The 69,966-nt window shown below is 35.2% G+C and overlaps 8 protein-coding genes, 1 long non-coding RNA gene, 1 other non-coding gene and 1 pseudogene across 14 annotated transcripts in view; 6 read left to right on the forward strand and 5 right to left on the reverse strand.

Annotated features, from left to right (window-relative positions):
• Positions 1 to 5,302: 5,302 nt before the first annotated feature.
• Positions 5,303 to 8,228, reverse strand: LOC140983814 (uncharacterized). Its single transcript, XM_073450965.1, has 3 exons — positions 7,579 to 8,228; positions 7,151 to 7,498; positions 5,303 to 5,946 (listed from the first exon to the last, which is right to left on the reverse strand). Exons 1-3 carry the CDS (start codon positions 7,906 to 7,908, stop codon positions 5,443 to 5,445), a joined length of 1,182 nt encoding a protein of 393 aa, XP_073307066.1. The 5' UTR covers positions 7,909 to 8,228; the 3' UTR covers positions 5,303 to 5,442.
• Positions 8,229 to 14,561: 6,333 nt separating this feature from the next.
• On the forward strand, positions 14,562 to 31,347 carry LOC140984278 (nuclear-pore anchor). The gene is made up of 34 exons (XM_073451559.1): positions 14,562 to 15,099; positions 15,183 to 15,329; positions 15,630 to 15,728; positions 16,256 to 16,384; positions 16,506 to 16,598; positions 16,722 to 16,787; positions 17,610 to 17,699; positions 17,850 to 17,927; positions 18,662 to 18,771; positions 19,416 to 19,536; positions 19,717 to 19,809; positions 20,383 to 20,431; positions 21,035 to 21,138; positions 21,240 to 21,308; positions 21,484 to 21,618; positions 21,718 to 21,822; positions 21,908 to 22,021; positions 22,172 to 22,253; positions 22,353 to 22,396; positions 22,492 to 22,565; positions 23,306 to 23,408; positions 23,539 to 23,673; positions 23,749 to 23,847; positions 23,935 to 23,976; positions 24,055 to 24,108; positions 24,281 to 24,460; positions 24,536 to 24,583; positions 24,876 to 24,923; positions 25,342 to 25,416; positions 25,486 to 25,560; positions 25,647 to 25,831; positions 26,417 to 26,519; positions 27,333 to 27,449; positions 28,121 to 31,347. Exons 1-34 carry the CDS (start codon positions 14,794 to 14,796, stop codon positions 30,881 to 30,883), a joined length of 6,135 nt encoding a protein of 2,044 aa, XP_073307660.1. The 5' UTR covers positions 14,562 to 14,793; the 3' UTR covers positions 30,884 to 31,347.
• Positions 31,348 to 32,728: 1,381 nt separating this feature from the next.
• LOC140984874 (aspartic proteinase NANA, chloroplast-like) lies at positions 32,729 to 35,382 on the reverse strand. The gene is made up of 2 exons (XM_073452549.1): positions 34,439 to 35,382; positions 32,729 to 33,612 (listed from the first exon to the last, which is right to left on the reverse strand). Exons 1-2 carry the CDS (start codon positions 35,095 to 35,097, stop codon positions 32,790 to 32,792), a joined length of 1,482 nt encoding a protein of 493 aa, XP_073308650.1. The 5' UTR covers positions 35,098 to 35,382; the 3' UTR covers positions 32,729 to 32,789.
• Positions 35,383 to 36,788: 1,406 nt separating this feature from the next.
• Positions 36,789 to 38,839, forward strand: LOC140984875 (uncharacterized protein At2g29880-like). Its single transcript, XM_073452550.1, has 2 exons — positions 36,789 to 37,377; positions 37,472 to 38,839. The coding sequence occupies exons 1-2, from the start codon at positions 37,036 to 37,038 to the stop codon at positions 38,072 to 38,074; spliced, it is 945 nt and encodes a 314-aa protein (XP_073308651.1). The 5' UTR covers positions 36,789 to 37,035; the 3' UTR covers positions 38,075 to 38,839.
• Positions 38,840 to 41,617: 2,778 nt separating this feature from the next.
• On the forward strand, positions 41,618 to 44,589 carry LOC140984872 (serine/threonine-protein kinase RHS3-like). Its single transcript, XM_073452547.1, has 5 exons — positions 41,618 to 42,104; positions 42,197 to 42,254; positions 42,441 to 42,555; positions 42,708 to 43,552; positions 43,641 to 44,589. The coding sequence occupies exons 3-5, from the start codon at positions 42,541 to 42,543 to the stop codon at positions 44,506 to 44,508; spliced, it is 1,728 nt and encodes a 575-aa protein (XP_073308648.1). The 5' UTR covers positions 41,618 to 42,104; positions 42,197 to 42,254; positions 42,441 to 42,540; the 3' UTR covers positions 44,509 to 44,589.
• Positions 44,590 to 45,847: 1,258 nt separating this feature from the next.
• On the reverse strand, positions 45,848 to 46,043 carry LOC140985442 (U2 spliceosomal RNA). Its single transcript, XR_012176761.1, has one exon. It is a non-coding gene; the product is annotated as a U2 spliceosomal RNA (small nuclear RNA).
• A 5,889-nt stretch (positions 46,044 to 51,932) lies between these two features.
• On the forward strand, positions 51,933 to 52,432 carry LOC140984069 (uncharacterized; annotated as a pseudogene).
• Positions 52,433 to 52,559: 127 nt separating this feature from the next.
• LOC140985326 (protein SOMBRERO-like) lies at positions 52,560 to 55,062 on the reverse strand. 2 transcript variants are annotated; one of them, XM_073453155.1, is made up of 4 exons: positions 54,946 to 55,062; positions 54,359 to 54,540; positions 53,974 to 54,248; positions 52,560 to 53,268 (listed from the first exon to the last, which is right to left on the reverse strand). In XM_073453155.1, exons 2-4 carry the CDS (start codon positions 54,525 to 54,527, stop codon positions 52,714 to 52,716), a joined length of 999 nt encoding a protein of 332 aa, XP_073309256.1. In that variant the 5' UTR covers positions 54,528 to 54,540; positions 54,946 to 55,062; the 3' UTR covers positions 52,560 to 52,713. The 2 variants fall into 2 exon arrangements, with proteins under 2 accessions (XP_073309256.1, XP_073309255.1); XM_073453154.1 differs by having other exon boundaries at positions 52,560 to 53,271.
• Positions 55,063 to 57,763: 2,701 nt separating this feature from the next.
• Positions 57,764 to 59,367, forward strand: LOC140985361 (uncharacterized). The gene is made up of 2 exons (XR_012176750.1): positions 57,764 to 58,111; positions 58,177 to 59,367. It is a non-coding gene; the product is annotated as an uncharacterized lncRNA (long non-coding RNA).
• A 2,154-nt stretch (positions 59,368 to 61,521) lies between these two features.
• Positions 61,522 to 64,232, forward strand: LOC140983817 (aspartyl protease family protein At5g10770-like). Its single transcript, XM_073450967.1, has 2 exons — positions 61,522 to 62,627; positions 62,751 to 64,232. Exons 1-2 carry the CDS (start codon positions 62,558 to 62,560, stop codon positions 64,064 to 64,066), a joined length of 1,386 nt encoding a protein of 461 aa, XP_073307068.1. The 5' UTR covers positions 61,522 to 62,557; the 3' UTR covers positions 64,067 to 64,232.
• Positions 64,233 to 67,429: 3,197 nt separating this feature from the next.
• Positions 67,430 to 69,966, reverse strand: part of LOC140984473 (uncharacterized WD repeat-containing protein C2A9.03-like) — a 4,629-nt gene continuing 2,092 nt past the window's right edge. For 3 of the 4 annotated variants that reach the window (XM_073451914.1, XM_073451915.1, XM_073451913.1), the window contains exons 5-10: positions 69,945 to 69,966; positions 69,741 to 69,851; positions 69,420 to 69,511; positions 69,204 to 69,309; positions 68,397 to 68,483; positions 67,430 to 68,232 (exon numbers count right to left, since the gene is read on the reverse strand). The exon at positions 69,945 to 69,966 is cut by the window's right edge and continues 113 nt beyond it. In XM_073451914.1, the coding sequence (XP_073308015.1) occupies positions 67,819 to 68,232; positions 68,397 to 68,483; positions 69,204 to 69,309; positions 69,420 to 69,511; positions 69,741 to 69,851; positions 69,945 to 69,966 (832 nt within the window). In that variant the 3' untranslated portion in view covers positions 67,430 to 67,818. The remainder of the gene's footprint in view (positions 68,233 to 68,396; positions 68,484 to 69,203; positions 69,310 to 69,419; positions 69,512 to 69,740; positions 69,852 to 69,944) is intronic. The other variant, XM_073451916.1, reaches the window with a different exon arrangement.

The raw sequence follows: 69,966 nt of genomic DNA on the forward strand, positions 1-69,966 counted from the left end.
GTCTCTTGAAAGAACATAATTATCAAGATGTTGATTGACTTCAGATTCATCATGTAATCCTTCTTCATTCTGTTCTTCATCATCTTGGGGCATACCATGAACATTTTCAGGTTGACGATGTTCTTCTCCACCTTGATCTTGATTTCCTGTAACTTCAGCTTCAGACCTGTCATTAAAACTTTGAAGCTCCACCTGTGACTGTACATGTTGCTCAGCTTGTTTAGACCTGGCGGTTTCTTGAAAATTCATGTTAGTTTTATAAACTTCATTTTCATTAAAAGTTACATCCCTACTAATTACAGATTTTTTGTCATCAAGTAACCACACTTTGTATCCTTTAACACCACTGGGATATCCAAGAAAAATATCTTTCTTTGCCTTAGGATTCAGCTTACCTTGATTAACATGAACATAAACCACACACCCAAATATTCTAAGATGATCATATTCAGGTTTTATATTCGACCATTTATGTTCAGAAACCATGAAATCTATAGTAGAAGATGGAGATCTATTTATAAGATAATACGCTGTTGAGACAGCCTCTGCCCAAAATCTATTTGGCAAACCACATTCACTTAACATGCATCTAACCTTATTCATAATAGTTCGATTCATCCGTTCTGCTAGGCCATTTTGTTGTGGTGTGCTAGTGCATGTACGATGTCTAGCGATTCCAGATTTTGCACAAAATTCATCAAACTCTTGACTACAAAACTCTAACCCATTATCAGTTTTCAATCGCTTTATTTTCTTTCCTGTTTGATTTTCAATCAAGGTTTTCCATTCAACAAATTTGTTAAATGTTTCATCATTCGTTCTTAGAAAATATATCCATACTTTTCTAGAATAATCATCAATTAAAGAAATAAAGTATTGAGATTTTGAAAGTGAAAGAGGTACCTTAGGTGAGCCCCACAAATCAGAATGAATGTAATCCAGTGTTGATTTGGTCCTGTGAATGGCAGTGTTAAACTTGAGTTTGTGGGCCTTGCCAAGTACACAATTTTCACAAAACTCAAGATTGTTTATCTGTTTCGGTTCCAATAGGCTTTGTTTGCTTAATTCCTGGAGTCTTTTAAGACTCATATGTCCGAGTCTTTTGTGCCAAAGCTCAGTTTGATCCTTGTTAGATGTGGATACACTAGCTTCTCCAGTGATGGTGGTGGCTTGCATTACATACAGCCCTTGTTTGAGAATTCCTTTCATAACAATTAGGGATCCTTGTACAACCTTTAGAACACCATTTTCTGCCTTGTAACTGAATCCCTTTTTATCCAAAGTACCAAAGGATATTAGATTTCTCTTTAGGTCAGGTATGAATCTGACATCAGTGATCATCTTCACAGATCCATCCCACATTTTTAATTTTATTGTCCCAATACCATGAATTCTGCAGGATTCATTGTTTCCCATTAAAACTTGTCCAGAATCAACATCTTTGAAGTCAATAAACCAGTCTCTTCGAGGGGACATATGATAAGTGCAACCAGAATCCATTATCAATTCTTCCTTTGGATCATCAATGGAAATAGTGAGAACTTCTGCATCATCATACCCATCCGACAGATTTGCTGTGTCGAAAGCAGGGTTTGGATCAGATTTTTGATTAGCCTTTCTCTGGGGACAATTCCTTCTGAAGTGTCCTTCTTTCTTGCAAATCCAACACGTTTTCTTTACTCTTGAATTTGATCTGTGCTGGTTTCTGCCTTTGTTAAGATTTACTCTTCTTTCAAGGGACCTTCCTCTCACATTTAAACCTTCACCAGCATGTTTAAAATGTCTCCCAGCTGCTCTCAAGTCCAATTCTTTCGAGTAGGCAACGCCCGTGACCTCTTCAAGGGTTAAAGTCTCCCTTCCATATTTAAGAGTGTCTCTTAATTTATCATAGGCTCTTGGCAAAGAATTCAGTAAAAATATAGCCTGATCTTCTTTATCAATTCTTACTTCCATGTTTTCCAAGTCTGAGAGCAACTTAGTGAATTCATCAATATTTTCATCTATAGACTTGTTCTCATCCATCTTGAAACTATAGAACCGTTGTTTCAAGTAGATCCTATTTAGTAGGGCCTTAGTCATATAGAGTTGTTCAAGTTTATTCCACATATCACATGCAGATTTTTCTTTCAAAACTTTTCTAAGGATTTGATCGCTTAAACTCAGAACAATAGTATTTCTAGCTTTCTTTAAAATCTCACCTTTGTTTGCAATGGTGTCTGGCATCTTCGATCTACCCTTTAGAGTCTCGTCTAGCCCTAAATTTCTCAAATGAGCGATCATTTTTTCTCTCCACAGGTTGAAGTCATTTCTGCCATCAAATTTTTCCACCTCATATCTTGATGTCGACATACTGAAGATTGTCCCTGGCCAGTAGACTTTCTTCAACGAATCAACGCAAGAATTCTCACGGGCAAAATAACAAACACCTTCTGAACAAAGAAACAAGATTCAGCGACTCTGTAGCAGCTGGCTCTGATACCAGTTTGTGAAGAATCTTCCAGAATAGCAAACAAGAAAATAAAGTCACCAAGCAATCAAGAACAAGAACACACGATATTTACTTGGTTCGGATTTGAATAATCCTACATACGAGGATCATGATTACAACCCCAATTGAATCCACTACCAAAGATGAGTTTACAGCGTTCAGAATCTCACAGAAAGAGTACAAAATCTCTCAACTATGCAGTAGGATTTTAGGATGAAAAATACGCAAGCTATATCTCTCAAAAAGAATGAAAAGAAAACCTATCGTAATCACAGAGAGATGAGAACTTCTTTCTGTTTTTAAGTTTTCTGTGTGTACAACAGCCAACTCATCTCCTTTTAATTAAATGTGGGCCCAAGAGATTAAAACATAATAGCCATTAGATATTTCACTAATGAATCGTTGCAATCCTAGCCACCCGGCCACTTCAGCATATAGAGGCAGGGTACATCTTCACATATACTAAACACCTTGAATTGATGTTTTAATTCAAAAATGTCTATCGATTTTTTGTAATAAAAAATATATCTGAATTAACCGGTACTTAATATCTTAGGTAACACCAGATTGATCTATGCATAAAATTTTAAATAATGAAAGAAAAAGGAAGGGGTTTAAATTAAAGCCATAGAACATGGTGTGGCTACAGTGATTGTGAATAGTGTAATAACTGTTTAAATTACATTGACGGCAACAAATTGTCTTTCTTAAAATAAGATTAAAGATTTTTAATTTTTTAAAAGATCAATCATACAATCAACTAATATGTACGTAGTAATTTGATTTTTGCTCCCCAGCTTTTGACTCTGCTTTATCATGATTTAATTCTTAAAATAATGTTAATTATATACTAAATAATTAATCAAGAAAATATTAGACCTGATATGTTACAAAAGAGTAAAAAAAATCTAATGGTTCCAAAAATTTCTCTATTTGGGACATGAAAGCCGACAAAGAGTATCGAATTTTCATTCTCTTTTCTCTTCTTTACACTTCCATATTCCTTTGGTATCATCTTTGAATTTGTGAACACCAGATCGAGGTATCCTTACAGTAACCACGATTTTTTTATGGGGAGTGTTTTGTTAATCACACTCCAACCCTACTTTTTTTAATTCACAAGTCTGGAAGAATTACATCATAAAATAAAGGAATTTTATTTAATATTATAACTTTTATTTAAATCTATTTTAATTTTTTAATAGCTATTGTGCCATTATATCTCTAGTTTTCAATAAAAATAGAATAATAATTTGAGAATTATAAAAATTAAATTAAATTTCATGAATAATAAAAAATGCCAAAGAAATTCTAAAATTTTTTAAGTAGAAACTTTTTCAGAAGAACTATTAAATTTATGGAATTTCAATTCGACATTTTTTATTTTAAATGGAAAAAAACTTTGGACTCAATAGAAATTATGATTTAATTAATGGGAAATAATTTCAAAAATATTTTTTAAATAAAAAAGATGAGAAGTTATGACACTTAGCTGATAAAAAAAAACAAACTAAGAGTTAAATAAGAGCTGAAACACAAATGAAATGATTTTATATTAAAATATAAAAATATAAAATAAATGCTGAATATGTTAGCATGTAATATAATAAATTATTATATTACATGCACATCAAAAATAGGAAAAACTTGTTATTGATATTAAATTGAGAAAAACGTAACTGAAAGAAAAACGAATTTACAAATTATTAAAGGGTTACAAAAAAATTAAATAAATAAATAAATAAAAAATAAAGAAAGAAAGAAAGCAAGCTAAAGGGGAGGGTTGAGGGTAGCTGGTAGGAAGAAGAAAACGCAATTCTGTGTGTAAAAATATCGATGAAGCTTCTAACTTTATGAGAGCAAAGTCGATTAGTCTGCCATCGAAAGCAGTTTGAAAAGAGATATCCTCATTTCATGCATATTCCTTGCGTCGCCGGAACACGGAATACTGAAAACAATGGTCATTCGCTCGTTGATTTTTTTACCATATATCTTCCTTTTGGCCCGCACTCCCATGCAATGCAGTGGATTTTTACGAGAAATTGGCGGTTCATTGCTAGCTCAACCAATTGAAAATTTTGGAGTATATAGAAAAGTGTGTACGTTTGGTTTGGTGCCTTGAAGCCCAAGCCCAAGAGCTTCAAACAGATGAAGATAGCAAGATCGACTGTTTGCTTTCCTAGAAACGATTCCAAATGAAAAATGTGCTTCATATTTAAAAATAGTACTTTTATTCTCATATGACATACATAGTATATAGTACTAGTGCCTATTGAAAAGAGCGATCTCAGATAACATGATATTCCATCATCTCAGTTAGTACACATTATTAGACTATGTAATACAAACTAATTATCATTAAAAATATCACATTTAAAAATTAAAGACAAAGTATCAAATTTAAAATCAAACAAGCCACTAGTCTTTGTGGGAGAGCTTCAAAAACTTTAAATAATACTTCTTCTTCTTTCGATCCCAAATATAAATGTTGCATTTCATATTTCAAACTGTCTTAAATATATAGTCTAATGTCTGTATCTATTACTATTTATCAATTATTTTATTAATATACTATAGTCATTAAATAGATTAACTAGTTCTAATAATTTTTATATTCTATGAAAACCTTCGTTAAATAAGAATAAAATGAATTTTTTTTCTAATTATTTGTTGCGAAAACACAAATACGTGTATGGAATGGAGGTACCGGGGTAGTATGTGAAAAGGAAAATAATGTACAATTTTTATTTAAACTTTTAAAAAGTAGCAAAGAATTGCCAGTGCTGCTTAATTAATTCGCGAGATGCTGTGGCGGTTCATCTTTTAGTTGCATGATCAAGGGAGATCGAAAATATTCAGAGGCACAAAAGATATACAATGATTAAACATAATTACTCATTCCCCATCGGACCAAATTATTGGCAAAAGATATTTAGTCTAAAATCCAATGATGATCACGGGGAAACTAGTTTTTGTTCTGTATCAAAAATATCCGCAGGAGGAATGAAGGAGTCATATGAAAGTCCAGGCACGTTGAAAACAACGTCGTGTATCCTCCATATCTCTTCCATCCTCGTCCTGCTGTGATGCATAGACGTCTCCCCGAATCGGAACACCGTGGCGACGGTCCTCCCTTGATGTGCGATCAATATCCCATCGACGTCTCTATAATCTCCAATGCTGCTACCTATGGTGGTCTCCCAGTACACGGTGTCGTTTTCCGTGGAATGTACTCTGGTGAGGTGAGAGTCTTCCATGTAGATTAAGAGGCCACTCTTCTGGCTGAAGTATCCGTAGAGAACGTGGCGGATTACCTCTGCCGGGCCCTCGTTTCTCTCCATGACCGCTGCTCGATCCGCAGCTACTTTCAGGACGAAGCAATCGTCATCTCCGATGCGCTTCTCGCCGAGGCATTGTGCTTTTGCGAAGAGGCTCGCGGTGCTCTTTGGATCCAGGCCCTGCGGGGAATGGTGAAAAATATTTTAAAATGAAATTTTTTTATATAATGATATTAAATCTAGCTGCCATTTGATATTTGTGGTCCCGATCGGAGTAAGACATAGCAAATCTTTGAATTTGAATGGTTTTTACGGATCCAAGAGTGTGGCAGCATGCGATCTCTTTAGCATATTTGAAATTTTGTAGATTGGTAGCTGCATCTCTCTTTGGCACAGCTTTTCTTGGTGTGACAGAGGAATATGTATCTTTGTAATGGATAAAATAATGGCCAAAATGAAAGAAATATAACTCCGACATAGCAAATCTTTGAATTTGAATGGTTTTTACGGATCCAAGAGTGTGGCAGCATGCGATCTCTTTAGCATATTTGAAATTTTGTAGATTGGTAGCTGCATCTCTCTTTGGCACAGCTTTTCTTGGTGTGACAGAGGAATATGTATCTTTGTAATGGATAAAATAATGGCCAAAATGAAAGAAATATAAATCCGACATAGCAAATCTTTGAATTTGAATGGTTTTTACGGATCCAAGAGTGTGGCAGCATGCGATCTCTTTAGCATATTTGAAATTTTGTAGATTGGTAGCTGCATCTCTCTTTGGCACAGCTTTTCTTGGTGTGACAGAGGAATATGTATCTTTGTAATGGATAAAATAATGGCCAAAATGAAAGAAATATAAAGGATGGGAGTTTAAAAAAAGTAAAAGCACCAATATCAAAAGTATATGTATCTTCAATCATACACTTTTATTATATATAATAGAATTCGACTACAAAACATTAGATATCACGAACATTTACCATCACTCGATATTTATTTTAAATAAATAAAATTATATAAAATGATCAACGAGATCTAGATCAAATGTCGTACAACGTTATACGAAAAAATTAACATGGAAAATAATTGGGGTACAAAATAAATAAGTGATGATGTCAGATAGTATCCGTATTCACATGATCTGTATTCATAAATTATGTGCGAGTCCAAAGATAAGTGTTGGGTAAAGCAGGGGACACTGTCAGTTCCCATATCCATCACTAAATTAAATCCATGCTATTTATTGATTAAAAACATTTCTTGGAACCTGTTATCCTCACGCTTTGCCCATTAATTTTTTGCTTAATTACATCAAAAACCCAAAATTTAATACAGATTCGTGAATGCAATTAGTTATTGTACAGAATTTAATATATTAATTTACCTGAATGATACGACGTAGAGGACGTTGGGGACCTTTAGCTGCATGAGTACCGAGCCATGGCGTATGCCTCCACGCAATGTTTCCGTCGCTGCCGGCGACCACTTTATTTCCGGCGACCGCCAGTTCAAGTGACCACATACCCGGCGACATTTGCCACATTACAAAACACCCATTTTCACCGCTTCTTGAACCCATCGTTCTCACGCTTTTACCAGACGAAATCTCCGTTTCGCAGCGTATCAGTTTCACAATCCCAGATGTGTACATGTTCTTCGCACATTTTTGCTGCTTTGAGCAACCTGTTGCCGCCAAGTATTGCTGAATTATGTAATACGCCGCAGATGTCTCCTGTATCCAAATCAAATTCAAATGGGCTGAACCGATAACCAGAAATAAACAATTTACAGTTGCTTAATTTGATCACTCACGATGGGGATGTCTTTAATGTGAAGTTGCGAGATGGGTTTGTTTGAAATGGGAATCGGAGCGAGTGGGCATCCCAAAACGCCGAGTAGAAGCCTTAAATCTTGCATCTTCGCTGGACTAACGTTTCCGGATCCGTACAACGGCGGTGACGATGGAAAGCTGCTACCTCCGGGTGGCACACTTCTCTCCATTCCGAACCATTCCCTGATAATTTCCCAAGAACTCTCCTTTTGTTTCCCTTCTTGACTTTCCATTCCTAAATCCGGGCCTTCCATCAAAGGAGTCAGCTGTTGAACACACCACCTCTGTTTCCTATGACCCCTCGAAGCCATCGTTTCTACGCAAATGCAGCACTTTTTGCAATCCCAAGTGTTGATGAGATCAAAAGAAAAAGAAACCAAGAACAAGAGATGGAGATTCCAGCATAGAGAAGATATATTGTGAGTTTTAGAGTGAGAGAATCGGTAGCTTTAGGCTCAAGAAGGGACAAAAGGGACCGTCCATCTACCCAACGGCAGAGAGTGAGATCAGAAGATGACAAATTAAGAGTGATATTATAGTGAAATAGAGGTGTTTTTTTGGGGATCGGGGAGGGGAGCTGTCGCTTTTGGACTGAAATTGTCGTCTCATTACTTCTTTTATTCTTTCGAGCCACTCCAAATGAGAGGGGGGTATAATGCTGCTGCACTTGTCATCAAGTTGTTATGTATGCACCTACCGTTTTAAGACATTTTATTAGGATAGATAACTAAGTACGGGAGTCCCATGAAATTTTCTCGAGTGGGGAGTTTCTCCAGCTGTAATAGCTTACTTCCCACTGTTATTTTACTACTATTATTATATACTAATAAACCAATATATCCCAATACTACAAAGCCAACATGAGCCATGTTTTGTCGTAGAATTCCTCATCATATACTTTGATGATACCCCTCAGATGTATTCCCAAATCAAGGTCAATCTGCAGTGTGGATTTTTCTGAAGCCGGGCAGATGCAAGCCCGGGCTCTACTCCCCGGGCAACCAGACATTCGGGCTCTTATATAAGCCCCCGGTAGGCATTCTAACCGGGCCACCTCGATATGAGCACCGCACTCGAGTACACTAGCAGAATAGGATGTGGGCGATTGTCCTATCTCTGACAATAATCCAAGTGGTTGACAAAGTCAGACAGGCGGAATGTGACTAGTGTATGATTTGACATGTAAGAATGTAGCCGTCGTACTATAATTAGTAGATAGCACGCAGAACGAGGTCATCATCACATCTCCTACTATAAATATCAGGTTCTCCCTTTACATTTAGGTGGGAATTCATTTTTATTGCCTACACTCTTACGCCAATATCACAACCATCACTTGGTTACATTGGTCCTTTGTTGAGTCATTCACTGACTTAAGCATCGGAGTGGCCACGCCGGACTCCCCTCCGGCGCCCATTTACGAGTTCATCTCCTTGTGTGCAGGTTACAGCTGGAGCCATATTACAGAGATATATCTTCATCACATATATACTCTCCCTTGCTCTTATTTCCTTCATTATCTTGATAGCAGATCCGTTGGAGCTCCTTACCCAGCTCGTCCATTTCACCCGGATCGCATCATTGAAGATAAGGTATGGGCAGCCGACTTGTCATACTTAGTAGGTAACACTGGAATCGAGGTACCTACCTCATCTTCTACTATAAATAGCAGGTATTAATGTCATTTACAGATTCTGAAATCTTTGAACTCTTAAGCATTATACATATTTTTCTACCAAATATTGCTTTTGGCTCATCTTCAACCTGCTGACTTAAGTATCGGAGTGGCCACGCCGGACACCCCTCCGACGCCCATTCACGAGTTCCTTTCATTGTTTGCAGGTGCTATTGAAGCCATTATCTTCACTCAAATTCCCTAAAAACTATAAATTATTGATTTGACCCGTTGGAGCTCCTTACCCGGCTCATCCATTTCAACGAAGTCGCATCATACTTCATGAAAAAAAACTAGATTTATTTTCAATGGCTTTTTACGTTTGAATATTATAGACATTTTTAGTATTGCCACAAGTAGGGCTCTAAACAAATCGAGTTTGGATTTGTGAACCGAAATCGAAATGTATTTTTGTTTTAATTTTAGATGTTTGCGCGAGCATATTGTATAAAATATAACATGGGTTCGGGAATCCTCTCCAAGATATATATGTATATTAGTCGAACGTAGAAATTATAACTGATCTTTTCTAATTTATAATGGAAACTAGAAGTCCAATACCTATTTTATATTGAACTAAATCAAACTTATAATTTTTTAAAACTTTTATTTTAAAAATATGATCTCATGGCATTTTTTTTTAATGACGCTCCACTCGATTATCTTTACCGTACTTTCCCCATGGAAATGTATAGCCGTTTGGCAAAGTAGTTGGGCAATTGGCATCTTTTGGGCAAACCAAGCAAATCTAAGATAATATATCAAATCTCGTACCAAGTAGGATATGTATTTCACCCACCTATTGATATATATTTTACCATGTAGCAACATATTTATATACTTTAGGGCAGGATCCTACTACCTTAAAGAAATTAGATAATGAAACGTTGTGGATATGAAGAGTTGGAGAGTCGGCATCAATTGGCTCCAAGTGGGTCAACATATATATATATTGACGCCAATTGGTAGCTCAACTTCCAAGGCAAGACTAATTTTTTTTTTAAAAAAATAAATAATGGGTTTTTCGTATATAGAAATGGTTGGTGTAAACTGAACCTTGTTATTTTACTTTCACCTTGACAAATAATTTAGAAATCTTTTTAGTATTTAATAAATGAGAAAATTTTAAATATGTATTTGGATAAAAAATTAATGTGAAAAATATTTTTAAAATAGTGTTCTTTACAATATAGTTTTTAACGAAAAATTATTATATGCTTTTTTTTATGTTTTTAGAATTGAAGATAAAACATATATACTATTTTTTAATTTTTAAAATATTTTTAGAAAATAGTTGTTTAAACACATATTTATTCTTAAATGAACTTTTATAACATTTTAGAAATTTTTTCAAAGAGAACTTTCACAAAAACATTTTATAATTATTTGTCCTAATAGAACTGTAGACTTAAAATCTATCTTCATCCGCCAAGGAAACCATATTAATCCTCTATTTATATTCAAAGGATAGATATATTATATATCTTGTATCATTATCATCATCGTTATTATTATCATTTTTAATTTCTTGAAAAATATCTTATACTGAATATATATGTAGTAGTTATAAGTGGATTATATAATTTATCATTAAAATAGATATTTATAATAATTTTTATTGAATAAAATACAGATTTAAAGAAAATTGGTATACTTATCAATCGAATCAAGGGATGTGATGTTCCACTTTGGACCCATTAAAAGCCCAATGCCAGATATCTATACAAATAGTCATGAGCTCGGCCCATTAAACACGACATTGGCACGTGGCGCATTAACTTGAGGACCACTATAATTATCGCGACATAAATACAAATTGACCATTCTTTTTAAATGAGATAGTACATTAAAATTTTCGTCTTTATCGAATATTGACTTTCTTAAAATTTAAATTTGATGTATAATATTTAATGAGTTTGTTTATTAATGAAATACTAGTCATCTTATATCGTCGAGAATCTATTCAAGAAATCACATCAAGATCAAAACAAGTTTCTAGAATAGTTGCTGAAAAAAAAAGCGAGCGAGATACGAGAAAACAAAGAGAGAATATATAAAGTTATAGAGAATTTTTTGAAGAACTCGAAAAGACGAAGTATCGTTATTTCACTCTGTTGTTGTGACATGTTAGAGATACTTGAAGACAACATCCGTACAACGTGTTAATTGAAAGATTGTTTTTTTGTTCCAAATTTCGATCACACTGATTTACATTCTTTTGTTTTTTGTTATTTTTGTTATTGATATTTTAGGATGTAATTTACTTCTTTGACTTGTTAATAAAGAACGTTTTTTTTCTTCACCAGTATTGGTTTGATAAACTCAATTTCTTTTCTAGTTATTATTTTACCATGAGGCATTACACATGTTAACATGTACATAATTATCTCAGATTTATTTTGAATTAAGTAATTTATTTGTGTGTCATATTATTCTGCTGCATGTTGTCACAATATATTATAACATCTGAGTCAACACTTATATATGATTCACACAATCCTTATTATCATGTTAAACAAAATTCTTTCAAATATGTTTATTTATTTTTTATATATATACCTGTTGAAAAAAAATTCCTTTGTGTATTCAGGCTGATGTATATAAAGACTTAAATTTGGCTAATAGAATGTCTCTTTAAAAAAAAAACTAATAATGATGACATGTATAATTGCTTTTATATTTAAAATTGATCCATGTATATACAAATACTTTGACGTGACATTTATATAATTTTTTTTAAATATCGATCATTTAACCTTCCGAAAATTATATAATTATATTATTTTAATTTTTTAACTCTGGAGATCTTGGTATTTTAACGTGAAATATTTAATTAAAGGGTTTCTTCCCTACGAAGTTCTCACATCATAATCAGTGCATTAATCACAAAATGGAACCACTTTATAATTACTATATGGGGTTGAAATTAATGGCGAGCTACCGACTTTGGCCCCTTTTTTCCATTTACATCCAATCTAAGTTGTAAACTGCATCATTGATTGTTCTGAGGGCAACTCCAACGCTTACACCATTTTGGCGCAGCATTAATGCTCCAATGGGCTGCGCCAAATTTGGCGCAGGGGTCAATTTTTTTTTGATTTTATTTTTTAATTTTTTTAAATGTGTATTTATTATAAATATTTGTATTAAAAATTGTAAATATTATGAAATAATAGTATAATATTTATTTTAATAATTAGATATTTAATCCTAAAACTTTTTAAAAATATAATTGTTGATTTTTAAAATATTTATTTATGTTAATTATTAATATTTAAAAACTAATTTGATTTAATGATTTTTAATTAATATAATTTAATACAAATACAAAAAATTTCTATAACAATATAATTCATAACTAAAATGAAAAATATATTTGAAATACAAATGCAATTTGAAACACATAATTCAAATACAAATACAAATACAAATACAATAATCGAAAGAAAAATACATTTAGAAGATAAACTTAAATATTATTATTTAAATTTATTAATAATAAAACATTAGTCATAATTTAAATATATTAAATAAAATATAATAATTAATATATGTAAAGTAAATGGAATATTCCGAGAATAATTTTTTTTGTGTAAGATTTGATGTAAATGGGTTGGAGATGGATGTTGTATTTGGTGCAGAAATCGCACTATTAGAGTGTAAAATTTGCACCAAAATAGATTTTGTGGTTGGAGATGGCCTGACTTCTGCACTGCAGGCCTCTTTTTTGGTGCTTCGGATCAGTTCAAAGATCCAGATCCAAACATTATACGTATCTATTTTATTTTATTAAAATTAATGACATCATAATAATCATTTAGAAAAGATTGCAATTTTTTTTCCAACTTTATTTTTATATGATACTAATATTACACTTTTGTTTATTGTTTTTTAAATTTGAACATTCACTTTTTTTTATTTTTTTATTTCAACAATTCAAATATCAATTTAATCCCTCCATAATTTATCAAATTTCACTTTAGTTCATCGATAATGATAAAAAACTGTACACACATGCATCGTGTGTGCAGAGTAACTAGTATTAATTACTGCCAACAATTTATATGTTTTTAAAAAATAAACTCAGTCTCGAACTTAAAATTCTTGGAAAAAGTTTCTTCATTTTTCTACTAAACTTGAACCAATCGAGCTGATTTTTCCATATCTGTTGGAGTAATTCTGATGTGATTGATAACGCAGCCTTTCCCAACAAATTAGTTTCGCAAAACACAAAATTTATCTCCATGCATCTATAGTATATATAATTATTTTTTTTTTAAAAAAATTATTGGTGATGATTTATAGTTCATCTTACATGTCGCGGCTTGATCTTTTCATATGGAGCTCAAATCACAACACTGCCTTTTCTTACTGTTTTGGTCCAGGGCGTATTCTTTCATAGTTTAGATGATGAATTCTTTAACTAAGGTAAATGAATCCCATATTGAACTACATTGCCTGCGTACCCCGTTCTTACTTTTACTGCAAAATTGTCGAAAAGTTGCTTTTCGAGTCTTCATAAATTGAATATGTCAGGGATCTTTTATTTGGATTCTGAGACACCATAAAATTTATTTTCCACTCCTAAATTGAACAATTTACACATTTGCCTCCTTTTATTTTCCATTCTCATTTACCAACCCTAAGGTGACTGGCATACTTGCTTCAGTCTCTTCGTCACTGGTAGTTGCTTGCTTCAGTCTTTTTGTTGATGGATTTCGGTGGTTAATGGCTTTTGATGAGATGGAGAATTTGGGAGAGGGCAAATGAGAACAAAGGATACTGGAAAAATCAAGGGGGAGTCGACAAAATAATCTCGGTGAACTATATATTTTTAAAAATAACCCTCATGTGTGTATATGAAATCCCTCACACATTGTGAAAAAGTTTCTCTCGAAATAAGAAGTTTGACCGATGTCATTCCCTCAAATATGTAGGTTATTGGCAAATTGAAATAAATTTTATAACGCATTAGGGAGTCCAAATAAAAAATATCTACGTAAGGGCTAAACACCAATTTCATTTTCTGAAGAGGGATTTTTTTCCTACTTTTGATAAATCAAATCAAAAACGGAAAAAGGGTAAGTAATTTATTTTTTTAAAAAAAGGATTCAGGAAAAGTCAATTTATAAAAATTTGTAAAATACTGAATGTGATAATTGGGCCAAGAAAGAACTTAAAAGTTTGTTACTCATCCCATTTATGGGCTTTCAATCAGCGGTGCCCACTATAAAGCCCAACCCAAGTACACTAGTACGTTTTGAATATCAGTTCTCAAATATCTGTCTTCTCGTATTCCATTTGATTAAATTTCATAGGGTTTCTTTAACGCCTGTTCAATTCATTATCTGTCATAAAATTAACCATGATATCTTTTATTGATGCTCATGTGTAATTCTAGAAATCTTGGAACGAATTATTTAGACATGAATGGATTTCGCTGAAATTCCGAATAATTAGGGCAAAGTCCTTTTCCAACTGTTGAATATTGGGAAAAAGGAAATTTGGGAAAGGAATAGATATGCCGTCGTTTCTGTCTGATGAAGAATTCCAGCGGCTATCTCACGACGCCTCACTGGTGGCGAATAAGGCGGACGTTTTCATTCGAGAAATTTACAATCAACTTGAAACCGTTAAGGCAGAGGCTGATGCCGCAGCCATTACAGCAGAGCAAACTTGCTCCGTAATTGAACAGAAATACGTTGCTCTTACAGCGGAGCTTTCCGCCCTCCAATCACAACACTCCGAACTCATCACAGCCCTTGATAAACGTGATCTTGAATTGGGGCAACTACAATCCAACAAGCAACAATTCCTCCTCCAGTCTGTAAGTCTGCGTTTTACTGATTATCATTAATTTTTTGTCCATGGTCAGTATAATAGATCTCCTTTTGTTTGGACGCTAACAAGGTTGAAAAGGATGGGTTGATTGAAAGATTGAAGCTGGAGGTATCGGAGCTCCATAAATCAAAGAGGCAATTGATGGACATCCTGGGGCAGAAGGATTTGGAAATCAGCGAGAAAAATGCCACCATTAAGAGCTATCTTGATAAGATTGTACATAAAATCTTTATGCCTTTTTTTTCATTTTTATTTTTCCTTTGAAATTGTTTTAAGTGTCAGCACTCCCGATATTAGTTGTATTTGGTGGAAGTTTAATGCACCATATGTTCAATAAACATTGTAGGTTTTTTTATCACTTACAAACACACAGGCATATCTAGATGTATATTTGTTTTTATGGAAAAGCTTTGCTCCACCAACAATGTAGAGCAAGAAAATCTGTGATGCATCCTGACTCGGTGATGCTCAAATCACAATGTTGTTTAGTTAATCCTTAACTACCTTTTCTTTAAGGTCAACTTGACTGAGATCGGGGCATCAAAAGAAGCACATCAAGCTGACCTAGAATCTGAATTGGCGCGATTGAATGCTACAACATCCCGCCTTTTACAGGTAAGGTGAATTTTTCTATTAAATCCTGATGGTTGCCTCATTTTTCGACAAACCAACCTGGGATTTCTGATTTCAAGCAATTTGGGCCTCAGGTACTGAATTGGACGGACAATTAAGTGTCGGGATTTGCAAATGTATTTTTGTCAGGAGCATCTTGTATTATTCAGTTTCTTTCGTTATAAATGTAGTGTTAATAATGACATTTTACTGGATAACATATCTTTAGGGAGTTTGATGGGGATTGAGGAAATGCATGGCGCAAGTGCAGAANAATTTATTAAGCCACATTGGTTATAAATATATGTCTCTATGAATTTATTAAGCCACGGTGTTGCCTACTCGCTAGGGAATGTAATTCTTGTGGTTCATTTTTTCCCAGTATTTTCCATCAGGCTTTCTGTATCTGGATTTATATAATGTATTATTTGTATTTGTTGGTAAATTTTGGGTAAAATCTTCTATTTTATTTTTATCTTATCACTTGCAACACTAACATCAGTTCATTGTTTGAATTTTGAGCTGAGCAGGAAAAGGAGCTTCTTGAGAGGCATAATTCATGGCTAAATGAGGAGTTAACGGCCAAGGTGGACGATATCATCCAACTGAGGAAAGAGAACAGGGAACTTGAGGCAGATATGTCTTCCAAGCTTGCTGATGTAAGAATCATTTTACTGTTTCCTGTTTAACAATGGCAAAGAATTTGTTTTGCAAATGGTTTGGGTTTTTTCTCATGAAACTAGGGCTACAAACTTAGTAAGTTAATATTTTGTAATCCAGGCTGTAAGTGAATATAAACTGAGCGCTGATTCTTTGAAGTTGCACAAGGATAAAGTGAGTGAATTAGAGGAGAAGCTTGCATCCATGGAAGAGGTTTGTGTGTTTCATGCTTTCTCGAGTTTTCTTGCGTCTTACATGTCCTTGTCTGTTTAAATTGACGCGTATCTGATTTTCTTGTTGAGTTTTACAATTTTGGCATTTATCTTGTTCCTATAGGAGTTACTGTCGACTAAGAAGGAAGCTGCGGCAGCAGAGCAGCATTTTACAGCCGAAATTTCAACTGTAATTTTAACAACCTGTTGATGCTTCCAGATTTCGTTGTTATATTTAGTGCTATTGACGGAATTCCGTCGTTATTCGTCTATATTTATTTCATATTAGGATTGTCATTTGTGAAACTTCTTATTGTGTGGACTAAAAAATGTTTGCATCGGCATGCGGATGATGTTGATTGCACATACAGTCTTCTAAAACCATGGTCATGGCGTCTGTCTTATGGTATATTGTGTTGACATCAAATATGACCAGAGATTTTTGCTCAATTTCATTTTAAGAAAGTGGCTTGTTTTACTGTGTAAAGTTTATGATAATAAAAGTACTTCAACTACTTTGGCACCCTTTTGAGTAAAATAAGATTGAAGCACTTCTTCCTCTATTGATTCATGTGCTATTACTATTACGCATGTATTGTTTTGTGCATATGTTAGAGTTCACGATCTTTTCTGTTATTTGATGGCTTTCTGAGCTATTGAATTGGACACAATTGATATGTCCTTTCTTGAAATTGATTAAGATTTTTGTTGTTGTTTGTGTTTAGCGTGGACGGTAGACTGGATATAATTCGTTTAAACATAAATGATGATATAGTATGGGATAGAGTATAGTGGCGTATGAGGATTCATATAGCCGAACACACCTAGTGGGATAATGGCTTGATTTTCGTTCTCTGTGTTTAATGTGGCCTTCTAGACAATCAAACAATAGCATTTTTAGTGTTGCTCGAATTTACATTTGGCGTGCTTGCTACTTATATACATGGAGAAATTCTATTTGGTTTTGATATATCCCAGTGGGTTTATCTTTCAGTATTTTTGAAAAACATAGGTTACCAAACTCCTGGATCTGTACAAGGAAAGTTCTGACGAATGGTCGAAAAAGGCTGGGGATCTTGAGGGTGTCATTAAGGCTTTAGAAGTGAGCTCCGTTATTTTTATTTTGTTTGAATTTGAAACTATTAATATAACCCCTTGTGCTCATCCCCTGGAGAAATGTTTTGTGGTATGCTTTAATTGTAGTCTAGATACTTTTAGAATTTCCACAATTTATGTTGCCATGTCTGAGCAGACTCATTTAAATCAAGTGGAAGACGAACACAAGGAGAGGCTTGGGAAGGAAGAGTTTACAATGAAGCAAATGGAAATGGTATGACATATTCCGTGGTCACTTTTCTCTGTAAATATAAAACTTCTTGGTAATGTTCTTACCTTATTTTTTCTAGCAAAAGATGCACTTTTATGTAAAAAAGATTATAAACAGCCACAATAATGCCAAATAAGCCGGGGTCATAATTTTTCATTTATATTTTTACTTTTTTGTTTTGGCACTTTTGCACAGGTGAATGTCTGTTTGTCTTGTCATGATAAGAGGATAGAAACTGGAAGGAGCAGATAAGGATGTTTGTCTGTTTTTTATAATAAATAAATTTGTTAATCGAGGTGAAAATTAATTTGGGTTTTTGAAATTATGCACTGAAACAAGCAATGAATCGATACTCCACTAGCCTAGAGATGTCAACAGGCCGGCCCGCCACACCAACTAAAATAGGTGGGTTGGGTTGGTAATTTCCCAACTTGCCAAAATGGTGGACTGCCCCGTCTTGCCAAATTAGGCACAAAATTTGCTAGGCCCACTCAGCCACCTAAAGTTGTGGGGTTGAGTTGGTGATTTCCCAACCCCTACAAAAAGGCTGACATCATTATCTGGTTTCGACGAGGCTGGCATCATTATCTGTTTTTGTAGATTTGAAAACAAATGTTGCTAATTCTTTTTACCAATTTGGTTTAATAGTTTTCATCGATTTATCTGTTAAATTTTCGTTCGAGGGGATCACTTGTTATGTCGACTAATTAGCAATCGTTTTCTTTTGTCTGTTACAGGAATTGGATGAGTTGAAAGAGAAACTTCAGACTTCTGAGGCGGAGCTAGAACGTTTGAGGAAAGAAAATGAGCTAAAGCATCCTTCTCTGAGTGATTTTACAGCTAATTCGTGAGTCAGATTCCATATATGCACACACATACTAATGAAAATTTGGTTAACTTATTTCTCAGATTCTATGCTTCCATTGTTGGCATGGTCTATATAGTCGATGTTATCTCCTATGCATGTTGTCATTGATGTTTTGGGTAGTATCTGCTTTATGTTTCTGTTCTTTTGCCTTACTCCTTATGGAAAATAGATACCCTGAATACAAAGGGCCAGCATAAAATTTCTCTTCTGTGATTTCTTTTTCTGTGTTTAGTGCTTCGATAAAGAAATTATTAGGATGATCATGTGGCCTTCTGCTAACTGTGATTAGAGAAGAAAAATTTACCAGCTGAAATCAAAGGGCTTCAATAGACTTCTCCAGGATTTATTTTCTTTATACAGCTAAATTCAGGATAAGATTCTCTATCCTTTTTTGTCTTTAAAAGAAACTATTTGGAGGCCTATTTTGCCAATGAACAAGTGGTATGATGTGCGAAAACTCTTTTTTGTTACGGCGGCGACATTTTAATTTTCTATTGTTTTACTTTTCCACATATCTTCACTTCTCTATGTAATTTGTAATTGTTTAATGATGTACAAAAAATTAAATTTTCAGATTTGTCTATTTGCCTTCTTTTTTCATCTTTTTTACCATTGGATGTTAGATGGATGAACTTGGTTGATACCGGTGAATTGGTTGAGGATGACCGAGCAATTGTACCAAAGATTCCGGGTGGGGTTTCAGGAACAGCGTTAGCAGCTTCACTCCTTAGGGATGGATGGAGTGTGAGTTGTATCTGTATAATTATTTCTTCTGTTGAATAAATTGCCTTGAAAGAATCGAACTTTGACCTCTTTTATTTCATGAGAAATGGATGGGCATAACGGTGTTTCATTTTTATGTAATTGAATTTTTTTTGGTTTTGTTTTACTCACTCTTGAAATAAGATTTTCAACTTCTCGTAGCTGGCCAAAATGTATGCCAAATATCAAGAAGCTGCTGATGCACTGCTTCATGAGGAACTGGGAAGAAAGCAAACACAAGCTATCTTGGAGCGGGTATGCTTTATTGAACCATCATCCATTTGATTGCTGATAGATTTGAAGTTGCAAATACTAGTTTGTTCGTTTCTTACCAAATAACTACCGTTCGTTCACTCTTGCGATTTTTCTGGAAATACCAACTAAAACTTGCTTTTGGAAGGAATTGTTTTCTAATTTAGCATCAATAAACTTTAGACTTTAAGGGGCCAAATTTTTTGGCTAGTGTCTGCTGCTTCAGTTGGGTGATTAAATAGTTCAACCATGGTAAAAAATCTGAGTAGGTGCACCCATGGCCCCAGGTGAATCAGATTTTCATTTTCTATCACATTTGATTGTTTAGCCATGCCGAAATACATTTCTCGTTAAAAAATTTGAAGCCAGAGAGCATTGGCGCTATCTAAGAATTACAATCTTTTTTTTTAAAGAGAGAGAATTACAATCTTGAGTTGGCATTCATCGTTACAATATATACATGGCATGTGGAGAATTTTCATGAAGTGATTATCCCAAATATGACGATTCGACTGAGTGATGATATCCCAAATATGACGATTGTACTTTTCTTCAAGCTTTCTCATTCTTTTGTAGGTACTTTATGAAATTGAAGAAAAAGCTAGGGTCATCATGGATGAACGAGGTCTGTTCTTCTGGATTGTCTGTGTTTTAGAAAGTTTCATATACTTCTGCAACACTCTATCATATGTACATGTATGCTTTTTTTCTTTTCTTGCTCCATTTCTGTATATTGGGAAACTAGTAATGGTTCAACAATTCTTCTTGAGCTTTTTATGAACTTAAACAAGGTCTTAATGAGCCTGAAACCCCTATTCTGGGTGAATTTCTTTTTGAGCTTTTGTTTGCAAGTTGTGTAATAGTTATTGATAGTAGCTTGAAAAGTAGTTGTGTCGCTAATGTTAGTTCATGGATGAAAATATAAAACTAGATTGATTTTTCAATTGTTTTCTGTGCATCAATTGTTTTTATATCTTTTCAGTACAACCTTATATGTGTTTAAATCTTGGAATATGAATGTCTTTCTCTCAAACACTTTAAATGAGGGTGTACTAACTTGTTCGAAGAATGTACGAGGGAAAACAAAACACACAATTGATGGAATATAGCCAGCATGATTGTGTCTATATATGTGCAATGCCTGTTTTATCTTATCTTTAGTTTGTTAACGTTTTATTTTCACAATTGAGAATCTGAAAATAATAATTTAAGAAATTCTCTCTTCCAGAGGAACACGAAAGATTGGTTGAAGCTTACTCCGCTCTTGACCAAAAACTGCAGCATTCCCTATCTGAACATTCTGCTTTGGAAACAAATATTCGAGAGCTGAAGGTTTGTTGGTTGTGGTCTATTTTTTCTGGTAACCTAACCTAAGCACATTGGTTTTCATGTGGGGTGCTATTGTTGAGGATGCGGCTCAAATTGTTTCCCAGGCTAGCTTGAAGAGGCAAGAGCGTGATCGTGCTGTTGCTCAGAAGGAGATAGTTCAACTTCAGAAGCAGGTTTGATTGGAGATGATCTCACTTTTTATGCTTAGATCTCCAAATATAATGTTAGTGCTAAGTGTAGTTTTGCTTAAGAATACTTTCAGATCACATATTGGGTTGACCAGGTCTGTGGCATATGATTGGTATATTATATTTGTGATGCTTTACGCTTGCTTTCCGATTACCTCAGGTGGCTGTTCTTCTGAAGGAATGTAGAGATGTTCAGTTGCGTTGTGGATATGTTGCCTATGATGATGAGATGATTACTGTTCCTGTGCAGTTGAATGCTGAATCGGATGCTGAAAGTATTTTATCTGTGAGGCTGGTAAATATTCTCCGGGTCTCTCAACCATCTTATGCAAATACCTTCTTGTTGACAATTATCACAATTTTATACCCACCGATTTTTATTAATTTCCTTCAGTTGACCTTCAAGGATATTAATGGATTAGTTGAACAAAATTCCCAGCTGCGGAGCCTCGCTCATGACCTTTCACAACAGATTGAGAAAAAAGAAGCAGAGTTAAAGGCACGATGATGTTTCTCTCTTTTATGAGTGTTGAAATTCAGTTTTATTCGGACTAATGTTGAGATTTTATTTCTTGAATTTTCAGGAAGAGTATGAGATGGAGCTTCAGAAACATACAGCAGACGCTGCATCTAAAGTTAATGCGGTGTTGCAAAAAGCTGAGGAACAGGGACAGATGATTGAATCACTTCACGCCTCTGTAAGTTTTTCAGGTGTTGGTTTGTGCTTTAAAGGATCTTATTGTCCCTTTATGCATGTCATAATAGAAATAAATTTGACAAATAAATTTGATATCATGTCCTGATTAAAATGAACATCTTTGGTAAAATTATGCTGCATGTGGAAATAGGTGGCGATGTACAAGAAGTTGTATGAAGAGGGAGAACTTAAACTTCGCACGGCTTATCGTCTACCCATGGAAACAGCACCAGGCAATTTCTTCTTTATCCTTTCATTTTAGTTGGAAATGTACTTGTGATTATTCAAGTGTTTATCTTTGTATGAATATGAATACTGCTGTATTGTTGCAGAACTTGGAAGCCAGAAGGTCATACAGTTAAGAGAAAGCAGTCTTGTATGTTTCTATTAACGTGCGTGGATATCAATATATGCATGATTTGTCTATTGCTATCTGATCTTTGTAAAATTATTATGTTTCTTACTCCACAGGAATCATCAAGTAAGATACCAGAACAAGCTTTTGAGCGTGTGAAAAGTCTTGAGGAAGAGTTATCAAAATCCAAGTAAGCTGCTGCTTCTTTTCTGCTTTTCCATTTCTCTCTCCTGATCCTTTGTGGCTAGGGGTGAGCATTAATTTGCTTTAACCGACCTAACCGAAATAATTCAGAAATTCGGTTTTAATTTCAAAAAATACTGGTTTAGTTTCGGTTTTTGATTTAAAGGAATCAGTCAACAAATATTTTTAAAAAAATAATATTAATTTTTTATATGACTAAATGATATTTATAGTATACACAATATATTTTTGTTGTGGGCTGTGGGGTTCAGCCTTTATATTTTCGCTGGCTTTAGCCTTATTTATAATTTATTTTTAACAATCGGTAACCGAATAAACCCATTTTTTATTGGTTTGGTTTGGTTCGGTTTTCACCAAATTCGATTCAGTTTCGGATTTATAAAAAAATTCGTGTCGGTTTTATATTGCTTAATTTCCTCCTTTTCACTGTATTTTTTCGAAGTAACTGTTGGATTTCGAGGCGTCTGTCATTGGAAGTAATATGCTGTTGGTTTGGGACATAACTTGTCTAAAGATAGATTTTTATATATATTTTATTTTGATATTGATTTTCTCTAACCATCTAAGTTTGTTATACGCGATGTAGATTTGGATTTTGCAAAAGCAGTGAAAACTTTATTATACATTGGTTTCTTTTCCACTGTCATTGATAGTTCCTTTTGAAGTAGTAACCCGTCCGTGTACTCCCAAGTGACTTTACTGTTGTGTATTTGTTGTTTAAATCAGGAGTGACCTAATATCACTTCGAGCTGAGTGCGATAAGCTGTCTCTGGAAGCACGATTTTCCAAAGAAAAACTGGCCAGATTCATGAAGGAATTCGAGCATCAGGTTTATTTTGAAGCTATATTTTGGGCTATGGCTTGGGGGGTTATAGAACATTACTTTATGTCTTTACTTGAGGTTATAGAAATTTGCTTAAGCTCTTTGTTTAATGGTTATAGCTTGTGTGTTTTGTCAGAGAGAAGAACATAATAGAGTCATAGCTAGAAATGTTGAATTCTCTCAGCTGATAGTTGACTATCAGAGGAAAGTACGTGAAAGTTCCGATTCTGTAAATGACTCCAATAAACTTACCCAGAAGTTAACAATGGAGGTGAATTTTTTTCTCTTTCTTGAAAACTAATAAATATCATGCAATTGTTATTATGGGTTTTATATGGTTTGATAGGTCTCAATATTGAAGCATGAAAAGGAAATACTGCAGAACTCTGAGAAGAGAGCTTTTGATGAAGTTCGTAGTTTGTCGGAGAGGGTTCACCGTTTGCAGGTCTTAAATTCTAAATAAATAATCAGATGGTACTTGCTTTAAATGTCGATTCTTCCTATTATTTTAGATATTTCTATCTTTGTCTAGGCCAGTTTGGATACCATACAAAGCACTCAGGAAGTCCGTGAGGTAGCTTGTCTTCCTTAAATTTATTACTCTTTCTAATGAGTCCCTTGTATGTTAATTGTTTAATTTTTCATGGATTAGGAGGCTAAAAGTATTGAGAGGAGGAAGCAGGAAGAGTATGTAAAAAAAATTGAGGTATTTTTCCCTATGTTGAGTTCTCATCATATCTGACTCGTAGATGAAATAGTTTTGGTGTTTGATACTAGCAAGCATGCACATCTGATCTTTGAGAGGCTTTCTGAACCCAGATGTGCTACCCTGCACACTCGTTTGTCTATTAATGTGTTCAAAAATAATGTTAACGCAGCAAGAATGGGCTGAGGCAAAAAGGGAGCTTCAACAAGAGCGAGATAATGCTCGAAATATTGCATTCGAGCGTGAAAGCACCTTGAATAGTGCCTTTAGACAAGTTGAAGAATTAAGAAAAGAATTGGCCAGTGCATTGCAATCCGTAGCTGCTGTGGAGTTGAGAGCTGCTGTTGCAGAGGTCTTTAGATAATTAAGTTGCTAGTAATTATGTTGTAGCTTCTACTTGGTTGACTAGTGTAAGTATTTTATCCAGGCTCGTTGTGCTGATTCGATGAAGATTATGGAACCTTCTAGAGTGAAGGTAATGTCTTGCAAATTTTGCTTTGTGGTAGCATTTAATCCTATTGTCTACCCAAAGAAGAATCTTAACTGTTTACAGGGGGCAAAGTTATTTCAGAGCAGTGTTCATTGTTCTCTGTTTGTTACCAATGCTTACTGTTGGCTGGACATATTGATAACTGTGATTATTTAATAATGCTGCAAATTCATCTTTGGGATTAATTTTGCGTGTGCATGTTGCGAATAATATTTATCTTCTATCCTAGCTGCGCTCTATCTGATTGACGTATTTTATGCTTTACTCTTTGCTTCAGGATTCTGACTCTGTCGAAGGTGATCCATCCTCTTCTGCTAGTGAAAAGGTATTTCTGAAAGTTAACGGTAGTTAAACTATCACTGCTTTCTCATTCTCAGTCCTTATGTTTTTCCATCTTTTTTTTTGTCCTCACATGAGATTGCACCTCCCCTTCCCAAAGCTAGAAAAAGAGTGAGGAAAGAGATTGTCCTCACATGAGATTGCCTTGGCTATTGTTGACTTGTTTATTGTGCTAGTGTTAGATCGTATCTACCTGTTATAATCTGTCATATTTACTTCATTCTGATTCTCTCCGTCTGTTTGTTTCACAATTTGTCTTTTCCATTTCACTTAGTGCCTTAACTTGTGGTTGCATCTCCGAAAATATTATTCAATACTTTTTTGAGACATTCTCTTCAATTGGCCACGAGGAAATGGGTTTTTACTTTTTTTATTTTAATTTATGTCGCTGCGTTATGCTTTAGATTCTGGCAAACTTCCGTGAGGAAATTGAGAATTTGAGAGGGGAGGCACGGTCTAGCAAAGATCACATGCTTCAGGTATTTGATTTTTTCATATTTGCGCCATTGGTTCCATGTAGTGTCCACTGAATTTCATTTGCTTTTCAGTATAAGAGCATTGCTCAGGTAAATGAAGCAGCCCTCAAACAGATGGAATTGGCCTATGAAAATTTTAGAACTGAGGTACCACTGATGTGCATTGGGTTTCATAAAATTCATCGATTAATGTTATCATTCACTATGCATTTTTAATCTGATCTGCATCACAGGCCAATGATGTGAGAAAATCTCTTGAAGCCGAGCTTCTTTCACTTAAAGGGCAAGCCGAAGAACTTGAAAATGAATGCAAATTGAAGACTGAGGAGGCAATTTCTGCATCCGCTAGGAATGAAGAAGCTCTTACTGGTGCTTTATTGGAAATTTCCAGTCTGAAAGAAGATTGCTCAGTTAAAATGTGAGTTTCTTGGCCTCGAGTAATGTTGTCGTATGACAAACTCTAATATTAATGGGCTACAATGCATTTGTCCTGGCCAATATTTTAGAGCCCATGACAATATTTCCAAAACAAGTCCGAGTCTCGAGGCCTCAGAAGAATCTTGAAAAGGGATAGGGGTAATAATGCGAAAGGGGAGATTGTGGTGTATTATGTTATTTAGTTTCTAGAATGAGACTACTAGTTTGGCTGGGGTGAAGCGGTGAGCACACTTGTACGGAGGGTTACCCTTGGAAATCTTTCATATTAATATGACACATTTTACTTAACTCGTTTACCTTATTTTTCCAATTAATTGTGGTACATTCTGTTATTTTGTTTCTTTCTAGAGTGAGACTGCTAGTTTGGCTACGGTCAAGTGGTGAGCACACTTGTACGGAGGGTTACCTTTGGGAAGCTTTCATATTAATATGACACATTTTACTTAATTGTTTACCTTATTTTTCCATTTACGTATTCTGTTTTTCCATTAGTGCGTTATTTCGTTTGTGGTTGCAACATTTGGTTTATTCTGTCTTAGATTATTGTGTTCTTGTGCTGCACTAGGTCACAAATCTTGTTGATGGAATCACAATTCTCTACTCTGAAAGAAGATTTGGAGCAGGAGCATCAACGGTGGCTTTCTGCCCAAGCGAATTATGAAAGACAGGTTGTCAAAAGATACTTTACATGTTTCACCTTCTTGTTTACTCATGACTAGTGATTAATCATTAACTCGCTAAAAGCTTTTCTAAAATGTGTTATATACTTGGTGCAAAAGTATAACAGCCATTGAAGAGGTACTCAAAATTTTCCTGTGCTGCTTATTTACACTGATTTTGGGGGATATGTTTCTGATCTGGTGGGAATCATTGGCATTGGTTTTTGGAGGATATATTGTTTCTGATATCGTGAACGATGTAATTGTAAATTTGTGGTTGGTTCAGATAAAGTTTTCATGATGCCAGTTAACTAGACATCACATTCGTGAGCATCAAAAGCCACTTAGTAAAATGATTGTGAAGGACTTCATTGAGGTTTTGGCACCAGAATGAAGTAAGACGCATTAACGCTGTTTGTTGCAGTGAAAGTACAATTTTAAGGGAAACACAAGTTGCTTTTCACCAAGTAAATGTTATGGGCTATGAACCTTAAGCTGTCTGTAACGTAGCGCTTGCTTCTGTATCTGAATTAGAAGTCTTGCATGTAATAATAGACTGTGTTTTCTGGGATTTAGGAATAAAGAAAATTGTTGGTGTCAGCATTTAGGATATGGTTTCTGTTGGATTCTTGTACCATGTCTAATCGAATTTGGTTTTCACCTTTTTGAAAGGAGATTGAACATTCGAACCCTAACGATCCTTGTGGTTTTTGTTAAAGTTTGAACTGATTATTACGTGTCTGTTTCTGGTGGATGACATATGCGTATGTTCAGTTATGCTGTTTTACCAGGCTTTTTTATTATTTTGTGCGTTGTTTTCAGGTTATTCTACAGTCAGAAACAATACAGGAGTTGACTAAAACATCACAGGCATTGGCTTCATTTCAAGATGAAGTATCTGAGCTCCGCAAAGTGGCAGATGTGCTGAGAAATGAGAATGTAGTTTCTTACCCTACAGTACACTTATCTAATTTTTATTTTAATTTTTTTACATATTTTACCTGCATTATCATGATGAATACGAAAACGCTATGAACTGGTTTTCTTAATCCTATCACTCGCATAATGGTATTGAAAGCTATTATGTTTCCAGAGAAAAATGTGACCAAGTCCAGTCCTCAGCCTTCTTTCATCGCTATATTGTCTTGAAAAATGTACGTGTTGTTTGGTAGCATTTTGATAAAATATGTTTTGGAAGATTATGTCAAGAATGTGATGTATATTTGAATTATTTCTGTAACTGTAGATGTCGTGCACTCGTGCCATGCCATGTTAGAGAATTTTAGGTTAGAGGTGTTGCGTCTTATGTTATAATTAATGTTATTTTAGATATTTTAAAATTGTAATATAGTGTTAGTATTTCTAGTATAATATACTAATAAAATCCTTTGAATGATGAATTTAAACTAAAAAATGCTTCCGGACATCCACATTTATTAGAAGAGATTTTGAAATATATTGTTAAAGTTTGAGTGATGGATACCAAAATAATGATGAGGTTTCGAATATGTTCTGTCTCTGGCATTTTTTCTGAGCTGGCTTCACTCGTATTAATCTGCAATTTTTTCTTGAAAAATATTTAATGACACTTTAAATCGTTGTTTCCACAGAATGAGCTGAAGTCAAAATGGGAGACAGAAAAGTTAGCTCTGGAAGTTTATAAGAATGTGGCTGATAGTAAATACAATGAAGTCAATGAGCTGAACAAGATCTTGCACAGTCGCCTTGAAGCCTTGCACATCAAATCAGCTGAGAAAGAAAGAGGAATAGCTTCTGGAAGCACTTCCCAGAATAGTACTGATGACGATGGGTTGCAAAATGTTATGAATTATCTCCGGCGGTCAAAGGAAATAGCCGAAACAGAGATTTCTTTGTTGAAACAAGAGAAGCTTCGATTGCAATCACAGCTAGAGAGTGTTTTGAAGTCAGCAGAGGATGCACAAACATCACTTCAGTCAGAGAGAGCAAAATCTCGATCCTCATTATTCACGGAGGAAGACTTCAAATCTCTCCAACTTCAGGTTAGAGAGCTGACACTACTTCGGGAGAGCAATGCACAGCTCAGAGAGGAAAACCGGCATAATTTTGAAGAATGTCAGAAACTCCGTGAAGCATTACAGAAGGATAAGAATGAAATTGGGAATTTGGAGAAACTTCTTCGAAGCAGAGAAACTGATTTGGAAGCTTGTAGAAAAGAAATTGATATGCAGAAGATGGAAAAGGTGCATCTTGAAAAGAGAATTAATGAGTTGGTAGAAAAGTGCAGGGATGTTGATGTTAATGATTACAATCACTTGAAAGAATCTTCTCAGCTGATGCAGTCGAATTTAAGAGAGAAGGATGCACAAATCGAAGAACTTAAGAAAAAAATGTCCGAGAAACAAGATTCAGCGTCACATTTAGAACAGGAGCTTGCCATGTGCAGAACAGAATTGAATGAGAGAGATGGCAAGATTAGTGAACTCTTGCAATCTGAGGCTTCACTCAAATCTGAGGCTGAAAAACATAAGCGATTAAATATTCAGGGAAGGAGGAAGTTCGAAAACCTGTTGAAGGAGAAGGAAGATCAAATCAAAGAGATGCAAGCGCAGGTTAAACAATTAGAAGATGCCAAGCAGGCTAAAAGAAATTTAGGGGATTCTGCAGGCGAACAAGCTCTGAAAGAAAAAGAGAAGGAGAAAGACTCCAGAATACAGACTTTGGAGAGGGCGTTGGAGAGGCACAGAGAGGAGTTGAAGAAGGAGAAAGAAGACCATCTCAAAGAAAAAGAAAAAAGTCAGAAAATTCGTAAAACAATTCTTGACTCTCGTGAGATTGTCGAGCAGCAGAAGATTAAGCTCACAGATGAGCTAAGGAATCACAAGGAAGCTCTGAAAGCGCTCCAAGATGAAGTAGAGAAACTAAAGAACTCTGGAGGCAGTCAATCTGAGAGTACATCTGTGGTTCAACAATTTTCCAGTACAATTTTGGATGAAATGTCATCGGCATACTTCCAGGCTGTAGAAAATTTTGAACAGGTTGTGCAACCAGCTTGTGATGAACTTGAATCTGCCAGCGCTAAAGATGCTCCGGCTCCCTATCTCGAAAATACGTCAGCTGTTGGAGCTTCAACTGGTCAGTCGATAGCGTTAGTGTCCCAAATTCCATCAGCTTCCGCTTCTAACGTTGCTTCAAAAACTTTGGAAGAGAAAGAGAGAAGATTTGGTTTAGGAAAGGCGAATGCTAGAACAGCAAGGAAACTGGTCCGTCCTAATATTACGAAACCTAAAGAACCTCAAGGTGATGTGGACATGTCAGAAGCATACGAGATTAATCCCTTGTCATCTTCGCAGAATGCAGAAACTCAAGAAAATGCAACCCTACCAACAGCACCGCTTGTGCGGAAGCGCTCATCAGCATCAATTTTATCTGATGGGCAGGAGATGCCTGTTTCAGAGGAAGCAATCCCTGATATGGTAGCTCCTGTGGTGAAAAAGGCAAAAGGTTCGGAGAGCCTACAAGATGGCGGTGAAGAAAAGCCTGCCTCTCCTTCGAAACTTATTGAGGTTGTACTCACTGAAGAATCATCAGATGATGTGGTAAACATTCGGCAAAGTGTTAATGAGGAACTGGTTGATGCAGAAAAGGATGAGTTTGAAAATGTAGAGGAGCAGATTGAAGAGCCAACAGTTGATGAACAGATTCAGGCAGATCCAGCGAATGAAGCAGGAGCGGGTGAAGTTGCGGATGAGAAATCGGACAAACCAAGTGAGGCTGTCCAGTCTCCGGAGCTATTGAGAGATCAAATTGAACAAGACATCCAGCAAATAGTAACAGAATTTGGCTCTGATGTGGAAGAGGGAGAGATGGTTGCAGACTTGGCGGATAATGATGGTGATAGCTATATCCCAGGATCTAGACAACTTCCGGCTGAGCAATCGGTAGAACCAGAAAATTCACCAGGAATGGAACCCTTTATTCCTGTAACCTTTGACGTCGGGGAGATTGATCCTCCCCTGACTCCAGAGGAGAAGAATGATGGCGGTGACGTGATTGGAAATATTGTTGAAAGTTCAGATAAGCTTAATGATGGAAGCGATACAGGTGGAGAAACTGATCAGTTTTCTGGGGCTGTAACTACCACCACAGAGGAAGCATCAACTAACAGTAATGTAGATCCTGTGGCTTCTGAACAAGGTGATACTGGAGGGAAACCAGTATCACCTCTGAATAGCAGCTCAACTACTATTAATTTACAGGAGAGGGCAAGGGAAAGGGGACATTTAAGACAGTTAGGCAGAAACACTTCTTCCTCGAGCCGACCTCATACCAGAGTAGTTCGTGTTCGTGGTAATCGTGGCGGCCGCAATGGACGAGGACAACCACGTGGTTAGGGAGCCTTGTAGTTTCGTGCTGGTTCTCGTGTTGACTACTCTATTCGTTTATGATGCAGATGCACAAGGAACTTTCCTTTGATCCGAATTTTGCCCAAGAAATGTTTTGGACATTATTATTTAGATTTGTTGATCAAAACGCAATCTGGTTAGATAAAAACCCTTTTCATGCCCCTTTCCAAGTATATTGTTCCGTTTTAACTGATTGCTATACATATTTATATACGCAACCTCTCTTCTGAGTTGAGGCAGTCTACGTCTTTGCTTGATGTGAATTTGGTCAGTAAATTATTTATATAGCCATTTTTAGTTTATTTATATTTATATTTATATTTATATTTGTACAAATATAAGAATATTGCAAGCGCTTTTCAGATAATAGCTTGGCACGTGCCCGCCCTTTGTTCTAATATAATCATAAATCTTCTAGCGTTTGAAGGAATGCTATAGATCATATATTTTTATCTGACGCCAAGTTGTTGGCTTTCTATCTTATTACTCATTTACTCCATACGTAAATTATGGCAATTGGCAAAATAATTTTTTTTAAAATAATGAAATAACAAAATAAACTTGATTTTGTTGATGATATCGTTTTCTTCCCAAAAATACCGTACGTAATAAATTTGCAACAAATAACATGAACAGAAAAAAGAAAACCATAAAAGGCATGTTATTTTGGTTTGGTTTTATGAGTATGTCTATTGTGATATGGTCTTATGAAATCATATTCGTAAAATATATCGATTTGATTCAAATCTACGATGAAAAATAATATTAATTAGTTGAGTTGGAGATATTTTTTTATAAAATTGATCAATAAGACGATCTTATAATTTCTTTTTTATAATAACATAATAGCACCTTGTCACGGCATTAATTTTCCATCATAAATATAAGTATGCACACATTTTTAAATTAGAATACTAAAATTAAAACTTTAATCATTGCAAAGCAGATATTAATATAGAAATTTAAAAACATTTTCTATTTACATGTTTATGACATTTAGATATTTTATATTATGCTTGAATATTTTATACTGTTTCAAAATAATTAATGATTAAATTAATAGTTAAAGTTTGAACAAAATGTGTATCAGTGTACATTAACAAAGATCTATTGAAGCGTCAATCTTATTTTATTCCATAATCTTGAATTTACAACTTTGAAAGCTAACAAATTCAAGTTATATTATTATAATGGACATCAAAATAGTTAAATAAATATAATTAACATATCTACGACATACTAATTTATCATATATAATAATAATAATAATAATAATAATAATAATAATAATAATAATAATAATAATCATCGTCACAATTCTAGTAGTTTGAGATATTCAAATTTTGGTGATTGTGCCGATATCAATTTCAAAAACTTTAAATAATACTTTATAATAAATTTTTTTTATTATTTGTGAAATCGTTGAAGTTGGTATACCGTCACTAATAAAAAACATGCACATTGATCTCACAATTAAGTAAAATTAGAGCTCATGTTTTTAAATAGAATTGAAGTGATTTATAAATTTAAAAACAAATCGAAATATCGCGAGGATAAAATTGTGTCAAAGCTTTTATTTTAACATTTCATTATTTTTTATTTAACTAGTCGAATAATTATTTTTATATAGAAATTTATTGGAACTAATTAGGGAGCTGTGGTGGGAGTTTATTTATCTATAATTTCATATTTTTCTCTAATTTCTATGGATAGGGAGTTTATTCATCTATATTGATCGATATATGTGGTGTTTGCTTCAAATTCCTTCGTCAAATTTGTGAAAAAATATTCATACAATCAAATAAAAAAACCTTATAAATCTATTCATGTATATCACAAATTTAACGTTAAAAATAAGTAGAAAATATAAATTACAATGCAGTTCTTTCTTGGGTCAGGAAGAGCAAGATGAGCTAGCAAAACCCAATCTACCTTTGGCAATATCAAATTCCCAGAAATTGTTCTGTTGCAGTATATTGCCAATCACAGAGGTACCAGGCCAAGTAGCATTCACAAATCCGAGGCATTTCACACCAGTAGCGGCATCAATCACATAACTCTTCACTGGTGGCTCAAATATTGCTCCATCTGCGAAATGGAACACCAGTCTTGGCACCAAAGATTCTTTGAAACCCGTCGAATCGAAGCAGTATTCCAGTGGTCCAAAGTCAAGATTCAAGGTCCTAAAACCCGAAAGTGAGGGCTTCAGAGCATCCATTACAGGCTGATATGCGGGTTGAGTCAACATCGTTAGGCTCGAACCAGAGTCCACTATCACCCCTCCTACGCCATTCACATTCCACACTTCAATAGGGATATCCAACAGTATGCCTCCTATTGAGATTCCTTTAATATTTACAGCATAAAATGGAGGGATCACTCCTAAAACTAGCTCTGTGTATCGAAGTTTTATAGGGGACATGTCCGTTTCGTGGTAGGAGCCAAAGATTAGGTAGCTTGATACGTTATTGGGGCTTAAGTGATCAACTAGACAATATGAGAACTTGCCACCAAATCTTTTAGCTGCTTTAACTGCAAATGAATGATTGCTGTAGCCTAGCCCTATGATCCCATCTGCAGCGTCAAAGCTTTGGCCACGGGAAGATCCGCTGCACCCAACCAGCACATTTTCCAGGCGTGTTTTCTTGCCGTTTGTTAGGTTGAATGTTACAGTCTCATTTGCAAAGACTCCTACTGTAGATGATCCATCTAAGTACCTGATCATAACCATTAATAATCAAGAATCGGATCCAGTCAAGAACTAAAAGTCTTGATTTAAAGTGGAATGACACTTTCTTCCACGATTAATCTAATCACACTTCTGAGTTTAGGTCGCCTATGTAGGAAGCATATGAAATTATTAACACATCCCTTGGGGTCAACTATATGGATTTCTCTTTTCTACATCACGAAAAATGGGGCCAATGTTCATAATAAGAAACTGCAACCAACTCAAACAAACAAGTCCTTGTGGTGATGGAGATATGTTGTACATAGCATATGAGCCAATCTACTTAGAAATAAGTGTCATTACTAACCAGTAGGATGTTGGTAAGAGGTGTCATGAGTTCACCACCAAGATTGCAGCTTTTCCTGGTGACTACTATTTTATCAAGTTAATACAAAGTTTCCACACCCTCTTTTACTTTTTCCCAGTGCCTATTTCTTCACTCCAAAAAGGAGTAATTTTGAAATAGACGAATGTGTGAAGGGGTAACAAAGCTTGTACATTTTTTTATATATATATGTATAATTTAAAGAATATATTACATTTAAAGTATGATGTTTCTTTGCTTGATGGAGTAGATACGTGAATGTCGCTACTCACTCTTAATTTTTTCGAACGGTCTCAACTTCTTAAAGTCATAGAAGCAAGAGATAAGGAACCCATGTTAAATGACATGATTATGGTTATCGTCATCATGGTGTGCCTTTTTCTGCGATGAATTTACTTCACAACCAATTAAAAACTAATTCAAGGACCCTCTTTGGCAAACTAGGAATAATAAAATGCAACAAATGTAAAGGTTTATTATTAAGTACCTGTAATCATAGGCACAGGGATCCAACGGAGAAGGGCACTGAGCAAGGGAGAACAGATTTGCAAGCTCAATCTTGCACATGCTCGAAGAACAAGGCACAGTCTTGAATGTGGACGAATCATCAGCACGAAAAACCCGGCGGTTCCTCAAATTTGTCCCGCATTGTGCACCTTCACACCTATACATGCACTTCGTCCAAGTCAATTCACTTCCGGTGTCAGCAATAAGGGTAATTTTTTGTGCGGGGGTTCCAACTTTGAGGTGCACAAAATACAGTCCTGTACCATAATCCGCGCCGGAATTCATCGGCATTTCACCAGCACTGCTGCTGCTGCCATTTATGCAGGCTTGATAATAACCGGTTTTCTCCTGGACTTGTCGTCTGGTTGAACTGAAACCGCCATGCTTTAGCCTCTGTCTACTCGATATCGCCCCAAAACGAATTGTATCATGGTGGAGCATTTGCTTTATTCGCTTAAACGTCGAAACGGAATGGACTCCATTTCGCAGATTTCTTAGCAGATCATCCCTGTGAATCAATTCCAGCTTAGTTCCAAATGAAACTTCAAGACCTTTCACGAGATCTACTCCTGAGTTAGTTGCAACAAAGAACAGGATGATTAACAAGCAAGAGTATCTTTTCTGCCAAAACATCACCATATTTCGTATCACTGATGGATTAAGCACACGAGTCTTCAAGATTATCGAGCAAGGAACCAATTATTTAAGCAACGCAACAAAGAAAAAATGATCGAGAGAAAGTTGGCCGAGAGGGACTTTTGTCAGCAAAAATTTCGGCTATCTTTCTTGGAGAGAGGGGAGGGCAGTGGAATTTATCCAGGGAAAATGACAGGAATATATTCTAGAAAAATCAAGAGAGAAAAAGAGTGCAACATTTAAAAACCGATTTAAATTCAACATGCATGGGTGCGTTGTTACTTGAAAAATTCACGAGTTTGATGGTGAACAGTGCAACATATATATATTTTTCTAAGTAAATAAAATTTATTGTATTTATTTGCTGTCATATCATATATTATCGTACGTTTGCTGTTTCTTGTATCTTCGGGGGATCTTAAATTCAACCATGCTTGTCTTAATCATTATATCTGTATGTCAAAAGCGTGTTTGGTGAAATTACTGGAAATTAAGTTGATTATACAACATTTTCTGTAAATGGTGAGACAAGATAACTAAAAAAATAAACTTTTGAAAAAATGATAGAATCCAAAGATAGGTAGGTGTAAATGCGATAATGTCACGTACGATTGTAATGATGGAGATTAGGTTCTAAGCTTTGGATTCGCACCCATTGTTATTTTCCTTTAGTACTGGGCACTGCTGACAACCTGGCTCAACAGGTTTTTCCGGGAGAGTTGAAAAAAATTTGAAGATAGAATTAACAAAGGCATAATCCAAGGAAAAACGACGCTTCTGGGATTACAAAATGTGATCTTGTTAACAATATCAAGTGGGGAAGATATAAATAAATTAAATGAAATGGTCAAATACACACACACACACACACACACACACACACATATATATATATANGCTGTGTGTAAATGCATAAAATATCTGAGTTTGACCCCCGATTTTGTGCCATGTTAGCTACCTCTGCTGCATTCTTAGACCCCACCCACTCAAATATTTCCTTTTACTGGATATATTCAATTTATGAAATTTAATTACTTTTCATGACTTTCATGGATTTTAGAAATCTAGAGGTATTCAACATGGATTTTTGTAGACTCTATAAAAGTTTTGGGGTATCCAAATTAGGATTTGTAGAGTTGTTAAAAGTAAAGTGGTATTCAAATTTGATTTTTGAAGACTCTATGAAAATCTATAAGTATCCAAAATTTTCATAGATTTTCCATGATTCTTATAGATTTATTTATGTACAAAATTTAAAACACTAGGTACAACAATTAGAAATAAAAAATTCTCTTCTACTCACCCTAGAGATTTTGGTAGACTTTTATCAACAAATTTTTGCACCCCATATCGGCGGCCGCTCTTCTTCCTCCTGCACAATTCAATCGTTCAAAGGTATTATTCCCTTCTTCAGTCACGATTTTTTTTTGTTCCTGTACAAATTCAAGTTGACTTCTCAATTATTATGGTGTTTCATTTTTCTTTTTTCTTTGTCAGCTTGATCATGATTATTTATCATAAATCTATAATTTCACGATTTTGTCTACACATTCACACAAATCCTATTGAGAATAATTCGATGCACACAAACCTAATTTCACAATTGTATCAAATGTATCACTAAATTAATTTGTAAGTTTTTTATTGTTATTTAATATAATGTTTTTTAATATATGTATATTGCATCGTTTTAGGTTTGTTATGAGTATAATCAATAATTTGCAAGTATTTTATTAATTTGTAAGTATTTTATTATTATTTAAATATCATGTTTTAGTATATGTATATTGCATAGTTTTAGGTTTGAATGAATATAATTAGTCTGTAAGTTTTTTTTATTATTTAAGTTTTCAATATGCGTATATTGCATAGTTTTAGGTTTGTTATGGATTATAGAATGTTAATAAAATTTGTTGTGAGTTGTTCTTGAGATTTTATCTTATGCATATTCAAGTAATGGGAGATTCACGAGAAAAATATAATGTGTGGACGATTGAAGAGAGCAATGAATTGCTAAAAATTATGGTTGATGCTGCCATGAGAGGATGGCGTGATAAGAATGGAGTATTTAGCAAAAAAACTGTAGAAAAGAAAATACTTCCCGCTCTGAACGACAAAATTGGGTGTGCAAAAACTATTATACAATATCAAAGTCGTCTAAAGTGGTTCAAAGGAAGATACAGCAGTTATTGTAAGCTTATGCGTCATAACTCTGGATTTGGATGGGATCCTGAGACAAAGAAATTCAAGGCTAATGACGAAGTATGGGAAGATTATTTTAAGGTGAGAGTCTTTGAGTTAAAAAAAATAAAATTTATATTTACAATTAGATTTATAACTAGCTTAACACTTGATGTTATTTTTTGCTCTTTACCAGTCTCACCCTAAACATGAACACTATCGGACAGACACTTTTGAGGACTATGAAGACCTGAGAATTGTGGTTGGGACTGGAACTGCTACAGGAAAACACTCAATTGGAGTAGGAGATGACACTGATGCAAGAAAATTTGAGAGAGAAGAAAACATGGGAACTAGTTTAATAGACGATTATGTGTTTGATCACAACATTGGTGAATATTTCGTGCAAAGCGACGGACAAGAATCTTCGTATCAACCTCCATTTTTCGAGGACTCTATTTCACCATTACCCTTTCAGCCCATAAGTTCAGAGGTTCCAGCAACAACTAGGAAACGGGATAGGACCGAGTTTGAAGCAAAATCAAACACATTCAAAAGTATTGACCCAAATGCTATGCATGAGTTCTCCCATAGTCTTGAGAAGGTGGTTTCTAAGATAGAATCAATAGGGAATGCAGGTGACACTTGTTGGGATACTATCAAGGAGGTCCTAAATTTGGATAATCGTACTCGATATAAGGTGCTTGATTTACTCAATACCAGATCAAAAAAGATGGATTTCTTGAAAATGACCATTGAAGAGCGTTCGGGATGGATAGATTATAAATTGAATGAATGAGTATGTTTTAAAACACAATTCTTAAAGAGTTACCTTATGTTAAAAATTCTATTCGCATTGTTTCGAATTGTTTTTCTAATTATTGATCTAGTAGAAAACTCTTGAATTTTGGATGATTTATATAAGTTTTTTGTTGTTTCTTGAACATATCTTGTTTGATACATGGAATGGTTTTTAATAAATTTATAGAGTTTCTTTTATTTTAATTATCTCTTTGATATCAGGTAGTTTATTTAAATGTCAAATATCAACGTCGATGAAGTAGAAGAACAAATGGAAGAAGATGAATTTGAAGAAGAATTACACGAAACTATTAGGTTTTTGTTAGTTGAAGTTCGTGGGAGCCTCTATACTTTTACTAAGCATATAGCTAACATGAATTGTGAACGTGTCCATCGTCCTTTAAATAGACGACCAATAACTTCAAGGGGATACGATTATATTCATAAAATATTAAAAGAAGATCCAACAAACTTTCGAGAGATTTATAGAATGTACCCCGATGTATTTTTAAAATTGTGCAACATCCTTAGAGAGAAAACACATTTACAAGATACAAGATACATTTGTATTGAAGAAATGCTTGCCGTATTTTTACTCGTTGTTGGTCATAATACCCGATATTGCTTAATTCGTAAAACCTTTGAACGATCACACTACAATACAAGCCAAAACTTCAACAAGGTGTTGAAAGCATTAAATAGCATTGCAGCAGATATGATGGTCAAACCTGGATCTGCAGTGCCCGAAAAAATAAGAGAGAGTAAATGAAATTCTTTTTGTTGTTTTTGTTATTGATGTTGTTGTAATTATTATTATTATATTGTTGTTATAGGATTGCATTGGAGCTATTGATGGCACTCATATTCCTGCCACGGTGTTTGGGCGTGATACTAATAGTTATCGTAATCGTCATGGGACGATTTCTCAAAATGTTTTAGCAGCATGTAACTTTGATTTAGAATTCATATATGTGCTCAGTGGATGGGAGGGATCTGCACATGATTCAAACGTATTGACAGATGCTTTATCAAGAAATAACGGGCTTAAAGTGACACAAGGTTATTTTTTTAATGCTACTAGCTTATTTAATTTTTTTTATTTTTTAGGATTATATATTCTATACATTAGTTACTTGATCCTACAAAATATGGTTTGATAGGTAAATTCTTTTTAGTGGACGGTGGATATCTAAATCGACGTCAATTATTGGCTCCTTTTCGTGGTGTGCGTTATCATCTCCAAGATTTCACTGGCCAAGGTCGCCACCCTGAAGATGCAAAAGAGTTGTTCAATCTCCGTCATGCTTCTTTGAATAACGTAATTGAAAGGTTATTTGGCATATTTAAATCGCGGTTCAATTTATTCAAAACTGCTCCTCCGTTTAAATATACAACACAGACAGAGATTGTATAGGATTATGCTGGATTATACAATTTTCTTCGCAAGGAGTGTCGTTCTGATGAATTTCCAGTTGAAACCGAGATTGAAGTTCCACCATCTTCATCAGAACAAGTTTACGAAGATGACAACTTTGGTGAATTATTCGATACACAAGAACAACAACGGACAAAAGCTAATGCATGGAGAGATGCTATAGCAAATCAAATGTGGAGCGATGTTGATCATATTGTCAATATAAGTTAGATTTTATTTCATAAACTACTGTTGAAATTTTATCAAATTGTCATACTATTTTGATTTTTTAATCTAATATTCACAAAAAGAAATTGTTATATATTCTAAATTTTTTGATTAATTAATAATTTATGTTAGAATTGGTTAGGATCGAGAAGTTCAATTTTTTGAGTTCTAAATTGACTAGTGATTCATTATTTGTTAACTGAAAAAGTTAACAGAAGTCTACAAAAGTCTTGCAAAAAGTCTACAGGAGTCTATGGAATTCTGTTTAGAAATCTGTGAGATTCTACAAATGTCTGTCAAATCCACAAAAGTCTCTTATTAAAAAAAGTCATTAAAAGTCTTTAAATCTCTAGGTAGTTTTTTCTTCTTTGGGAGAGATCACGATCACTTCCACAGCACATTTCAAGCTACTATAAATTTTGAAAATGGATTTTGTACTGTTCCAAGTTGCTGTCTGGAAATTTATCTGGGGTCTTTTCTTTTCATCTTTTATCAATAATCGCATTTTGAACCATCTTATTTTCCTATATAAATTCCTTCAAATATATTACAATCATAAATTTAAAGGAATATAATTAATTGCGCCACCAACTTCTTGTATGGTTAGTTTTTGCACCAACATTCTCATATTACATCCTTGAGAATCAATATTTCCAGGATATGAGTGGAAAATGGAAACTTAAATACATTAAATGGTACATTACCAACGAAACTAATATCTTAAATACGGTTAATTAGATGTTACTTTTTAACATAGTATTTTAACAGTGTATTCAAGAATTTAATTAATGCAAATTAACAGTGTATTCAAGAATTTAATTAATGCAAACATAAATTAATTATCCAATTTAATATCCGTTTTAATTGCTAATTAGTGAGCACTTCTAGCCGAGCAGACGAACAGTCGAAATTCAACTTACATAAAAATTTGTTTATACCACATAAATATATCAAAGTCCGATGGTTCCATTATCACAACAGAAATTTATTACCATAAATTTTTCTAATCTTTTACTAATATGCTCCTAATATAATAACGTCTAAAATAACGTGAAACGAATGAACTAAATATAAATAAAATAGGAAATTTGCATATAGTTTGTTTTTTTTAAATGGTTTTTTTTTTTTTAATTCGGTGCGAAAAAACATGTCTATATTATAAGACGGAGACAGAGAGTATTTTGAAAATTTATCCTAACATCCAAAATTCAAACATTCTGTATACTATTCTTTCTGTAAAATGTTTTATTATATTATTTTTGATACAAGAGAAAAAACGAAAGCATTCATCTTTGATGATTTCTCCGAGTACTACCTTTAATCAACTCTATGTTAGAGATTTTTCTCAAAATCATGTTCTTACGTATACATGAACATAATAAAACTATATGCAGAAATAAATCGATTATTACCTCCGACCATTGAAAATTTTTGATTTATCTGTTTTTCTTCTCGGTTGATGCCTTCTAAGCACTCCACCCTTTCGATAAATGGTATATATTTCTTATGAAATGTGTGCTCAGAGACCTCAATCGCTTCTATTTATAGGCGTTTCTAATACCATCGATGAGTGTATCGGGAGCCAAGAGTCAAAAAAGAATCGTGTACGCATCTAAATTTTCTTAGTTGTCACCAATTTCAATTTTTAAACGCTACTTCTTTTAATATGTGTCACGTTTTTCTTACACTTTATCCTAATTTTAATGTTTATCACGAAAAATTATTATAAAATCCTATACAATTATTTTTACTTTATAATTGTTCTAATTAATTATAATCAAAATTTATATAAAAAAACTAATTCCAAAATGGTTAATTTTAATATAATCCCTAAAATTTTCTTCAAAAATTAATTCTTAAAAAATATTATATACAAAAAGTATAAAACCACTAAAAAAAACATAAATATTGTGCATGGAAGAGCGAGAGAGAGGTGAAAATTATGATTGAAAGGCCGATGCTTGCGTCTTCCTCACCTTGGCCGCTTCTCCTTTCCTCCCTCCACGTCTCTCTCGCCATCCCGATATACATGCATAATTTCCCATTTTCTCACCATTTCGTTTACCAATCCTCTGCCGATGGCTGTACAAACTTTTACATTTGCCTTAGCCCATTTCCAACATCAATGCACGCGTTTACAGCGGATTTTCTCAAAGACCCGTTATTAGTTTCTGCTCCCATTTTTCGCCTTTCGAATGATATCCTCGATCGAGGGAGAACCCGCTGGTCCTCATTAGACGTCCGCTCCTTCCATCCCATTATCTAATACGTAATGTGAAAGCATTTTGAGTGTTCGAAATTTGTGTGCGTACGTGAATTTGATTCGCAGGATCATAAATGTAGAGCTGTCTGTATTCTTTGACATCCCGGCTTGAACTTTGAACATGTAACCTTCTGGATTATGAATTACTAGCGTTTTTATCACATGCCGCAATGCCATTTTATGATTTTGTCTGTCCTGCCTTTTTTTTTTTGCAGATTTTTATTCAGTAATCTTGAATTGTCATTCGTAACAGCGGGTGGAAACTTGAATGAGGTAAGTATTTACCGTCGGTTGATTCTATTAAGATGCTGGTAATGTAATGGTAGGAACATGTAACATGAATCACAAATGATTGGTTTACATTTCAGAGCTCTGCATGAATCGGAAAAAGATAGAAGATACTATATGCTATTATTTGATTAATTTGTTTCTCTGTTTTCTCTATAGTTTCTTTTTCAGTAGACTTCGTTTTAGACATTGTGCCGTGGCTACCACATCAAATTTCCAAGATGTTAGACAAAAACCATTTCGGAACTTACCCTAGTTTACAATTCACTGAATGATCCATAACAGAGTATGTGATGAGGGTCATGTCCGTGAAGCACAAGTTGTAGTATCATTGAAAAATGAGTTTGTTTTCATACTTTATGGTTGCAATTGGTAGATAATGATTCTCTGAAGTTGCAATGATTAGAAAAAGAATTTTGGTTTTCTATGCCAATGCAGATGAATGCGCCATCAGAAGAGGGAACATTTGAGTCTGGTTGGATGGATTTGGCTGCTAAAAATCCTAGTGCATTAACTTCAAATGCGCCTCATTTCTTGAAGAAGCCAGTGCAAATGCCAAAAAGGAGCACGAATCCTGGCCGTGTCTCACCATTTGAACCTGCATCTATGGATCTCAATTCTCACGTTAATTCAACCTCGACTCATAGATCAACAAGTGACTTTGAAAGGACGCAGCCAATACTGCTGACTGGTACCAATACATGCCCGGTTCCCAGCCCCGGAAGATTTACAAATACTGACTATCTGACAAATACAATATCAAGTGTAGCAATATCATCACCGAAGTCTGTGGCAGTTAACGCTAAGAGTACTTCGTCAACCATCAATCAATGCTGGAACAGAGGTAGCAGCAACGGCAGTGACAGTTTAGACAGTACAAGTGCACCCTTAAAGCCCCACACCGGAGGCGATGTTAGATGGGATGCCATTAATTCAGCTTCTTCTAGAGATAGTCCTCTTGGTCTCGTCAATTTTCGGCTTTTGAAACGGCTGGGGTATGGAGATATCGGAAGTGTCTACCTTGTCGAACTTCGAGGAACAAATGCCTTCTTTGCTATGAAAGTTATGGATAAAGGTTCTCTTGCAAGTCGAAATAAGCTACTTCGTGCTCAAACTGAAAGAGAGATTCTTAGTCTTCTCGATCACCCTTTCTTACCTACCTTATATTCTTACTTTGAGACTGAAAAATATAATTGCTTGGTCATGGAGTTTTGCAGCGGAGGAAACCTTCACACGCTTCGACAGAAGCAACCCAATAAACATTTTACGGAGGAAGCTGCGAGGTTCCTACATAATCACTCTGATTTTCTTGTTTCTTCTAGTAACCAGTGAGTACATTTTCAAATTTAGCTTGTGTTTGACATCTTGCAGATTTTTTGCATCGGAGGTCTTGTTAGCTCTTGAGTATCTGCACATGCTAGGTATTGTATACCGAGACCTTAAGCCGGAAAATGTGTTAGTAAGAGAAGAGGGACATATCATGCTCTCTGACTTCGATCTATCTCTTCGTTGCTCTGTCTGTCCGACACTTGTGAAATCTTCATCTACTCATGTTGGCAATTCAAGCGAAAGCTCCGGTGCTATCTTGAATGATGACAATATGATCCGGAGTTGCATGCAGCCATCAAATTTTTTCCCGCGCCTCCTTCCTACAAAAAAGAACCGCAAATGCAAATCCGATTTCGGGCTGAACAATAACTCTAACGCCCTTCCCGAGCTAATGGCCGAGCCTACAGATGTTCGTTCAATGTCTTTTGTTGGCACTCACGAATATCTCGCCCCCGAGATCGTTCGGGGAGAGGGTCATGGCAGTGCAGTGGATTGGTGGACATTTGGCATTTTCTTGTACGAGCTCCTACTAGGGACAACTCCTTTCAAAGGTTCTGGAAACCGTGCTACTCTGTTCAATGTCGTAGGCCAACCATTAAAATTTCCAGAAACGCCGCAACTGAACACGGCGGCCCGTGATCTGATAAAAGGGCTATTGGTGAAGGAACCTCACAAGAGAATTGCATACAAGAGAGGTGCTACTGAAATAAAGCAACATCCATTCTTTGAGGGTCTTAACTGGGCTTTGGTAAGAAGTGCCATGCCTCCACACATACCCGAACCTGTAGATTATAAGCAGTTTGCCTCTAAGGATTCAGCTAATTCAGACAAGAAGATGGCTGACATTAGAAATGATCGAAGCAAAAGCATCTCTGCTGATTCTTCTTATGTTGAATTCGAGTATTTTTAGGATTTTTCCTCCATCTTTTTACCTCTTTTTTTTTGTTTTCGGGGCAATGAGCATATACAAGTTACGTGAACCTTTTTTGTCATGGTTTCTTGTCTATAAACTTTTCCATTTGTTTTACGGTGTTATAAAAGTAATTGTGCAGGACCGTCTAGGTATAGGCACCGTGTGTCTAGACGGTAGGCGATCACACATCGTCTTGATTTTAAAATCGCCAAATCCGTTGATCTAGACCGTGTTGGAAAAATAGCATTTCTACAGGGTAACAAACCGTTTACGAGGTTGATTTTTTTTTAAAAAAATAAATTTGTAAATATTAATAATTTTTTAAAAAAATAATAATTGAACAAATTTATGCATAATTTTTTGAAATATACACACATAATCCGTTGACTTAGACCTGCCCCGCAATCAGTTAATGACGGATTTAACAAACCCGACCCATTATAGTTTTTACCTAACCGATTCTATTTGTAAGATTATTGTTCCCTCCGACAATTTGTCATTATTCATACAGTAATCATGAGATCATCACAATTGTCAGCTAAAACAGCAACCATGGGCCATGGCCGTCTCATCTACGAGTATTTCCAACCTTACAATATTAATTCTGAATTTCTTAACCAAGAGTATATTCTCAATAAAGAGCGAAAAGAATTGATTGATATGACAAAAATTAATCTCAACACCGTCATTCAAAAACCCAAAAATTGTATATTTTTTTCCGTGACTGTCCGCTCTCTCAACGTTTGTTCAATCCCTCTCAAGGAATAATGTCTTCAAATTTCATGGGTTTTGTGAAATTCTTTTACCCATAATTGGAGGCGATTGTTAGGAGGCTTATGTGGCAAGTCGGTGGTTGGAATTTTAGAGCTCCTTGGACTTGCGTGACAAGTATATGATTCTATGAATTGATTTAATTCTTTATTTGAAATTATTGCAAATGAGAAAAATTGGAGGTGGCTTGAGGCTTCTTCCACGGAACAAAACTACAAATGTGATGGAAAAATTTCGTTTCATGATTAATGATAAATGTAGATAACTAAATGAGGGTATTTTGTTCATTATAAAGTGATAAAAAAAAAAAAATTAATCCTACAATTTAAAATCATATAATATATTATGTATTTTTCTTATTATATTATTTATCCTTATCTTCCTACTTTTAATCACTCTAATTACTCTTCTTTTAATTATTCTACCCTTCAAACCATATGACATTCCAACAACACGAAGTACCTGAAATCTTAAAATTCCAAAATTCTCATTATATTCTCATTTCATTCATTCAAAAGATTAACCCACAATGATAAAATAAAATTAAAAAATTGAACTAGTGTTGGTGGGGTGCGCCAGGCCAAAACAGTAGTGCCACATCTAGGCGACGCGCGAAGGCCTAGGTAGCAAGCTACCTTGGTCGACCCTCCCCCTACAAAAATAAATTTAATATCGTGTGGACCATTGATCCACGTATCAGATATTAAACTGATAAGAACAGATACTACACTTGATCTTAGCCAAAAGGCCGAGAAAGGTGTGGGTACTCAAATGTGTGGTATGGTTTTTTTATAATCCTCCCCCTCATTCTCCTGCTGCAAATCAGTCGATGTGGGATATCAAGTTGCCTTGCCTTCCCCAAGTTTGTGCTTAAAAAACTTCACCACAGTACCTTAGAGACCGTTGTTTCTGCAGTTCATTAAGGGAAAATCTTGAATTTAGTTTTTTCACTCAAAAATCGTGTCTAATTCCAACATCATATTTAATATGCAATTTCGTTTTAGATTTAAATAATAATAACAATTAAATGTTTAAACATAATTATTTCGTAGAGAATATAATTAATCAAAACTAGTTAAAAAAAATGGAGTGATTTGTGGTATGAAATGCGTGTGAGGTTATGAATTTTAATAAAAAAAATTTACACTTTTATCCAAATTTGAGTTAATGCAACGTGTAATCATATTCGAGATTTTTTTTTGTAGTTTAGTGGATTCTTTGCGTATATTGAAATCGTGAAATTCCTGTATACATTTCTGGAACTACGTACTACTATTAAAACAATATATATAGTTTCCCCACAAATTTGAAACATGAAAATATCGTACATGAAATATATTTTTACTCAATAAAATTAGTGTATTATGAATGTCCACGTAACATTGCTTTTGAGTGGAATTCAAAAAATTTAAGTACCATTTTCCTTCGTAACTCACTTGGTGAAACATATTGAAAGATGCCGTTTGTGGCGATAGAACTATACATATTTTCACGTGTGTTCCACAAAAGGGCATGCATTTTAGCTCATCCTAATTAACTTCCTAAAGGATCGATGTCAAAGGATAAAAATTCCAGCACACAGTTATAAGGTTACGTGTTTACGAACGACCCAAAATAAAAAAATTAATGATATTGTTCTACGAAAATATTATTTATTATTTAGTGGCAAAGTTGAAAAGTAAAAAAACAAAACAAAACAAAATGGAAAAAGAAACGAGATGCATAACGATAGAAAAACAAAAGGAACAGAATATAATTGAGAGAATTTTGAAGTGCTTTTCTGTATTACGTAATTGAGGAATTACATGGGTATATATACAAGAGTATGAGAGATAAAATGTGCTTAAAAAATTAACAAATAAAAGAATCAATTCTGTTAGTTGGTTAGGCCCTCCAACATTCTACAAGCTTCTACAAAATATCCACACATGTGATCTCAAGCATGTGAGCAAGAATGTGATGATGTTTTCTTTTAGTAGACGTATTACTTGACTTGCCCCCGCAAGCTCAGCGAGGGATTTAGCACGACGCTGAGCTTGGATCGAAACTTGGTAAAGCTGTCAGCAGATAAGGGCTTGGTAAGAACATCCGCAATCTGGTCACAAGATGGAACGTGACGAACAAATAAAGCATTGGAGAGAACCTTTTCTCGAACAAAATATAAGTCAAGCTCAAAATGTTTGGTCTTGGAATGCTGGACATGATTAGCACTAAGAGCAATGGTGCTCATATTGTCACACCAGAGAGTTGGAATATCATCCAGGGGAACATGTAGGTCTGTTAGGAGGGAGCGAAGCCAAAGCAACTCAGCTGTAGCATGAGCCAAACTCCGGTATTCAGCTTCTGTACTAGATCGAGAGACAACTTGTTGTTTCTTGGAACTCCAAACAATGGGAGAGTGACCAAGGAACCAACAGAAGCCAGAGGTGGAGCGATGAGCATCCGGATCATTTCCCCAATCTGCATCACAAAATCCCCTGAGAGATAATCAAGCATATGCCGTAAGATGAATCCCAAAATGAATAGAACCAGTAAGATATCAAAGGATTCATTTGACAGCTTTCCAGTGTGTTTGAAGAGGATTTTGCATGAATTGGCAGACCTTGTTTACACTGAAGGCAATGTCTGGCCTAGTAATGGTGAGGTATTGCAAGTCACCAACTGTACTTCTATATAGTTTGACATCATCAAACGGATCACCTTCTTTGGCCGTGAGTTTGAGACTAGTAATCATAGGAGTTGGCTGAGACTTGGCAGTGCTCATTTTTTATTTGAGAAGAAGATCTTGAACATATTTAGTTTGACAAAGAAAGAGAGAACCATCGGAAAGTTTGGAGACTTCAATACCCAAGAAATAGGATAAGTTGCCTAAATTTTTGAGTGAAAACTGTCTGTCCAGCTTTTTGATGAGAGCAGCAATTGTATTGGAGTCACCACCTGTTACAATAATGTCATCCACATATACAAGAACATAAATAGTAGAAGCAGAACATGATCGAACAAATAACGAGGGATCAACATTCGAGGCAGAGAATCCCATCTGTTGTAAGGCTGATTTGAGTTTGTCAAACCAAGCACGAGGCGTTTGTTTAAGGCCATAGATAGCCTTATGTATTCGGCAAACCAAGGTGGTATCATTCTGCTTGTGTTCAAATCCCGGAGGCTGTTGCATATAAATGATCTCAGAGAGAGAGCCATTAAGGAAAGCGTTGTTAACATCTAGTTGATGAATGGACCATTGTTTGGTCAAGGCAATGGTAAGGACAAGGCGAATTGTAGTAGGCTTAACAACTGGACTGAATGTTTCAGAGAAGTCAAAACCAGCCACTTGAGAGTAACCCTTAGCAACAAGTCGAGCCTTACGATGAGCAATGGAACCATCAGAGTTAGTACTCTTGAGTTTAAAAACCCACTTGCAACCGATAATAGAAGCATTAGATGGAGGAGTAACCAACGACCATGTGTGATTACGCATGAGAGCAGAATACTCCTCACACATAGCATTGTGCCATGCTGAACTTGATAAGGCATCACGAAGATGAACAGGTACTTCATCAGTGGATTGATGTGCCACAAGGACTTTAGGCTTGAAAATTCCAGCTTTGGATCTAGTAACCATATGATGAGTGTTTACTGGTAACAGATCATAATTATGCAAGTTATTTGGAATAGAGGGTGAACAATTGTCGATGGATAGAGGAGAGTTAGAACATTCTTGTGCTAAACCGAGGTGATCATAAGAGGCAGTATGTGTAGTAGACATATGTGGAGAAGGAGGAAGGGGAGAAATAAAGGAAGGTGGAGTGGATAACAAGAGAGGGGTTGAGGAGCATGTAGGAGAGGAACTGGACAGTGAGTTGGGATTGCGAGAGAAAGGGAAGACAACTTCATCAAATTTAACATGACAAGTAACATAGATTCTCCCATCCGTACTAAGACATTTATAGCCTTTGTGTTTGGTGCTGTATCCGATAAATGTACATGGCTTAGAACGAAACTCAAACTTGTGAGAATTATAAACTCGGAGATATGGGAAACAAAGACAACCAAAGACACGAAGGAAGGTGTAGTCTGGACTGATGTTAAAGAGCCGAGTGAGAGGTACTTGACCAAGAGTAGCCGAGGTAGGCAACCGATTAATAAGAAAAACAGAAGTAGCAAAAGCATCGTCCCAAAATTCAAGAGGCGTGTGAGCATGAGCAAGGAGGGATAAACCCATATCGACAATATGACGATGTTTGCGTTCTACAATCCCATTTTGTTGGGAAGTATATGGACACGAGACACGATGATCAATACCCCATTTGTGTAGCAAAGGACCAAGAGATCGAAACTCACCACCCCCATCTGTTTGAAGTGTTTTAATTTTACGATTGCACTGAAGCTCAATATTGGTTTTGAAGTTCTGAAACACATGAAAGACCTCTGATTTCTGTTTGATAAAAAAATATCCAAGTAAAACGACTATAGGCATCAACAAAGCTGACATAATAACGATAATCGTTGGTAGAATATTAGGAGCAGGGCCCCAGACATCGGAAACAATTAATTGAAGTGGTTCAGAGTATATCGTTTGAGATGTGGGAAAAGGTAATCTGTGATTCTTGCCCAATTCACATGCCGTACAAAGAGTAATATTATCATTGAAAAAGGAGGTATTACAATGGTTTAGAATTTTCTTTACAGTAGGAAAAGAAGCATGTCCTAATCTATAATGCCATCGACGTAATGAGGATGAATCCTCTTTAGAAATGAACTGTGACTCGAGCACTTGATTAGGAGAGAGGATGGGCGGAGAGGCAGAGGGTAAGTTGAGGAAGGCTGCGGATGGAGGAGCAACGTGACTGGACTTGCTAAGATGAAATCTGTATAGAACATTATGCAGAGTTCCTCGGAGGAGCGGGGTTCGTGTTGCTAGACCCTTCACAACACAAAAACGTGGGTAAAACTCAAAGAGAACATTATTATCTTGGGCAAAACGACTGACACTAATAAGATTTTTAGTGATATGAGGAACTCTAAGCAAGTGATGTAGATTAAATGTATGAGTACCAAGGCGAGTGTGAGAATCAAAAGATGAAGTTCCTACATGGGAAATGGGCAAACCCGATCCATTACCAATAAACACTTTACCTCCGCCAGTGTGTTCAGAGCCAATGGTGAGATTGGCAAGATCATTTGTGACATGATGAGAAGCTCCTGAATCAGGGAACCACCATTCATCATTGAGCTCTTCATGTTGTTTCATAGCCATTGCAGCTGTAGGGGAAAAATTAGTGTCTCGCATGTGCGAAGGAGCAGAAGACTGGAGAGGACCAGAAGTTCTGTGCTGCGGAACAAATTCTTTATCAAATCGATAAAAGTATTTCTCTGCAATATGATTGGAATACCCACAAATTTGACATTTCGATCGAGCATTGCCCTGGTTCCAATTCTTCCGACCACCTCTGAAAGAGCGGCCACGGCTTCGAGATGAGTTGCGAGTATAGGAGTTCTCTCGGCCTCTGGATTGAGAGAAAGTAGTGACATGAGCAGCACCAGCAGTAGATATGGAGTTGTCTGTAGGGATATTGTAAGATTCAATGCGCCCTTCATGAGCGAGAAGTAGAGCACTAGCATCGACAGCGGACAAAAATTCAGATCTGGAGGTAATATGAACAACGACCGATTCATATTCAATTCCTACACCCCCAAGAATATAAAGAACATGATCTTCTTCATAAATGGGATGACCACATGCTGCAAGCATATCAACATAGGTCTTCATCTTGCTAAGGTAGTCCTTCATGGTTTGGCCACCCTTCTTTAGTGTTTGCAATTGAAGCTTAAATTGCATTACTCGAGCCTTCGATCTGGAGGCAAACAGACGAGTGACGCGCAACCAAAGTTCCGCAGTGGTGTTACAGCCAATCATCTGACTCTGAACACATTCCGTCATGGATGCTAATAGAAAGGAAAAGAGGAGCTGATCTTGCCTGCTCCACGTGACAAAAATCAGATTCACTGTGAAAGTCGATTCTCCAACATCTATCATTCTGGGTGGGATGGGCGTATCTTCACAAAGCAAATGCTCAAGGCCCAATCCTCGAATACCTGAGAGTATTTGTAATTGCCAGAGAAGGAAGTAGTCGTCATTCAATTTCACAGCATTAATTTGATTTGCTGGGTTTACTAACAGGGGATTGAGACTTGGGTTGGTGGTGGTGAATACACTGGAGTCAGTGTGAGAAGTGGCTTCCGCCATTGATGGCTCTGATACCACGATAGAAAAACAAAATGAACAGAATATAATTGAGAGAATTTTGAAGTGCTTTTCTGTATTACGTAATTGAAGAATTACATGGGTATATATACAAGAATATGAGAGATAAACTGTGCTTAACAAATTAACAAATAAAAGAATCAATTCTGTTAGTTGGTTAGGCCCTCCAACATTCTACAAGCTTCTACAAAATATCCACACATGTGATCTCAAGCATGTGAGCAAGAATGTGATGATGTGTTCCTTTAGTAGACGTATTACTTGACTCATAACAATTACATCATCAGATGATGCAGAGCTGTTGCGCCGCCACGTGAATCCATAATAGATAAGCTTGGCCGATTCCATTCGCCGCCAATTAATCGAGTACACATAAATAAGTGTTGGTCAGACCTGAAGAAAAATATTGAATCTAATTTGTTGAAGGATGTCGGGAGCTCAACCGGAGTCGTACACAGCGACGACGTACGAGTCAGTGGAGGGCGGAGATAACAAGACGCGGCTTGATATCCGGTCCAAGGAAGACGAGGGCGGTATCCCGTATCCAGTTAGATAAATTGCAGGACAAGGTGGAGGACGCCGCCGGGAAAGGAGGTCAAGTTTTCGGCGCTGGCAAGGACGATGATAAAGATGACTTAAGTGCGACAGGCACAGCTTAGACTTTTCCAGCTAGCTACCATGTTTGAAGATTGTCGAGCTGATTTTTGTTCATTTAAACTTTTCGAGTTCTTTTTCTCTGTCGAAATGTTCACGTGATGTGTTGTAAATTTCTTCCATAATTGGGTTTTTGGACTTGGTATCCAAAATCCTCACTTGTTATGAACTTGGATTTCTTAATTATGTCAGTGCGCTGTGGATCCATGTCATGTTAAAATTGGACGATTTTTTTATACAATCGAAAATCTAAGATCTAAGAATATTTTAAATGATAATTCGATTTCAAGATGAATTTAATGAGCAGCATCCTTAAATACAATTTCCACATGAAAGTGAAATGGAGACTATGACAAAAAGAACAATTTAATGAGCCAGAACATTTGAAACATCAAATATTAACGCTGCGACGTGCAATAAGAAAATGGTACATATTTTAATAATTGGAGTCCCTGCACGCAGTTAATTAGGGGCTTAATTCAGACAATCTTGTCTTGAACATATTGTAGAATCAACTACTTGGAATATTTAGAAAAATCTCGTTCAAAGTTATGATACGGAAATGGAAATCTCTGAGCTGCCGTTGGAACCAAGTCAGAAACTTGTGAAATCTGGTGATATTTTCCACTGTGATCCATAGTTTGATGCGTAGCGAGGAGTTTATCCAGGAATGTCCAGTCCCCAGAAAATTTCTCCTGTTGCATGACCCTGCCAACAGCAGGATGCCCATCTCCACCCCCAACTCCACTTGATGTTAAATTCAACAGGTTCTGCGTACACTGCAAGTCCATGGTACTCAACGGAAGTGATGACAAGAATGAAGGTGGAATAGTTGATTCGGGGCTCGTTAACTGTGGAAGATGCATGGAATTGGTAGGATCAAATACGTAATTCATGTTGTATTGTACTTGATCAGTAGTTATCTGTTTAGGTACCAAAGTTGAATCTGCAACGGTAGCCTGGAAAGTTGCAGCCACCTGCTCAGCTTCTTGATCGGCCTCGGTTTGGGGATGGAATCCTCTGGTGTGATTTTTCTTTTCGAAAACCCTGCAGACCACCCATCCGTCCTCCTGCTTCAGAAATGACCCAAGTTTTTAAACCACGGTTCACGAAAATCGATATATATAGTCAAGTTTGGCAGTCATTTCTATATGTGAGAGTTGGAATTTGGATGTGATCATGACAATAATTATAAGCTTACATTCGTTATGGAAATTGTGATTTATCTATATAAATTATAAACGAGATATGAAGGTGTACATTTATATATAAATTATTGTCATTTAATTTGTTTCAATTCATTTGTATACCCCCGCTGAATTCAGATGTTTTGATAAGTAAATGTGGATAATTGATAAAATGATTTTTTTTATTAATTTGTCCATTTAACTTTTTGAAGTTTTTTTAGTATACTGAATTTTAATTTTAAGTTATTTTGATTTGATTGTTGACGTGACAACTAGACATGTCGGCATTTTCCTGAATCAGGTTGTCATTTTTCGGTGTCACATCAATAATTGAACCAAAATAGTTGAAAATAAAAAATTAATATACCAAAACCAAACTTTTAAAGTGAATGAACTAAAATAAAAAAATAAACAAGTTAATGAACAAAAAAATATTTTGTCAATAATATATCTAAGTAATGATATAATTTGTGTTTGAAATATGTATAAAAGTAATTTACTATTAATGGAATAAACGCTTTTCAAACACGAAAGTCACATAATAATAAAAGTAACCACAAATAATAACTGAAAGTTAGAGAAGTGTACTTGGATTTGAGCATTAACATCGTCATCCAAACGATACTCGTGCATGATCCAATCAGTCTTGCATCCATGAGGGGCCCGTCCTGTGTAGAAAACCAGGGTTTTTCTCATACCAATTCTCTTCGAACTTCTCAGGTGGATCCCTTTGTCCCGACCAGTTGCCTTCCAGAAACCTGCTGCCGTGGCCCGATTGGTTCTTGTTCCTGTAGGATACTTTTTGTCTTTGTGGCTGAAAAAGTACCATTCATTCTGGGGACTTGACCCGATTCTACATTTATCTGCAGCATCCATCATCATTTTTTTTTTATCAATACAATGAGTTTGAACATGGGATGCTTAAAAAAACCAGACACAAGATATGGAAAAAAACAATATTTTGAGGGTCGACCTTTGAGGTCCCAAGGCTCAAGTTTGTTGAGATCGACTTCCCGAATAACATCCAAGTCAATGGGTTCATAGGACACCTTCTTCCTCAGGTAGTAATATAACAGTTCCTCGTCTGTTGGATGAAATCGGAAACCTGGTGGCACCGATAGCTCCCCGTTTCCACGCATCATGTTTTGATTATATCTGCAGGTTAATGTTCCACACGTATACATAAGGATCAAATCACGTACAGTTTATAAAAGAAAAATTAATAGGAGTTAATGGATATCATGGCAAGAAAAACAAGAAAAAGCAATCACCAAAACCCTAAAAGTGGATGAATTAATCTTTCATGATAAAATTAAGAAAGCTGACAGGTGACAGCTAGGGTTTGTTTGTGGCCTTCCAGACACCTAAGAATTAAACTCAAGTTTTAGCTAAGGTTGCCAAAGTATGACTGGTTTCATCTTTCGACAGGGAAATGAAGACAAAACAGAACCAGACGGCGCAGATAAATTCAGGAGAGAAATCAACAAAGAAAACAGGCAACCTGAATTTACTAGTTCGTGTTTCTCTGAAGAGAAAAAAGAATAAAAGGAAGAAGCAAACCTTTGTTGATTAGGGTTTTTAATTTTCTAGCTTCAATGCAAAAGGTAAAGGACAAGCAAGTGATCATATAGGAGAAGAAGATGGTTCAGCCAACTTTTGCGGGTGAAATGCACACAATTCGAGTGGTATTAAAAAGAAGCCAAGAACACGCACAGAGAGAAAGGTGAAGTTTAAGTTAGAATATATTAATATATAGGAGAATGTATTCAGTTTAATTCTACAAAAACTAGAGCTTAGACTCAGGATTTAGGAGGATATATTATTTTCTTTGGTATGAAGAAGAAACGAAGGTTTTACTGTTATATAATAGAAATTAGCTAGGGGTGTGTTTCATGAAGCTAAAGTGAAAATAATTAGATTTTATGAAATAAATGTTGGTTGAACAGGAGACCTATTCATCCCAAAATTCGCCGCAGATAAATCATGAATATCTGCTCCACTGTCAATTACTCATCACCCATTTATCTTAAATTTATTATTAAACTGAATTTACTATATTATGTGTTTGTATGTATATGTGACAAAATTTGCATAGAGACATATGCACGTACGGGCCGGGTCAGAGTCAAGATTATAAGAATAATGAACGGAATTTATTTCATTCCAATCACATTTTGTGTACATACAAAAGGACATAAAATAAAATAAATATTTATCGGATCGATTGTCTGTATGTGGATTAGCCAACTTGTTACAAGGGATGAACTTTGACTGACGAAAATTTGATTTCAATATTTTCTATTGAAATTCTACTGTCACTTTCTCTTTTATAGGAGACATGTTGAGAAATTAATTCTCAACTTATTTTGACCAACTTATATATGTGTGTGTGTGTGTGTGTGAGTGTGTGTGTGTGTGAGTGTGAGTGTGTGGATTCAACAAGAAATTATGAAACAAATTAATTAAATAAGGTCGGTTGTTGGTTAATGAAATGTTAAACTCGAAGGTTGAAGCCAATCAATAATTCTTATTCATTCTCACATGTAGAGATCAAGAAAAAATCTTACGTAGTTTTATTTATCTCGATCGCTAGTAACGATAAATGTAGATTGTGAGATACACGTACAGTTGGGATAACACTGATTTGGTGGATGAGTTTTGGGTCTGAGCTTGATTAATTAATATTACTCATCTTTCAACATATCTAACATTGAAAAATATCAGCATATATATTATTTTTTTCTTGCTACATGAAAAAATCCCAATTTTTTTTTGTGCCTTCAATATTTTCGTAAATTTCACAATAAATTAATGAGAATATGAAGTACCCATCCCACTAATATATATTTTTTATTAAATTAAAATAATATATATATATATATAATAAAAACATTTTAAAATTGTTTGATTTTTTCTGAACGGCCGACAAATAACAAATATAGAGCGTTTGAAGGATGAAGTAGCGATTAACACGTGAGAGAAGCGTAAAAAGAGAGAGCAAAATCCTGAAAGTCCGTGACATGTACGCGTTCCCATCCAACCTAAACCCCATGCATGCATGTCTCGATTACCTTAAACTATTACTCACCCCGGCCTTTTATTTCAGAGCCAAATGGATTCCCATGCCACGTACGCCTCAAGATGATCATTCACCATTCTTGATCGGGACAAATCATATTTTCCTTTTCTGATTTTTAAATTTTCATTTTTTCTTATATCATCCGTCGATTCATTTTCTTAGTGAACTAATATATATTTTGTTTCAATTTTAATTATTTTTCATGTGCATGTTGACATATATAACATCCGACGATCAGAAAATATATATGTATAATGTCATGTTATCCGTTTTGCTGTCACATCATCATTTTCGATATCATATCAATATTTTAATGAAAAAAGTATAAAGTAGTATACTAAAATCGTGAATTGATCGACAATATAACATTCATATATGGAAAACATAGCAAATCATAAAATTATAAATATAAATTTTTTCCCCTTCTTGTTGGAATAGATATTATGATTGTCAAATATCATAATCACTGTATAAATAATATGAGAAAATAATCAAAATATCGGATAAGTTTCCTCATTTTGTGTTTTGATTTTGTAAATATTCAATTTTGGGATTTGATCTTATAAGTTATGTTTTGGTTTTTGTTAAATTTTTTTTATTGAATGCTGACATGTCACCGACAAATGATACCGGAAAATATTGATTTGTCTGGCAGTACGTCATAAATCCATAAAAAAGACTAAAGACCAAAACACATTTAAATTATATGAGCAAATCCTAAAATTTAATACTTACATGTTTCTTTAATTTTTTTTTTTTCACATGTTCATGTTTTAAAAAAAGGGGCCGAGCTGGCGCCCAGTGTGCAAGGTAACAAAATCATGTGTGTGTGTGTAACTCGAATATGATTTTATATTTAAACGAAAATAATTATATATATAAGTAGATATAAATATAGCAAACGGGATGGTCAAACACGTAGAGAAATTAAGCAAACTATGATGCATAATTAGTACATGTGTTAATAAATAATCCAAAGTTTTATAATTGCAATTAATATATCTAATTAAAAGTGCCGTCGCCTTCACGAATACTTTCCAACATTAATAAGCCAGCCAGCTGGATTAATTATAATTAATGAAATATATTTATNACTTCTATTCTTCAACAACATTTATAGATTGATATCCCCAATACATTTATTATCACAACTTGTTTATATTCATCTCTCCAAAATTTCTCAAACCATTTATGACTGAGATATACATATAACGTGCAAGCAGTTGAATCTCACAGCACATGCAATTATAATTAAAGCTACAAAATTAAAGAATATTGCACCATTTGATTTTCTTTTTCTTTTATATTAAAAAAGAAACTTTTATATAATTCCATCCATTTTTCCAATTTTAAATATGCTACAACATTTATTGATTGATTTTCTACACGTCAAAAGTTTTGCATATTTCCAATAGCCGATCGATGAGAGTCGAAACCAAAATTAATTTTTTTTTATCAAGGTAGTGATTGTTTTCTCATGTATATATAAATAATAAAATTATTATATAAACCTCTCATCTTATGGTTGGTATATCACTTTAGGTTGCGCTTAGATGGAAGGATTTCAAATGTATTTTTGTATCTCCTTTATGTTTATATAATATTTAATTTTAATTATTATGAATTTCAAGTTTATCCTATAATGATGTCATTTAAAATTCATTCTACTTTTTATATAACTAATATGTAAACAAGTAAGATATGAAATTAAGATTTGATATATATTTTCGTTGTTAACAATATAATTATAATCGAATCCTTTGAATTTGAAATCCTTATATCCAAAATTTAAAAATTCTTATTATTTTTATAGATGAGCTCATTAATAGCAAACGAGTGAACATTAGCACTACAACATATTGAGCTTGTGAACCAAGTCTTTATTGATGGGCTCAACGCATCCCCGATTAAAGTTACACAACGTGCCTGCATGCCAACACAAGCAACATACTTGTGGGAAGTGACAAGTTTTAAGCGAGTGTCCCCCAACAGTATCTCTAATGAAATCTAGACTTGTTAAATTAGGGTAAATGCATATTAGGACAGCATAGGGCCGGTTAGAGTCAGGGTAAACATGATTCTTGCGTGGAGGTTTCTTGAATTTGGTCACATCTTAAGCAAAGTTAGAAGTTATTTATAATAACAAGATGCTAACTTCCAGATAATGAACAAGCAAAAACTCTCAAGTGACAGATTTTGGAATATAATAATAAAGAAAAATGCACTAATTCCAGCTATGGTACTGCAGAGAAATAACCACACCATTAAGAAAGGAGAACATGGGGAAAGCATTCTACATGTTGCAGCACAAAAATGAGGCAAGAATGGAAACACATGGAGCGAAAGCGCAGTCGAAATTGAAGTAGAAACACGTGTTTTGCTTTGAAGTAAAGATTGTAGGAACAATACTTGGGGTAGTATCATTCTGTGGAAAACACCATATCAACAGATCGGTTTTCACTGGCATATAAGTAGTGCATTCAACTAGAAAATGGTCGACAAGATTTGTTGAGTTCACAAGTTTTCACATATCTAAACAGTTGCTTCAAATTCATACAGAATTTACTTTCAAAGAGAAAGGAGATGAAACATCTATTGCATGGTGAGGAGCTTGAAATAAGACTTGTATGATTATGGCGGCATCATATTAAAGTACAACTGCAAATGAAGTTAAAAAAAAATTAAAAAATACTTTTAAAATGAAAGTTATTAATATTTGAAATTGAAATAGTAGAAGATAAAATAAAATATAAAAAAAATGTAATGTATATAGTCGGATGATTATATGATATTTTGGGAATTATAAGAAAGTTTCACCATGACACGAAAATTAATAAGTAAAAAAAGAGTTTAATTTTAATAAATAGTATATAGAAAATACTAGCGATCACTGTAAAAAATAAGCCCCCTTAAAATCTAGAATGTATCGATGCAATCGACAACTGGCTAAAAATGTTAAAAGAAGCTAGAACTTAATGATATTGCTGGAATTCCACTTCATAAAAGTTACAACTCCTCTGTTGTTGAAGCTGGGGGATATGAAAAAATTACTTTTATTGAAAAAGATTGTCAGAACTACATTGATAAGGTTAGGAGACTAAGGTTGGGTAAAGGAGATGCAACTGCTATTCTTGCATACTTTGCAAAAAAGACTAATCAGAGTCCTGGTTTTTACTTCTCTATTGATTATTATGAGGATGGTCGGCTTAAAAATGTGTTTTGGACTGATAACAGATGCAGACTAGCGTACAAAAAATTCAATGATGTTGTCACATTTGATACAACTTATCTAATAAACAAGTACAATATGCCATTTGCTCATTTTGTCGGTGTTAATCATCATGGCCAATCGACTCTGCTTGGATGAGGTTTGATTGCGGGTGAGATACTGACACTTTTGTATGGTTATTTAATACATGGCTTGACTGCATGGAGAATCAGCCTCCTAAAGGTATTATCACAGATCATGATAGGGCCATGCAAAATGTTATTCAGATTATGTTCCCTAACACAAAACTTATATGGTGTTTGTGGTATATACTTAAAAAGTTGTCTGAAAAGTTTGGGTATCACGAAGAAAAAATTTTATTTTTAAGGGTATACACAATGTTATATATGAATCATTAAATCCCGAGGAATTAGATCAGTATTGGGATGCAATGGTGGACAAGTACAGTTTGCACGGAAATGATTGGTTGTCCAGGCTTTTCAAAGAAAGATCACAGTGGGTCCTCTGCTTTATAAAATACTTTCTGGGCTGGAATGTCGTCAACTCATCGTAATGAGGGCATGGATGCTTTTTTTGATGGGTATGTGCATTCTAAAACTAGTTTGAAACAATTTGTTGAACAATATGAGCAGGCTTTGCGTAGCGAAGTAGATGAAGAGTTTCAGGCAGATTTTCGTAGATATTCTCAGGTGATTCCTTCTGTGAGTGCATATGATATAGAGAAGCAATTTCAAGCTTCACATACCATGGAGAAGTTCAGAGAATTTCAGGAAGAGATCACCCGTCTGATGTACTGTAAGTTGATATGTGGCGGGGATGAGTACGAGGGAACCAAATTTGAGGTGCGCGAGGATGTCGAGGTCAAAGGAAAAATAATAAAACAAAGAATAGTAGATGTTCATTTTGAAATAGGACAAAGTGAGATAGTCTGTAGTTGTCATTCATTTGAGTCAGATGAATATTTTGCAGACATGATGTGCCGGTTTTGTTATGCAATGATGTGAGATCAGTACACAAAATTATATCCTTAGGAGATGGAAGCGTGATGCAAATCGCTTGTACACACGGGTGGATTACTACTCCTGGCCAGGAAAAATATGATGAATTGCACCAAGAATTTTCAGGACTAGCAGGTTTGGTTGTGGATGATGAGGCAAGATTCCATGAGGTAAAAAGCTGGATTGCTGTCAAGAAAGCTTAGTTCAAATTGAGAACGATATCAGGTCACGACGGTGAAGATTTTGTTCATTCAGTGAGAGCTGCCAATGTTGGAGAAGTTGAAACCACCTTTGCTATTCAAACTCTGGACATGAAGTGTATAAAAAGAAAGGGAGCCCTCGGAAGGCTCGGAAAAAAGGACCCTAGGAAACTTGAGCAAAGAAAACCAAGGTATTATTTAATAACTCTTTTTCTTATGTCAATATTCTCGAAAAATATTAGTAGTAATATTCATTATTTGGCTAGGTACAGAGAGACATGGGTTCCGATATCGGCAGCGCACAGGATGTTAATAATTTTACCCCTGCGTATTTTGGAGTCAACTGCGGTTCAAGTTTTGGGTTGGATCATGTAATATTTTTAGTACCTGCATATTTTGGCCAACCAGAGAATGATGAAACTATTTGTTCGACAAATTGGAGCAGTAATGAGAGCATGAATGCTTTCTTCCTTGGAGATTTTGGACGGTTATAAAGAACAAGCTCTTGGAATTTTTTTTATTTACATTTTATCATTTTGCACTGTTGATCTATTTTTTGGAGGATGAAACATATGCTGCAATTTGCAAATGATACGTTTTCTTTGATTGCATACTTCTTTCATTATTTTTTGCTTTACCAAGATACCAACATTTGTGATCATGTGAAAAGGAAATGATATTAACACGCATATGAAGCAGAATAAATGCATTAAGCATGATTTTTGAGGCTCAAGTAAGGATTCTATCATGCTTAGCCGACATCTAATCAAATTTACATGCTATCTGTTGTCCTGATTTTAGATGCCATATCTTCATGGTTGGTCAGCTCTGTGTACTTCAATTCTTACGGTTTTAAACACAAAGATTTGTCAGAATTTTCTACTAAATTGTGGAGAATCTTCCAGCTTAATTCCTGGAGTAATAAGTGAAAAACTATCATATGGTTAAAACAGCAGGTTCGAATTTACATGTGATGGATGAAGAAGTATGTTGGCCATTCAGAGCAAACAACTTAAAATCAACAAGTAGCTCAGAAATCAGAAAGTTATTCATAAGCGTGGAAGAATCTAGCCAGATTGTTCTGCAGATTAGTTGTCTAATTTCGTGAGACACTGCTGGGATTTCATTTCTTAGATGAAACCATAATTTGTTTTCACCGAAGGCTGAAGAAATAGATAAATTAAAATCAATGTGGCTATCTTGTAATTTAATATGAGTCCCATGGATTTCATTATCTAAGTTGTACCTTGGCCAAATCGTTTCACGGTTTACAGGCATACACATTATGCAATAACGTGAATGCAGACTTTTGAGCACTCATATTCGTGACTTTTCACCAACCCTATCTATCTCTATCTTAGGTAAAAAAAACATACGTAATTAGCAGAAAGATTAAGATATTAGTTATGCTATTGCACAAAGAATCTTCAAATTGTCTTCTTCAGAAATAAAGACATGGGCCCCTTTATTAAGACATGATACAAAGCTCAACCATGCATTTAGTCATCTTACTTAAAACTTTAACGAGGGCGTCGCAAGTGGATTAATACATCATTTCACGCCCCTGGCCAATCAATATGAGACAGATAAAAAAGTGCCCTTTAAATCCTCTAGTGTTACTGGGAAATATGGAAGCATCAGCAGCACATCTGAGGAGTTAGAAAGAATGGTACTTCTTGTTTCTCTGTTTTTATATCTCTTGCTCTCGAGAACCTCTTCATGTAGAGAAATTCAAGGTATGTTAGATTATGCGTGAACTCATACACATGTATGTTTGTATACCTTTGAATCAAAAATTCTGATTTCTATTTATTCTTTGAGAACATCAATTCTTCATTTTCAATGTCTGTGTTGTGCAGAAGTTGATCAGTTAAGTCATCCTGTTTTGCAACTGCCTTTGTATCATGTCCGAGGAGGGTCTCACTCGCTTCAGGCTTTGGACTCGGACCCGCCCTTCTTAGAAGCAATTGCTCTTGATGAAAAACGTGTCAAGTTTCTAAATTCCAGACTTGATGGCAACAACTCGACGACAGTTCATCCCGTTACCACCTCCATTTTAAAAGGACCAGAAAGCTGGATTGATGAAAAATCTGTTAATGTACCTCTGAATCCGGGTATACCAATTGGTATCTCAAATTACTACACAAAAATAGGTCTGGGAACTCCAACAACGTACCACAACGTTATTATGGACACCGGCAGCTCCTTCTCATGGGTTCAGTGTGAGCCCTGTTTGGTCTATTGTCATCCTCAGGCAGGTTCACGCTTTAACCCATTTGCTTCTAGAACATATCAGAAGCTATCCTGTGGAACGAGTCAGTGCTCTTCCCTGAAGGTTGCTACTCTTAACAGTCCTATGTGTACGGCTTCAAATACATGCATATACTCAGCTACATATGGAGATCAATCCTTTTCCATCGGATATCTCAGCAAAGACTCGCTGAGCTTTGGCTCAGAATCACTCCCTGGTTTCTTCTTTGGATGCGGGCAAGACAACAATGGCTTATTCGGCAAATCAGCTGGTCTGATCGGCCTTGGGAAAGATGGTCTTTCCATGCTGTCTCAACTATCTACAAAATATGGTAGAGTCTTTTCTTATTGCCTCCCAACATCCACATTCCTGGGAAATTCTGGCAGCAAAGGCTTTTTGTCGGTTGGAACAGCTTCAAATTCCGGATCAAAATTCACTCCAATGTTAGACGAATATCGAGATTCTTCATTGTATTATGTAAAGCTCTCGGCCATATATTTGTCTAGTAAACCGTTAGCAGTTGGATCATCCGCATACAGCTCCCCTACCATCATAGATTCAGGCACCACAATATCACGGTTATCCGCACCTGTGTACTCGGCACTCAAGAAAGAGTTTGTTGATATCGTCTCTACCAAATTCAAGATCGCTCCATCCTTCTCCATTCTTGATGCATGCTTTCATGGCACTTTTGATCAAATATCTACAGTTATTCCTTCAGTTGAACTGATCTTTCAAGGCGGAGCGAACCTAAAACTTTCCCCTCACAATATCATACTAGAAGTGGAGAAAGGTACTACGTGCTTGGCCTTTGCGTCCAGCTCGGGTATGGTTATTATCGGCAACACACAGCAACAGACTTTCCGTATCACTTACGATGTCGCGAGTTCAAAAATCGGGTTCGCAGCTGGTGGATGTCGCTAGGTAGGCTGGCGGTTGGATGTGGCGGCTTTGCTTGTGATGATCATATATATAACTTGAATGGAATTGATAGAGTGCATAATTATGGCTTTCATTGTAGAAAAGATGTACACCATATATTCAACTTCATATTATTTATATATGATAAGTTATTTGCTGCTTCTCTTTGAAAAATTTCGAAACATCTATGACCTATAACGTCTTTTGTGAGACGGTATCACGAATTTTTATTTGTGAAACGAGTCAACCTTACCGATATTCACAATAAAAATAATACTCTTAGCATAAAAAGTAATATTTTTTCATAGATGACCCAAATAAGAGATCTGTCTCACAAAATACGACTCGTGAAACCGTATCACACAAATTTTTGGCTAATTTAATAGACATCTCGAATTAAAATAAATTTAATCGATTTTAATTCAAATTCATCAAATATGATTTTATCCGTGATACATATCAATTTATCTTTCTGTTTTCACGTTTAAAAAATTGAAATATTTATTTACCCCTGTTAGAATATTTTTTAAAAAAATAAATTGATGATTTTATATATACTATTTAAAAAACCCGACATTTTCCCATTTGAAAGTTTTGGTCCTACCCTTATGTGGCTAGTGAGATTTATCATCACAAATCAATTATTAATTACCAACTGTCGGTGCAAAGCTTTGTGTAATAATTTTATTATGTCAAATTAATTTTTTTTCCCAAATAAATTTATGATTTCTGTCTTGTCGAAGAAATGAAATCAATTATTAATAAACAATGAGGTGTCGACACGACTCTTGTAATTTATGTATCAATAATTATAGATTTGAATTTCACGTCAAATAAATAAAAAATTATTTATTTATCTATATTTTATATTGACGGATCTATTGGTGATATTTTTAAGTAGAACATTATTTTTAACAAAAAGTTACAACAAAAATATGTCATATAATTTATTTTTTTTAAAAAAATTATTACAAATTTATTAAATCTATTCATTTGTGTAAAAATCTCACATAGTATATAATTTCTAAAAATATTTGCACACGGACTAGGAAATAAATTTTTTAAAAGTATAAATAATCATCATATGTAGCGATCGACATTTATGTGTTGGTATAGTTGATTAGCCAAAAATAGTTAAAAATTAAGCCGAAATCTGCGACCCAATTTTTTATATGATTCAATTATTTAGGATTTTGTATATTTATTAAATTGTTTAACTTATCCAATATTATCTTCTCTCTTTTTTTCTTTTTTCTTTTTTTTTTACCAATTTTTGTTTTTTTTTTTGGGTTTCCTCTCGTGATGATGGTGGCAGAAAAGTAATCTACTAGAAATTAATTAGCAATTGAAAAAAGGGTGACAAAATCTTGTTTGGTGTTAGATTTTATAACTTAATAATGTTGATTTATAGTGTAATTAATTGCTACGACATGCCATGTGATTATGCACCTTATTAATGTTAACGTTAACAGAATTTACACATTTTGGCGAGTAGGACATCCGTAGAGACAGTAGTATATCAAAACTGATATATATATAATTTCAAAATCTAATTTAAAAAAGTATATATTAAGAAGCAAAATTTAAAATTTCAAAAATATATAATATTAATTATATTTATATTATTAAGTGGGAACCATAATAATTGAAAATAACATTTTGAGATTTTTTTTTTGTAAAAAAAAGAAGTAAGAATGGTTCCTTGCTTCTGAGAAGTAAGTCCTTAAATTAGGAAGACACAATAAATTAACATTTTTCACTTTTTAAAAAAGTCAAATTTATGTGTTAAATAAAAATAAAACCAAAATTATCTGATTAAATTATTTATTTGGGCTTGAAATTTTCACTTGTAAAGGCCCAGAAACTCAAAGAACTGGGCCCGAACAAAAAATTATATATCGACGTTAGGATAATTAGTCTGTGTGAATGGTATAGGGATGGCGGGGCCTGTGTTTCCCTCGAAGTCAAATTTCATACGTTTGCTTCAAACAACGGTAATGACCAGCTTTTTTCCATTCTTTGCTCAGCCAAAACCATAACAAAAGAACTCAGAGCCAGCAGTTTCACTTTGCCATGATCTTGGGACCAAGTATTTTGTCACATCGTTGGATTTGATCCAGATATCCAACGGACAACAGAGGTAAATCAAGTCCAGATTTTGACGGAGAGATTGAAACTTATGGCAGGTTTACGAGATCAAAAGGCTATCAATATCGAGGGAGAAAGAACTGTGCGGTCTGAGTTTTGAAACTGTCGAAAGGGCTCAACGAAAATATATTAGATTGGAGAGATAAGAACCTGAGAGGGTCCAGAAGCTTTCAAGCTGTGGAGCAATATATTTCATAATTCCAGTACATGAAATACTAACTCTTTTGAAGATATTAATTCATCCCACTTAGTTTAAATCATTAGACGAAGATCAAAATGTCAGTCACGTTATAGCTGAAGAATTTCTGAAGACTGACGCCTGAAAGGAAGAATTCACAGATCCGAATAAAGGAAGTTTCAACCCAGTAAAGGGAGAAAATACACGCGATTCTAGTTGGAAAAGGAAAGCAGCAGCAACGGGACTTAAATCACTTGATGTTTCAGCCATAGAGTTCCCTGCCATCGCAAGTCTGAGACAGTGGAAACAAGCAGAAGGGAAAGGTTACTCTCCTGGAACTTATGTAACCCCAAAGTTTGAAAGCTACAACGACATGAAAACTAAGAAAACAAGAGAAGAAAACAAGAGAAGAAGAGGGAGGGGAAGACACTGTTCTAAAATGGGCTAGATGCTAGTTCGACGTCATACAAGCCCTTAGACGTCGCTAGACGAATTCCACGGTATCAAAAAACTTGTAATGGTTCTTAGAATAAATTTCAACCCAAACTTTGTTAAAATCCAATTTATACTTGGTTCATTCCTCTTGCTTCTTCTACTTAATACAAGTCAAGATAATAAGCAATGCAAGAGAAATCAAAATATAAAAAAAAAAAAATTAACTTTAAAATCTGATTCGATTTTCTCATGTGTGCAGGTATAAGTCGACAAAGAAGATAAAGAGTCGTATGGTAAGACAAACGCAAGCCAACAAATCGTTTTTTTAATTGGTCTTTCAATCCCAAAAAAATTAAAATCAAAAACCTATAATTCTTTCTTATTACATATTCTGGTTTAATTGACGTTTCACAAATGAAAATCCCAAAAAATTTCCCAAAAATACTCTAAATGTCTAGGCCGCCTTGGCGCCCTTGCTGCCTAGGTTGGTCGCCTAGCACCTTTTCAGTGCGGCCGAGCGTAGGCGGCTACCTAGCCCGAGTTTTAGAACAATGTATTATATTTATAGTAGTTGATGCGTACCTTATTTCCAAAACAAAAGAACATATCAGACAATTGGCTTTCGCAGTATGGAAGGTAATGGATATAAACAATGAACACTAACATCGGGTAGGTAGTATCCTCTCACTAATAATTCAGAAAAGTTAAAAAGTACATTTGAATTTGCCATACACACAACATATTGTACCGTTTTCCAGAGGAACTGAGATAAGGATTTCATGTAATGCCGAATCAAATTGCTTCATGGCCCCCCTGTTACACACTTCTCTAGCACAAGTAGAGGCATTATTTGAAAGCATCTCCTGTTGGACGGACAGAGGAGCAGACTAAGAAAGAGGGCTTCTAACCCTTGTCTTGCAGAATTGAACAAGGTATGCCGCCTGCCTTTTCACCAACACGGCATGCACTAACTCACAAAAGAAAACCAATTTATTCATATTAACGCATCGAGATATGAATAGTTTCTGCAACGGTTGTACTGAAGGAGGCTACCATAGGTACGATCCCACACCCCAATGAATAGGCAATCTGTATCAGGACTAAATGAGACTCCAGAGATCTCACCAAAAAAATCAATCTCCTGCTCTTTATCATATCCATTCTTCACGTCATACACGTGAACAAAATCAGCTGGTTCAGCCATCACCATAAACTGCCCGTCAGATGTGAAACGGATGGAACGAATAGCACCAAGATTTCCCTTGAGTGCAGCAATAGATTTAGACAGCATCCGCGCATCCCATACACGACAAGTCTTATCCTGGTTCCCAGTGGCAAAGGTGTACCCATTGGGATGCCACGCAGATGCAAAAGAGAAATCCAAGTGCCCTCGCATGTGCGCAATAGCCTACAAACAAGAGGAGTCAATATAGCCCCCCAAAAAAGAAAAAAAAAATAATTTACCAAAAATACTTTCTAAGTCAACAGCAACTTAGACCGGAAATTCCACGTAGGACCTTCTCAATATTTGTTTTACCCGACCGATGCAACTTTCAGAAGGAAAATACTAACCTTTCCAGTTTGTGAATCCACCAGCATGCCATCAGGATTGTCCCCAACAATAGCAATTATTTTTCCATCTGGACTTAGAGAAGTATGCTGCAAATAAACCAACAAAGAACTACCATTTCACACATCTTGTAGAGAAAGGAATCCACCCACACATCAAGAAAGAAAAAATAAGTAAAAACTAGCCAATCAACTATATCCAACAAAAAACTGATCAATTTACCATTTATTACCATCAAGAAATTAGGCAAGGTCTGCACAGTTAATGCACCACAGCCATCTAGACTACTGAAGATAGAGAAAACTCAATGCTTCACTTGTATCTTCAAGTGAGCAACTTGCAACTTTATCATTAATAATTAATCGTTGCCTAGGCTACCATGGCAGAGCAAACTGAACTTCAAGCAGAAATATATGATTCAAGCTCAGCAAAACATGTTGAGTGAACATCCAAAACTCACAAATATGATAAATAATTTTAACTCCACGATCACGAATACACACAGTTCAAGATAAGCTATCACAACACATGTAAAGAATGGATGATTTCAATAATCTCGCACCAGGTCATACCCCTCTCATATCTAGCTTCCTCTAGCAAGGATGCAGGAGTAACCACATGGCTAGGAGCCCTAGGCTATGCAAGATGACATGAATTGTACACTCACAGAGGTGACTATTATGCCAGCTCACATTGAAGAAGCAGATCAGCTTAAGCAACAAAAAGTAAACTTTCGTGGCCACATCGGAATTAAAAAAAAGGGGGAATGTTTTCAACTTTATACACATTTGCACACAATCAAAACTTACATTTACAGGCCACGGATAAGAGAAATGCTTAACAAGCTGAAATCTCTCCATATCGAAATCTCGCACACCACAGTCGTTATTGGAAGCAGTGAAATGAACAGAACCACTGATAATGATTTAAACCCATTAGTATGACATAGAGATAGTATGAACTGCCAGTGCTGCAGTACATTACCCAAGAGAATTTGTTTGATATTAAAAAATGAAAAATGTCACCTTGGACTGCCATAGATATCAATTGCATTTGTGATAGCATTATCGTCGTAAGTTGTCCTCATGCAAAAGCTAACCCCAGGCCGATCAAGATACTACATCAATCACGAAATAGTCAGTCACAGTTTCAATATAATATCCAGCTATCAAGAAGCAACAATTGGCATTCCAAACATAGTTGCTTGTTTATATCAATTATATTATACCGATAGGCTCATGATAAAATTGATTTACGGCAACGCTATTTGCAGCGATACACCATATACCATCAGAAAAAACACATAATAAGTCAAGCCTTACATCGATGAATAAGGAGAATATTACCTTGCAAATAAGCTCCCCTTGGAATCCCCCAGCAATCAACAAATTGTCACGGACTGCAAGGGTGCTTACTTGTGTATGAGTAAATCCTTCCAGCAAACTTCCAGGATGTTTCTAAAAGAGAGATAATTGGTTTAGCTGTCATAGAACCCATGAAAAGAAAAATAAAATATAAGTGAACAAATTAACCCAATCAGATATACACACCTCACAAGGAGCCACATGACCA

The sequence above is a fragment of the Primulina huaijiensis genome, chromosome 9, assembly GCF_012295235.1.
Source record: "Primulina huaijiensis isolate GDHJ02 chromosome 9, ASM1229523v2, whole genome shotgun sequence".
Taxonomy (NCBI): domain Eukaryota; kingdom Viridiplantae; phylum Streptophyta; class Magnoliopsida; order Lamiales; family Gesneriaceae; genus Primulina; species Primulina huaijiensis.

Coding starts and splice junctions, on each gene's coding strand:
- LOC140983814 (XM_073450965.1), bottom strand. CDS start 7,908: ATGGCTTCGAGGGGTCATAGGAAACAGAGGTGGTGTGTTCAACAGCTG. Junction 7,499..7,578: donor ACATTAAAGACATCCCCATC/GTGAGTGATCAA, acceptor ATTTGGATACAG/GAGACATCTGCGGCGTATTA. Junction 5,947..7,150: donor CTCTACGTCGTATCATTCAG/GTAAATTAATAT, acceptor CATTCCCCGCAG/GGCCTGGATCCAAAGAGCAC.
- LOC140984278 (XM_073451559.1), top strand. CDS start 14,794: ATGCCGTCGTTTCTGTCTGATGAAGAATTCCAGCGGCTATCTCACGAC. Junction 21,823..21,907: donor AAAAAGAAGCAGAGTTAAAG/GCACGATGATGT, acceptor TTGAATTTTCAG/GAAGAGTATGAGATGGAGCT. Junction 24,924..25,341: donor CCTCTTCTGCTAGTGAAAAG/GTATTTCTGAAA, acceptor GTTATGCTTTAG/ATTCTGGCAAACTTCCGTGA.
- LOC140984874 (XM_073452549.1), bottom strand. CDS start 35,097: ATGGTGATGTTTTGGCAGAAAAGATACTCTTGCTTGTTAATCATCCTG. Junction 33,613..34,438: donor CCCTGTGCCTATGATTACAG/GTACTTAATAAT, acceptor GGTTATGATCAG/GTACTTAGATGGATCATCTA.
- LOC140984875 (XM_073452550.1), top strand. CDS start 37,036: ATGCATATTCAAGTAATGGGAGATTCACGAGAAAAATATAATGTGTGG. Junction 37,378..37,471: donor TATGGGAAGATTATTTTAAG/GTGAGAGTCTTT, acceptor GCTCTTTACCAG/TCTCACCCTAAACATGAACA.
- LOC140984872 (XM_073452547.1), top strand. Junction 43,553..43,640: donor TTTACGGAGGAAGCTGCGAG/GTTCCTACATAA, acceptor GACATCTTGCAG/ATTTTTTGCATCGGAGGTCT.
- LOC140985326 (XM_073453154.1), bottom strand. CDS start 54,527: ATGATGCGTGGAAACGGGGAGCTATCGGTGCCACCAGGTTTCCGATTT. Junction 54,249..54,358: donor TGAGCCTTGGGACCTCAAAG/GTCGACCCTCAA, acceptor TGGATGCTGCAG/ATAAATGTAGAATCGGGTCA. Junction 53,272..53,973: donor ATGTTAATGCTCAAATCCAA/GTACACTTCTCT, acceptor TCATTTCTGAAG/CAGGAGGACGGATGGGTGGT.
- LOC140983817 (XM_073450967.1), top strand. CDS start 62,558: ATGGTACTTCTTGTTTCTCTGTTTTTATATCTCTTGCTCTCGAGAACC. Junction 62,628..62,750: donor TTCATGTAGAGAAATTCAAG/GTATGTTAGATT, acceptor TGTGTTGTGCAG/AAGTTGATCAGTTAAGTCAT.